The sequence below is a fragment of the Apium graveolens genome, chromosome 10, assembly GCF_009905375.1.
Source record: "Apium graveolens cultivar Ventura chromosome 10, ASM990537v1, whole genome shotgun sequence".
Classification (NCBI taxonomy): Eukaryota; Viridiplantae; Streptophyta; class Magnoliopsida; order Apiales; family Apiaceae; genus Apium; species Apium graveolens.
The window spans coordinates 229547708-229619796 of record NC_133656.1 but is presented as its reverse complement, the minus strand read 5'-3'; the positions used below and the strand labels follow the sequence as shown (position 1 = coordinate 229619796).

Here is a 72089-nt window from a genome sequence, read left to right as displayed (position 1 = left end):
CTTGTCTCCAAAGCATCCCATATCTCCTTTGCAGTCTTGCAATGAATTACCCTGTTTGACATGACATTGTCAATGGCACTATGCAGCAAATGCCTTAACTTTGCATCCTTGGCAATGGATGAGATATCTTTAGCTGTATACTCACTTTTCTCCTTTGGTATGGTCTTTGCTGGATGATCTGCAACTACAACAGAAAGCTTGGTTGGCTTATGCGGTCCTTCATTAATTATGTCAAGGTATTCTGGATCAGTAGCTTCCAGAAACATAACCATCTTCACTTTCCATATAGGATACTCAGAAGGTCTCAGTAAGAGAACCCTAATAGTCTCATATCGACTGTGGATTTGAGTGTTTTTAGTTTCTTCAGTTTTGGTGGGCTTGGTTGGATTTTCTGCTTCTTCAGACATGATTGTTTGGATCTTTACTGTATGTGTGTTAACAGATAGGCTCTGATACCAATCGGTATGTCACACAACATTGTAGAAGGGGGTTGAATACAGTGTAGAATTCAATCAAATCAATTTCGAACACAAGTAACAATAAACAAATATATTCGATATAATAAACTCTGTTACAATGGAACTGTTCTCTCTCAGTGATGAACAAATATCACGAGAGCTACTAGGTTACAATGTATGATCTTCTCGATAATGATAACACATATAGTGTAAACCTATGTCTGTGTTTATATAGTACACAGTTACAAGATAACTTCTAATTGATATGGAATATAATTTTGTCTCCTAAAATATATCAATCAGATATCTTATACAAGTCTTCTTATTTTTTAACTATTTCCATGCATATCTTCTTTTGTATTAGTCTCGATCTTCTTTACTGTAAATCAACTTCATTCCTTAACTGTTAGTCCTCTCGTACTTAAGTTATGATATCCATCTTCTGATATTTATCTTCTGATAATCTAAGTTCTGATATCCTTAAGTTCTGACTTCCAGTAAGTACTGATTCCAGTAAGTACTGATATTTCCTGTTTGTTAAGATCTGAAAACTAAACAGGAAACATATTAGACATGACATCTTAAATATATCTAACATAGTCTTCCATGTTACACACAAAGTCCTCTAACACGGGCCGACCTGGTTGCCTCGGCCCGCACCGCCTTTTCTCTAAATCAATAAATAAGATGTTTCCTTCATTTTCCATAGGATGTGAGCTCATGAGCCCATCTCACATGTGAGAGCCCTACTCGCACGTGGGAGCCCAGCTCGTGTACCAACTCATGAGCCCAACTCACATGTGAGAGCTCAGCTCGCATGTGCTGGCCCAACTCACACATGAATCCACAATCCTAGCTCGCATGTGTAAGCCCAGTTCTTCAATGCACCCATAGAGACCTGTTTAGGGCCCATGACCGAGAGCGGGCATAACAGTTAATCATACCCCCCAAATCACACACATGTACTAGATATAATCATCCTAACCCCCACTTTCTCCGATGACTTTCACTTTCTTACACATTCATTATCTATGATTCTTAATAACAATAATACTTGGCACCCGCTACAATTTTAAAGTGAAGAAATTAAAATAGAGAAAATACGGATCTGGTGTAGGAGTAGGAGATTGAGAGATTCACTTGATGATAGTGATTGTGACTGGAAGATTTGAAGTCTCGGACCAAAACATCAATGAAAATTTGATTGGGAAATATAGAAGATGATAATGGTGATTTAACTTAAGAATTAGTGATTTTCGTGGGATAAATTAGTGAATTTCGTTTCAGGATTTGTTATTTTTTAATATGGCTTGGTAATTGAACTTTAAATCTTATCGTTATGTTTGTATATCATGTTTAAGTTTCAGAATTTGTGATCTATATGGGAGGTGCTTGTTGTTTTAGGTGTTGGTTTGTGTAGATCGAATGTGTAAAATAAAAAAAATAAAGATAAATATAAAGAGATGCGGGAATCAGTCGTTATTGGAGGTGCAGACCAGATTAATGGTGGTCTGAAGATGTGATGTGGTGAACGACGATGAATGAAATGAATGATGATATATATACATATATAGAGTAAAATTCTATTAATTCCACTATTTCATTGGATTCATATACATATATAGTTAATTTTTATGGAGTCCATCATTTAATTGGAGGCTTGAAATTCATATTTTTTCTACAAATAAATTATTGCTGAACTTTTTAGTTTTTGAAGCATAGTTTCAAAAATTACTATTTTAATAGAAATTTTGCAAATCTCATACATATTTTAAGTAGAATAATGCCAAACATTTTAAGTTCTGCAACGTGAACATGAATGTTTTACAAACTAAGTACGTTATGCGGAATAATATATTTTACAGGGTTGTACTCGTAAAATATATGAGATTTGCAAGATTGTCATTAGAATATGAGAAATTCCCAAAATACTCACATTTCAGCATCAACGACCCAAAATACCTAAATCTGGATTGTATGGCCCTAAATACCGTCTGGATACGCATTTTAAAAGGAGTACCCAATTTTACAAAAGACACACATTTGTCAAATGCGCATCCAGGGATACGCATTTCAGGTATGCGTGTCTTAACTTATATTTTTAATTTTTTTTACAAAAGATACGCATTACACAAATGTGTATCTTATCTTAATTTTTTTTTACTTTTTTTTAATTTTTGTTGTCTAAAGTAAAAGGAAAGAGGCGCATGTGACATGCATGTACCACATGCGTATCAGGTCGGTATTTTGGGACATCAGTTCTAAATTTAGGCATTTTAGGCAATTTATTTTTTGTGGTGGGCATTTAGGACCATCACCCCTAACAAAAATGATATTTGCAGAGTATGGTTCGCAAAATAATAAGTTTTATAATTTTTAATGTAATATATATATATATATATATATATATTATGAACTTATAAAAATAAAATTTTAATTTATAATTTTATTAATGAGCTTATTATAATTATTCTAAATTATATTAATTATATTTAAAATTTGTATACGAACTTCCCTCGATAAGAAAATGAGTCAAATAGTAATATAAATCTTATATAGATATAAAAATGTATAAAAAACATAAAAATGGACAGTTTATCAATCAAATTTAAGTTAAACATTTTATTCGAACTACCATATCGAACCTAAAAAATAGTTATCCACTAATTTATAATTATAAATTATAATTATTTTTGTTAAGAAAGTAATTTGTAATTCAATATTCGGTTGAAAATTATGGATATTTATATATGTGACAATTAAAATATGTTCAAGATTATATTTTACAAATAATATATTTTATTAAATGAAAAATATAATTATATATGTTATACACATACTTGATAATCACACACATATATATATATTATTAAATATGTCTAAATATTTTTTTACTAATATATAATATTAATTAATTTTTTAAAAAAATATTTTCGTAAAACTTAACTTTAATTCATAACTTTATATATAAATATTATTTTCTGACTTTTAAAAAAATGAATGTCACCTGGACTTGCAACCTTTTTGACATATTGATCTAGACCCAACCTGAGATCTATCTATAGTAAGAGAAAGCACAATAAATTTTTTAGAAGGAATTAATTTGAAATTTTATTAAAAAAAACTTGCATTATGTAATAATAACTTGTTCTGACAGTTGGCCACATGTGCAAGTTCGAACCGTCCGTTCGGGACCGGCTTGTACGGAAACTCGAAAATATTCGGCCCGAACCGGCCCGGTTCAAAGCCGCACAATTCGCTGAAATACACGAAACGGTTACGAATCCTGTTTAAAAAACCCGGGACCGCACGAGCCCGCACGAGTAAGACCCGCACGAGCTGCCCGCGCCATGCAACCTGCACAGGCCCACGGGTGTGCTTCACGTGCCTTCAGTTTTTCCAACTGAAACCTGTCAACCTGCTGTTGCTCTGCCGCTTGCCTCCAACGGTAGAAAGCCTCCCTCCCCTCCAATGGTCCTTATAATTTGACCTTATAAATATATACATACAACAATTCACTAATTCACACTCTATTTCTTTATTTCTCAACCCCTCTCTATTTCTCTATTTTTCTATCCCTAACTGTCTGTCTCTCTCAATCTCAATCTCCTATTTCTGAGTTGTTTCCGAGCTTCAACAAGATTTTAATCTCCTATTTTAAATTCCTATTTTCCTTAACCCTTTTATTTTTATTTTGCTTTTAAATTCGCACTCATAAATCAATTTAACCCCAACTTCAAAGACACAGACACAAGCACAGAAGAGAACATGAGCTTTTATCACAGAAAAATGGAACATAGAAGAGGGAGTTTTTCTTCTCAAGATTCAACCCATGCGCCTTCATGCTACCGGCTCGACCTCGGATCCACTTTTAATACCGAAGAAAGTATTTTAGTAATTTTAGTAATTGTAAATATTTTAGTAATTTGTTTTGTAATTTATATTAATTTTAGAAATTTTAAATATTTTAGTAATACGTTCTGTAAATTTTAGAAATTTTAGTAATTTCGTAAATTCGAATGGTTAATTCATTTTATAAATTCATTTTATAAATTCGTTTTGTAAATTTGTTTAGTAAATTTGTTTTGTAGATTTATGTTTACTAATTTTATTCATTTTGTAAATTTGTGCAGGTGCTAGAGTTCTAGACAATCATCACACGTGTGGACATATTTTTCAAAAGAAGCCTTGCCGGATAATCCGAATAGATTTAAAGTTCATTGTTTGATTTGTGTACAAAATGGTAGACCACAACCACCATTTAATTACGCTCGAGAGACCGGAACGGGAACATTAAGGCGGCACTTGGAGAATATTCACTCTATTACGAAGGCGAGTCACGAAAGCGGAGAAGCACGAAGACGTCCACAACAAACAAAACTCGGTGATTTTATGACATCAATGGGAGGTGGAGGTATGTCTTTTTCCTATAGTAGAGATAGAATAATAGAAATTTTTGCTACTTTTGTTACACTAGACGAGTTACCATTTTCTCACGGTGAGAGTGATAATTTAGAGTACATGATAAAAAATACGATAAATCCGGCATTTAGAAAAATTCCTAGAAACACACTAAACCGACACACAATAACACAATATCATTGCGCTAGAGCACAATTAATTGATTTTTTTCGAGAATTTGATGGTATGGTTTCGTTAACTAGTGATTGTTGGAGTTCGAGTCAATGTGAGCCTTATATATGTGTTACCGTTCATTGGATTGATGTCGATTACATGTTACAAAAATGAATTATTGCATTTGATGTTATGGAAGAATCACACACCGATTATAATATTATGTCTAGAATTTTAGATACAATTAAGGAATTTAATTTGCTTAACAAGGTATTCACAATTTCCTTAAATAATGATGTTAATAATAACAAATGTATTAATTATATTATGACCGAAAGTCCTTTAGTATTAGATGAAGTATTTTTACACATTAGATGTTGTGCTCACATAATTAACTTAACGGCTCAAAAAGGAAATTCACAAATAACTAATTTATTAGTACCTATTAGGAAGGTAATTAAGTATATACGTTTAGCGGGTAAATATAGGTCTAGGTACAAGAAATTGTGTAAAGAAAATGGACTAAGGCCGAAAAAATGGGGTATCGATTGTTGAAGCAATTAAATATAAACCCATTATTACCACCTTATATAACGACGATCCAATTTACCAATACGAAGGAGGAATTATTACCGAGTATGATTGAGAATTAGCATCTACTGTACATGACATACTTTACTGTTTTGCGCATGCTACTTAAGTTTTTTCTTATGTTTATGAACCAAATATACACTATTATATCATTGAATGTGTTAGTATTGTTACTATTTTAAAGGAATACGAAGAACATGATACTTTTACTGATGTTATCAAGGATATGAAAATTAAATGGATCGAAAACTTTACCGAATTTCCTTATATTTATAGTATTGCATGTCTTCTTGATCCCGGTGAAAGGAAGGAAGGTTTAGAAAATATGTTAGAACATTAATATGTTGTGTTAGGAATTTTATATGATCATGTTTTATACGTAAATAATTTTTTAAATTTGTCGTTTCGTCTTATACATATGTATGCTCCAAAAATTCAAAGTACTGTACCACCGAAGAGTAGTGGTACTTCTAGTAGGTTTTATAGTACTATTTCATCTATACTAACTAAAAAACAAAAATATAGAATTTCCAATTCATCTCCCGTACCTGCTTCTACCACTAGTATGATTAACGATTTTTTTTCATATAGTTATGAGTTAAATGATGATTTTGATATACTAACATGGTAGAAGAATCATGAGTTACAATTTCCAGTTTTAACAAAAAAAGCAAAGGATATTTTAGTTGTTCCAGCTTCTACCATTGCGTCTGAGTCCGCTTTTAGTGCAGGTAGAAGAGTGTTAGACAAGAAGAGATCGAGTCTTGGCCAGACGTTATAAAAATTTTAGTTTAAAAAATATTGGAATCAAACCGAAAAAAGACAACAAGGAAGAAAAGAAGACTCTGACGATGAAGATGAAGCATGGATGATAATGGATACTTCATCCGAATCGGGAAACTCAACTAGCGAACAACAACTCTAGAACAAATAGTTAATGTAATTTTTATTAATATTTTTTTATTTATTTAATTTGTAATTTTTAATGTTTGATGCGATTTGTTCCATTTTTTTAGAGAGGAGTCCTCTCACATCAATTGTAATATTTTTTAATTAATAAAATTTATATGAGGTCCCTTCCTCTTTCAATCATAAAAAACAAAATAATAAATTATTATTTTAATCAAATAAGAAAATCAAATCAAAATAATTATGAAATATGAAATATATTATTTAAAAACCGAATTAAAAATAAACAAAGTAAGAAATATGTATAAATTCAATGCTAGTGTGTGCCTATGTACCAGACTACTCCTGCAAAAGTAACAATACTATTGATAATTCCAGATCACCTCGGGGCCTTCTCCTTGTTGGGCCCGGACTCAAGCTCCATTTGGACAGAAATGGCGGCGGTGTGCGGTGTAGCTGTAGGGTGAGAACCTACAAAACAGAACCGGAGGGGGGTGCCGTCCCCGCGGCACCTCCGGTGTGAGAATGAGAAAGGGTTTAAAGGAGAAAATAGGCAAAACGGGAATTATGCAAGTATTTTTATGGTGTGTACGTGTGTGTGTATGTGTGTGTATGTAAGTAGAGGTGAGAGAGATTGTAACATGTAACCTTCCTTCTGTCCTGCCTTTTATAGGCCTCCTACTAGGGTTTAGGGGTTTGTACCTTTTAATCTGGACCGTAGGTGTGCCTTTTGGACTGTAGGGCATCTGGATGCCTGGGATGCATCAGAGTACTACCGGATCCGGACCATAGGAACGTTCAGGATTTCGGGTACCTGGACGGTGGTGATGTTGCCACGTGTCCTAGGCCCTTCAAGGTTAAAGTTGAGTACTTCCTGGGCTCTTGCTATTGGGCCGTAGGCCTCTGTTATTGGGCCTGCATTATTATAGGCTATCATTTGCCCCCCACTCCCTCATGCGGGTTTACCCGGATGGGGGAGTAGAATAGTAATCATTGTGCCGCAACGCCTTAGGAATTTTTTTGAGGGTTTACTTGATTTGTTTCCCCCTAACCCCGAGGTCAAATGGGAATGAGACTCTGGGGTTGGCTTGATTAGTCACCTGATTTCAGTCCAAGGTGGGATTCCTTGAAGTACTTAGAAAAATTTTGGGGGTTTACTTGATTTGTTGCCCCCTAACCCCGGGGAGAAATGAGGAGATGGATCCGAGGGTCATGTTTCCAAGAAGGTTGCTGTTGAAATGGCACTGGATACCCCAGAAACTTTGAAGGCCTTGCTGGCTAGTTTTACCCCGGAGACTCGCCGGTGGGAGCTCTTTGAGAACTATGCTAGCACGGCCAAAAGGAAGAAGTATAGAAATGAGCCCCTCGATGACTTCCTGGTCGGGATTCAGGAGGATATTACTGCTGTGAGTTCTTTTCTTGTGCTATTTTCTTGTTCTTTTCTTTTCTTGCCTCTTTTTTATTTTCTTGTATTCGTATCATCTAAGCGTTATGTATAATGATTTCAGGCTAACTCCCGGGTTGCTGGATTGGTTTGCATAACCCGGAGCCTACAGGCGAAGGCTGATGCTGCCGAGGTCTATAAGACTGAATCTGAGAGGTTGTCCCGGGAGATACAGGACTTGAAGGAGACAAATGCAAAGGAGGTCGCTGCTCATAAGAAGCTTCTTGACGAGATCCGGGAGAGGCAGGACCGGGCCGAGGCTTCTGTCCGGGAGATGAGGGCGGAAAACAAAAAGCTGAAAGATGATCTCGCCGCCCGGCCCACTCCCGAAGAGGTTCTGGCTGGGTTCCGGGGTACTCCAGCGTACTTTGAAAAGCTGAACGACAAAGCGCTGGAGAAGATCCAGATCTGCTGGAGGGTGGCTTCCAAGTACCTTGGCGAGGAACCTTAGGGTACAATCGACGTCTTCCTGGAGAGGTACATTGAGGAGGAGACCCGGTTAGAGCAGGAGAAGGAAGCCATCCAGGCAAGGGAGTCTGGTGCCAGAACCTCTAGTAATGTCCCTCCTTCTCCCGGATCGCCACTCGCTCAGCAGCCTCCCATTCCAGAAGGTAATCCGGAGCAGCCTCCTTCTCCTCCTGCCGAGCCTGCAGCAGAAGCTTGAAGACTCTGCCATTTTTTGGCATGTAATTTCCATTTACTGTTTTTAAGTATTGTTTGAACTCAGCCTTTTGGCTAATTTAACCTGTCTGTAATTTGAATGACTTTGATTTGCCCCCCCGGGGTGTGTTTCCCCGGGGTTGTTTAATATGATTATGCTTTTCTTTCCTTTGCTAGTGCCTTGTATATGTGAATTTCTAACTTAGGAAATTAGGAAATTTTCTAAACAAATGGGTTGAGTTTTTATAGGACCCCGGGTAGGGGTAAATTATTTTTAACTTACTCATGGGTTGAGTTTTTATAGGACCCCGGGTAGGGGTAAATTTATGTTTGATAGAAATTTCCCAAGTACACATGGGCTGTGTTTTCACAGACCCCGGGTTGGGGTGAAATTTTTAACAAATAGATTTTTTCTTAGTACACATGGGATGTGTTTTTGCAGACCCCGGGTTGGGGTGAATTTTTTAACAAATAGAAATTTTTTTAGTACACATGGGCTGTGTTTTTTTATCCGATGATAAATAAATAAGCATCATAATGAAATGGATTCAAAGTATGGAACGCTTAAAGCAGAGTCTTTCATTCATATTGAAAGCAAAAAATTACATTCTGGGGTGAATGGGAATAGTGTTTACATCAAAATATTATAGTATAAATGTAGAGATGTTCCCAGAATGTATACCTTTCTTTTACTAGTAGAATTTCCTCAGCCGGGTTCCGTGCCAGGTATCGGGGACCTCGGTTCCGCTGAGATAGTTCAGCTTGTAAGTTCCTGGACAGAGCACTTCCTTGACTATGTAGGGGCCCCCCAGTTCGGCTGCAATTTCCCTTGGTTAGTTGGGTCCGAAGCTTCAGTGTCCCGGAGTACTAGACCTCCTACCACATATTCTCTTATCTTGGCCTTCTTCGCAAAGTAGAGCTTTGTTTTTTCCTTGTAGCTTTCCATTTTTCCTACAGCCCGGTCACTTACTTCATCCAAGAGTTCGAGATTGGTTTTAAGGCCTTCTATGTTGGAGACTTCGTCAAAGTTGACCACTCTATGAGAAGGGGAACCGGTTTCTATTGTTAGCCAAGCCTCGGTGCCGTAAGCAAGCTTAAATGGGGTCTCACCGGTTCCGGTCCGGGAGGTGGTTCTGTATGACCATAAAACCTTCGGGAGCTCGTCTGGCCAGCTTTTCTTACATTCTTCCAACCTTTTTTCCAAACCTTGGAGTATGGTTCTGTTAGTGACCTCTACTTGACCGTTTCCCTGGGGATGGGCTACGGATGCTTTCTTATGCTTTATCCCAATCTCTTTCAAGTATGCTTCAAAGTCTGAACCGACAAACTGAGGGCCGTTGTCCGAGATTAAAACCATCGGGATCCCGAACCTCATCACAATCGAATCCACGAATTTGATGCAGTCTTGCTGATTGATGGTTCTCATGGCCTTGGCTTCTACCCACTTAGTCATGTAATCGATCACCACCAGCACATAACGCAGATCCCCCTTCGCTCGGGGGAATGGTCCCATGATGTCGATTCCCCAGACTGCGAATGGGATCGGGGAGAGGACTGACCCAGGGAGGCTTGGGCTTTGCTGAACTTTTGGCATTTGTTGCATTTCTTCACATAGGCAACTGAATCAGCGTGGATGGTGGGCCAATAGTAGCCTTGTCTGATGACTTTGTAGGCTAGAGCTTTAGCTGCTAAGTGATCTCCGCAGATTCCCTCATCTACCTCCCGGAGATAATAATCTGCCTCATCCGGATCAACATATTTTAGAGTCGGGGCAGAGAAGGTTCGCCTGTACAGCTGATTATCTTCTAGAAAGAAATGGGCAACCTTATACTTGAGGTAGCGTGCCTTGTTCTGATCTTCTGGTAGGGTCCCATCTTTAAGATAAGCTATGTAAGGAGTCATCCAGTTGTCTGGGCTTCTGATGCATAAGACTTTGGGCCGGTCGGTGCTGGGTGCCCCGAGCTCCTCGAAGTAAACTGAACTGCTTAAATCCGAAGTATTCTGGATGAGCTTCGACAGCTCATCTGCCTTTGCGTTTTCTTCTCTATTTATCTGTAAGATGGTTGAGTCCGGGATTGTTTCCAGGATAGCCCTCACCATTTCCTGATATCGAGCCAGCTTGGGGTCCTTCGCAATATATTCGACGTTGGTCTGTCTTACCACAATTTGAGAATCACTATAGATGATTAAACGTCTTACCCCAAGGGATCTGGCTAGCCTGAGTCCGGAGAGGAGAGCTTCATATTCAGCCTGATTATTTGTTGCTTTGAAAGCGAAGGTTATGGCTTGTTGAATTGTGAATCCATTCGGGCTGGAAAGGATCAGGCCAGCCCTGGACCTCTCGGCTGTTGCCGAACCATCAACATACAGTGTCCAAGAATTTCGGTCGCTGGTCTCCATTTCTTCTTCGGACTGGATCTTAGGTGTTTCCGGGACTTCAGGAAAGGTACATTCCATGACGAATTCGACCAACGCCTGGGCTTTTATAGTTGTCCTTGGGACAAATTTGATGTTGAACTGGCTCAGTTCAATCGCCCAATTGACCAATCTTCCGGAGGCATCTGGCTTATGGATGATTTTTTGAAGTGGTTGGTTAGTGATTACCCTAATTTTCCGGCCTCGGAAATATTGCCTTAGCTTCATGTTCGAGTGTACAAGAGCCAGGACAAATTTCTCCAAGTTTGGGTACCGGGTTTCAGCGTCCTTTAGGACTTGACTTACATAATATACCGGGCTTTGTGAACCATTTTCCTCCCGAGCGAGTGCAGAGGATACCGCTTTTACTTCGGCTGCAATATAGAGATAAAAAGGCTCTCCGGGCTTTGTTTTTACAGAATATGCGGGTTCATCAGATGTCGTTTGACTTCCTCGAACGCTGTTTGGCAATCTGGGGTCCAGTCAGTCAGCTTTTTATTCCGGGCTCCTTTTAACAGCTCAAAGAATGGCAAGCACCTTTCTGCCAATTTTGGGATAAATCTTTGAAGGGCTGCTAAGCATCCTGCAAGCTTTTGAATATCCTTTTGAGTCTGGGGGACTGTCATTTCCATTATAGCTTTGATATTTTTCGGGTTGGCTTCTATTCCCCGTTCACTGACCAGAAAACCCAGAAACTTCCCAGAGGGGACCCCGAATGCGCATTTTTCTGGGTTCAGCTTCATGTTATACTTTCTCAAATTGTCGAAACATTCCCTGAGGTCCTTGATGTGGTCCGGGATTGTGACCGACTTAGAGATCATATCATCGACATAAGATTCCATGTTCCTGCCCAGCTGATTTTTGAAGATGGTATTCATCATTTTCTGGTATGTTGCCCCGTCGTTGATTAACCCGAACGTCATCATAACAAAAGCGTAGACAACCCGGTGTGTAATGAATGCCGTCTTCGCGATATCTGTCGGATTCATTTTGACTTGGTTGTATCCTGAAAAGGCATCCATGAAGCTTAGCACAACATGACCCGAAGTTGCATCTATCAGCTGGTCAATGTTGGGTAGGGGGTAGGAGTCTTTAGGACACGTCGAATTGAGACTTGTGTAATCGACGCACATTCGCCACTTTTCATTGGGTTTCTTGACTAGCACAACATTTGCTAGCCAATCCGGATACTTAATTTCACAGATGATATCTGCCTTTAATAATTTTTCAACTTCTTGATCGATTGCCTGCTGTCTTTTCGAGGCAAATTTTCTTCGTTTTTGCTTGATTGGTCTTTGTTTCGGATCTACATCCAGGCTGTGCATTGCCACGAATTCATCAATCCCCGGCATGTCTTCCGGGGACATTATCCTTTTCCTGTTCTCCGGTTCCGTTTTCGCCATGACCAAGGCTTGACCATAACATCTCCCTGCCATCTCCCTGTCTCCTTTCAATTCTCCGACTCCTCCCGGGGTGGGGAATTTGAGTTTTAAGTGAATAGTTGAGGGGATTGCCCTGAGCTTGGTGATAATGGGCCTTCCAAGGATCATATTGTATGAGGAGGTTGCGCTTATCACATAGAACTTCATCATATGAGAGATCTGCCGGGGTGCAGTTCCAATGATAATGGGGAGATAAATGACACCCCGGATTGGAATCATTGTGTTTCTGAATCCGTACAGGGGGTCTTCAAGCAGGGGTCCATTCGAAGGTGGCCGAGCTCCATCCTGTTAAGCGTGTGTTCGAATACAATATTGGCAGAGGAACCATTGTCAACTAAAATTCTTTTTACCTCGTTGTTTGCAATGTCTAGGGTTACTACCAATGCCAAGTTGTGGTCCAGATCAAGTCCCTCATAATCAGAATACGAGAAGCAGATCGGCTCATCTTCCAGGGTCTGGATCATCATCACGTCATTCTCCTGGTCCGGGCTCCGGGGCGGTGAAGCTGTGCCTCCAAAGACAACGTTCACCACATTTTTGCCGCTTCCCGGGGTCTTGTCTTTGTCATTCAACCTCCTTTAAAGGTACTGGTTCATGTTTCCCTTCTTGATCTGGTCTTTTATGAACATCTTGAGGGATAAATAGTTTTCAGTGGTATGGCCATGATCCTCGTGATAGCCACAATGCTTGTCCCGAGCCCGGTTCTAGGGAGGTGCCAACAAGGGTTTTGGCGGATAATAAAACGGCTTACCCTTAACTTCGCGCAAAATGTCGGCTCGGGGCCGATTGAGGGGTGTCCACTCCGGTTCCAGCTTGGGTTCTTTCTTGGCCCTGGGTTTTCTTTCATTCTTTCTTGATTCGTCGTACGTCTCCCGAGGTGGGGTTCCCCGAGATTGCTGAATGTAGTTGGCTTGCCTATCAAGCTTGTATCTTTTATCCCTCCGGGACGACGAGCGTCGCTCCGGAGACTCATCATCGTCATGTATCCTTCTATTCATTTTCATTGACTTGAGGAAATCATTTTCCTTTATGAATTTTGACGCCAAGGCATATGCTGATGCTAGGCTCTGGGGCTCTCTATGAATCAAATCTTTAACATAGCCTTCACAGGATATTGGGTGTAAGTTCCTTCAAAAAATGTTCACTGCCTCTTTTTCTTCCAAGTTAGAGAGTTGATTGACCGCTTCCTGGAATCTCTTGATAAATTCGGGGAGGGATTCCTTGCTTCTCTGCAGGATTGTCTCCAAATGACACATTTGTAGCTCGTTCATCCGGTTTGCTCTGAATCTTTTCAAAAATATCTCGCGGAAGTCTTTTCAAGAGTCCACACTCCGGGATGGAATGCGGCTGTGTTAGGTCACACACACTGTAGAGGGGGTGAATACAGTGTATAGTACACTCAAATCGAACTTTAAGAACTTAAGTAACAGAAAACAAACTTTATTGAAACAATAAACTCTGTTACAGTATGGAACTGTTACCTCTCAGTGATGAACAAATATCACGAGAGCTGCTAGGGTTACAATGAATAATCTTTTCTAATAATGATAACACTTATAGTGTAAACCCTATGTCTCTGTTTATATACTACACAGTTACAAGATAATCGCTAATTGATATGGAATATAATTCTGCTTCCTAAAATATATCAATCAGATATCTTTTCTTCCAAGTATTCCATTCTTCACGGAATTCCTTCTTCATGCATATCTCTTCTTATGTTTATCTCGATCTTCTTTCCTTTAATCAGCTACTGTCCTTATCTGATTGTCCTTCAGCACTTAAGTTCTGATATCTATCTTCTGATGATTATCTCCTGATAATATAAGTACTGATATCCTTAAGTCCTAACTTTCAGTATAAGTACTGATCAACAGTTAAGTACTGATTTATCCTGTTCACATAAGATCTGAAAGCTAAACATAAAACATATTAGCCATGACATTATCAAATATATCTAACAATCTCCCCCAACTTGTAAATTAACAAAATATACAAGTTTAACAGATATTTGATGATGTCAAAAACATTAAGTACAAATGCATGAGAAATAGACTAGATAACTACAACTTACAGTCCTTAAAGTTTTTACCAATTTCAACTTCTGATAACAACTTCAATCTATATAAATATCAGAATTTAAGCAGTTGTAGATCTTCGACTTGGCTTCTTCATTTTCTGATCTCTCTGATGTCAGGAGTTGTTCTGAGATAGTTCTTCAACAAACATTTCTCAGCATATCTTAGTTCATCAATCATTCTCCTTTTAACACCTTTAAGCTCTGCAGTATCTTCACCAGTTTGAAAGATTGCAGCTCTGAGATCATTAATCTTTGCTTTTCTTAACTCCTGATCTAGTCTTATGACGTAAGCTTTGTCTGACTCAAGATTGAATTCAAGTCCCTTAATACCAAGATACGTTCTGATCTGTGCAGTATTAGGCTTCATATCAACAATATCACCATTGTGATCTCTGTACTTTGGAACATATCTGCTGTCAGACTTAACAGAATAAAGCCTTTCCTGTCTCTGAATCTGTTCTTTTAAGTAGTTTGCAGCAGTCTCTGTTATTCTGTCATCCACTTGAAGTAAGAAAAGTACATGCTCCAATTCTTCAAAATACTTCAAAGGAATGGCATTTTGTCTTATATGATAAACCCTACCATCTGTCATGAAATACAACATGATGTATTCTTTCAAGTAGGTATGGTAAACCATCTGTACAGATTCCAGTTGATTCAATCTCTCAGGAGTTGCTCCAATACCTGGTTCACTCAAGGAAGTTGGATCATTGGTAGTGTTGTGTACTCTTCTTTCATCAGCACTTCCCAATCCAGTTTTATCTCTAGCTTCCTTTCCAGTAACTACTCTTGCTTCAAAACCACTTGCAGTAGTCTTCAAAGATTGAGTCTGTTTTGCTTTAGTGAATCCTGGTAGGAGTGTCTTTGATTTATTTTCTGATATCAAGTTAACTTGAGCTCTGTCAGAGGTTACTTGCTTCTTCTGAATATTAGAACTTACAATTTCTTGACTCTGAACAACTTGAGCCATGTCAGAGGTTGTTTTAAGAACTTTTCTTGTAGTCAGAGCAAGATCATCTTTTCCATCAGTAATTTCTTCTTCCTCAGGAGGTACATAAGGCTTGATAGGTTCACCAACCTTTTCTTTACCCTTGGATCTTGGATCTATCTGTGGTTGTGATCTAGCCAAAGTTGCTTCAGTATGTGTCCTTTCTTTGATCACAATGCCTTTAGGTTTTGGAAGTAACTTTTTACCAGAAGCTTTAGATTTAGATGTGACTTTCTCTGATTTAAGTCTGGCTTCTTCTTCCTTTAAACTTTCCAAGTCCATCCCTGGATTTTCTTGAAGAAATAACTGTCTTGACATTTCCTCATCAAGATCTAGAAGTTCATCAGAACTTATCCTTTTACCAGCAGCAGAACTTATTCTTTTCCCAATATCAGAACTTATCCTGTGACTAGCTTGTCTTGATGTAAACCTTCTACCTTGACTATGACCACTACCCATTCCAGAGTTTCCTTGGTCATCTTTTCCATCATCCTTTCCTTGCAGTGTCTTGTTGGTTGTGCATTTGGACTTAATTACCTTCTCCCCCTTTTTGGCATCAACAGGTAATAAAAGAGAGATAAGTAGTTCCACTGAGGTCTGGATTTCAGTAAGGTGCGATTGCTGAGAAGCTTGATTTGTCAGAATTTGATCAATCTGAGCTTGTTGTTTCTCTTGAGTTTTCTCAATATAAGCAACCCTGTCAATGGTAGGTTGGAAGAACTTTTTCTTATCAATTTTCCAAACTTGTTCCTGTTTGATAAAGTTCTCCTGAATCTTGTGTAGCTCTGCATGAGTATTGGAATGAAGACCTTGTAGATGTTTAGTACTCAATGCAGTGACTCTAAGCTGGGTTTTAAAATCATCAGAATTTAACATTTCATCAGCTTTAGTCAAGTGCTCAGCAAGATGTAAAGCATTTGGAACACATGAAACTGAGTTTCATTCCTTAGTCCACTCCTGACCTGCAGGAGTTTCACTCCAAGGCACTGGTGCATCCCTGATAACAAACTCCTTTACCAGTTCAGACTTAGGAAGAGTCGGTGGAGGAGTATGTCCTGAAGGACCTGCTTCATCAGCATCTACAGTTGTAGCAGCTTCACCAGTATCTCCAACATTTGCAGCATCAGAACTTAAAGAATCAGTATCTTCTGATAAGACAACAGTGTGAGTAGCAATGGAGGCTTCAGCATCCTCTAATTGCTGATCTGATACTAAGTTCTGATCAACAGCCATATCCTGATGCTCACCTAAAATCTGATCATCAGCATCTTGATGCAGAGAAGGTGTTGTTGATAACTCTGGAGTTTGAACAGCATCAGTAACAGGTGTTGTGGAAGGATTATTTGTTGTTGGAGCTTCTAAGAAAAGAATTGCAGGCACAACCAAGTTCTGAATATCAATTTCAGCACTTGTGCCTGGATCAACAAGAGACACAGATGGTGAGTTAGCCTTGGCAGATACAGCTTCCTGAGATGGAGTTGATGGAGAAGAAGTGACTGGAGCAAATTCCTTGTCTTGTGAGATCAGAGATTCCTGATCCCCTTCCTTAGCTGCTTCCCCCTCATCATCTGAAACTGGCCTTTGTGCCCTCTGTTTCTTGTACTTCCTTGTTGATTTGGATTCCTTGGGAGTTTCAGGAACTATCATACGTCTAAGCCTCTTGAAAAGCCTAGAACCCCCAATTTCAGAATCCTTCTAAGAAGTTGCTTTCTCAGCTTCAACCACCACAGGTTCTGAAGAAGGAATCTGTTCCTCAGAATCTGATTCATCTCTCAAAGTAAATCTCCTCCTCTTTTGAGGTGTTTGAGGACAGTCTTTGTTCTCTTTGGCTTAGAGGATGTAGGCTTCACAGTAGGTGCTGAAGAAGAAGGTTGAGCAGTCTGTGAAGTGGAGAGATAGGATTGGAGATAAGTTCTGAGGGTAGGTTGAGTAGAATGAGAGGTAGGTACTGAGGTTGATGGATTTTGGGTGGTGGGAGGTGGTTGGACATCAGAGTAAACAGATCTATAAGTATCAGGATCAGCATTTACCAGGATCTGTTTTACAGACTTAGGAATCTGTAATGGTCTAACCACTTTCTTCTTAGTATCAGCATTTACCAGATCATTAAAGTACCTTTTTGCAACCTTAAAAGGTGGGGTTTGAGTGCTGACTAAATGAGGTTCATCAGTACAGTAAGTGTAAATAAGTTGACAGAATCTAGCAAAATAAACAACATCTCGATCCTCTGTCATCCTATCCCCAATAAAACCAATTATTCCAGTTACAAAATCAAAATGAGTTTGATGGATAATAGCATACACTATGTGCTGACTCAGAATTGGGATAGCATCAAAATTTGAACATTTGTTCCCAAAAGCTTTGGTGATGCAATCAAAGAAGAAACTCCATTCTCTTCTGATATTAGCCCGTTTCAACTGTCCAAGTTTCGTCAGACTCTTTTCATATCCCAATTCAGCCATTAACTCCCGAAGGGCTGAGTCCTCTGGAACTGAGAAAGTACAATCCTCTGGAAGATGTAAAGCCCTGCGTACTGTACCAGGAGTGACTACAAAAGATGAATCACCCACTTGGAAGATAATACTGGGAGTTCCACGGTTACCACCATCATCAAAAATGCCAGTCCTCCAGAACCTCAGAACTTGTTGACTTGAAAATAATTCAGGCTGAGTTAAGGCGTACCCAACCTCACTATGTGCAAGAAGATCTTGCACAAAGTGCAATTCAGATGGAGCTTCAGCATGATCAAGAATTGCAGCATAGTTGTTTGGAACAAACTTTGCTCCATCAATGATTAAATCCTTTGGTGCCATGTGAAAAAATTGAGAATTAAGTATGCCTGATAGGTGTTTGATATAATGTCTGTATGAAAACAACGGAAAAAGTAAAGTGAAGGAGAGTAAAAGTAAGAAGAGAGATAAAAGATGAAGAAATTAAAAAGATTACAGAAATCTTCTCTCTGCTGTACTTATACAAAAAAAATATTACCGTTGGACACTTGTCAGACATGCAGTAATAACGGATAGTTACTGGGCTCGAGAAAACAGGAATGATTACTTACCCAGTTGCCTTGTTTCAAGGAAAAACCGTTCCATTAATCAAGAGAAACAGTTTTAATTCAAAATTTAAACCGTTAGCACTGATTGAATTATTTTTCACTGCAACATTAATATTCTGAAAATAAATCATGTTAAAAATGATCGAGATAATTTCGATGAATAAGTGCTGACAGAGAATCAGAACTTAAATAAAAACAAAATTTAAATGGTCATCAGAATATCAATCAGGATTTATCAACACAAGATAAAATAACTCAGAGACAAAATCTTGAAGTAAAAACAATTTTCATTAATATATCAAGTCAATACATTTATGAAATGGAAATTACATCAATACTTATACAAGATTTTCCCTAAGCTTCTAATCCTAACATCAACAGTTTTAGTCCTAGCTAAGAAGCCTGACAAAGCTGAGGATGAAGAAGAACAGGAAGAAGACAAGATTAAGTCATCTTCCTCTTCCTATCTTCGACGAACAAGATGGCGAGTTGTATGATTCGCTCTTGCTGACAGATACGACGAAGGTGAAGGTCTCTTCGAACGGCCACCAGATCACGTTTGATAACCTCTGGAAATTGAATCCAGAGATTGTGAGGGATGTTGGTGATAGGGTAGGGAGTTGGAATTCCATTCAAAAAGACATGCACGGTCTCATCACCGTAATTGTAGAACCAGCCAAATTCAGCCATTTGTGATAGAAAAAGAAAAACAAGACTGAATTTGTGATAAAAGTGTGATGAGAAGACTAATGTGAAATGGCTGCTTATATAGGCAAGAGAATACCAAGAGACGCAAAGATATTTAATGCTGACAGGTAGAATTAATTCTACCTCGTCTCCCTAGACTTTGAAAAAGAATAACAGTCATTGGAAAGAGGAATCATGGTCTAGACCGCACAAGACACAAGAAACAGTGGACTGTTCAAGGACAAATACCATTAATCCTAATCATAGTGACTATTACTCTTCCACTTCAACATATTCTAGCTCGAACTGAGACTGTTATCAAATTTTATTCACGCCAAGTAAAGGATTAGACTGAGAAATCAGAACTTAGACCTATACCAGAACTTAACAGTCATCAGAACATAATTTCTTAACTCGAAAAAGGAATGCCTATCTTAGTAAATACTCATACAAGTTCTGAGTTATGGACGTCAGAACTTAATCATCAGAACGTGTAACTTAGAACTTGTCCTCAGAATTTGTGCAATAATGACACAATGATTGTTTATCTAAAATAACATAGACCACCACAGAAATTTTCATCATTCAGATGGAGTGATTAGTGTGTGCATTAAGCTAAAAAACAGACAAAGAGTAAAGTCTGATTCACTTCAGTATATCTTAGAAATAAGGCATAACTAAAATTTTGCTAAAGATCTGTCATTGTCCTGAAACCTACTGAAGAATGAGTTTATGCTTGAGTCCACCTCAACTATTTTGTGCTAATTTTATGCATCTTTTGAAATTCTATTTTACAGTGGCTTCTCAGTGTAAGTGAGTCACGACTGTTTATCAGAATTTATGCTATTTTCAGAGTATTTCTCCAGTAATCATAGAGTGTGAAAAGTCACCAAGAAAATATTTTGCTTTCCTGATGCATATTTACTTAATACCAGCAATGCACTTGGGTCGTCCCTTCCATATTTTTACTCTAGATCTCAAAGGAGTACCTGATTTTAATCTTTGATCTTTTTGCTTTTTCTTTTGATAAGAGAGGTCTATCAGCACTTAGTACATTCAGCAGTTTTACTAGTATCAGAACTTAACAGATGAGTAGCATTATTCTAATTTGTGACTTAGTAATAAGATATACAAAGTGAACTTAACTAAGCTCAGTTATCAGAATTTGCTAGTGTCATAAGATTTCCACTGAAATAATTACTTCTTCCATGTAATCATTTGTTTATTGAAGACTACTAGGTCAGTATCTAGCACAGTTATCCTCATAGGATTGAATAGGTACTAGAACAGACATATCACTTATCAGAGTTTAGAAACATATATCAGACAACAGTCAGTACTTAAAGACATTTATCAATTAAGCACAGAATACACAATGAGATTAATTCTGTAAATACTGAGCATAACGTCTGATAACACAGAACAAGTCTAAGCAGATTTAGAGAAAGAACCTGAAACCATTCCAAGTTCATTTACCAATCTTGTAAAAGTAGCTTCACATAATGGTTTTGTGAAGATATCTGCCAACTGTTGATCTGTGGGAACAAAATGCAATTCCACTGTACCTTCATCCACATGTTCCCTGATGAAGTGGTACCTGATGCTGATGTGCTTTGTCATTGAGTGTTGAACTGGATTACCTGTCATAGCAATAGCACTTTGATTATCACAGTAAATAGGGATTTTAAAATATGTTAACCCATAATCCAGTAACTGATTCTTCATCCAAAGAATCTGTGCACAACAGCTTCCTGCAGCAATATACTCTGCTTCTGCAGTTGATGTGGAAATTGACTTTTGTTTCTTGCTGTACCAAGAAACCAATCTGCCTCCAAGAAATTGGCAGCTTCCACTTGTGCTTTTCCTGTCAATTTTGCAACCTGCAAAATCTGCATCTGAGTAACCTATTAGTTTAAAATCTGATTCTCTAGGATACCATAATCCCAGAGCAGCTGTCCCTTTAAGATACTTAAAGATTCTTTTTACAGCTGTTAAGTGAGGTTCTCTTGGATCTGCTTGAAATCTTGCACAAAGACAGGTAGCATACATGATATCAGGTCTACTAGCAGTTAGATAGAGTAGAGAGCCAATCATACCTCTGTAGTCAGTAATATCTACTGATTTACCGGTATCCTTATCCAGTTTTGTTGCAGTGGCCATTGGAGTGGATGCACTTGAACAATCTTGCATTCCAAATTTCTTTAGCAAGTTTCTGGTGTACTTGGTTTGACAAATAAAAGTGCCTTCCTCATTATGCTTGACTTGAAGGCCCAGAAAATAGCTAAGTTCCCCCATCATACTCATCTGATATCTTGACTGCATTAGTTTGGCAAACTTCTTGCAAAGTTTGTCATTTGTAGATCCAAAAATGATATCATCAACATAAATCTGGACCAGAAGTAAGTCCTTTCCATGGTTGAGGTAGAATAGTGTTTTGTCTATTGTCCCTCTGTTGAATCCACTTTCCAGAAGAAACTGAGCTAAAGTCTCATACCATGCTCTAGGAGCTTACTTAAGTCCATAAAGTGTTTTGTCAAGTCTGTAGACATAGTCTGGATGTTTGGTATCTACAAAACCTGGAGGTTGTTCAACATATACCTCTTCCTCCAATTCTCCATTGAGAAAAGCACTTTTCACATCCATTTGAAAGACAGTAAACTTTTTGTGAGCAACATAAGCCAAAAATATCCTTATGGCTTCTAACCTAGCAACTGGTGCAAATGTTTCATCATAATCAATTCCCTCCTGTTGAGAATATCCTTTTGCAACCAGCCTTGCCTTATTCCTTGTAATTATGCCATCACTGTCAGTTTTGTTTCTGAATACCCACTTTGTACCAACAACAGATCTATTCTTTAGTCTTGGTACTAGGGTCCAGACTTTGTTTCTTTCAAATTCATTCAACTCTTCCTGCATTGCTTGCACCCAATCAGCATCTTGAAGAGCTTCTTCCACTTTCTTTGGCTCAGTCTGAGAGAGAAAAGAATTGTAAAGACACTCATTTGAAGTACTTGTTCTAGTTCTGACACCTGCATCAGGATTTCCAATTATCAAATCAGGTGTATGTGATTTTATCCACTTCCTTGCAGATGGAAGGTTTTCTCTAGAACTGGATGCTCCCCCATGATCCATGCTATCTTCATTTTCATTTTCTGATGCTCCCCCTGAAACTATGCTCTTTGAGTTGGATTCTTCAGTATTTAGATTTTCAGCACTGTCAGAACTTGGCTTATCAGAACTTGACGAATCAGAACTTGAAGAGCCGGATGCATGTTCGGATGTTTCTTGAGATGTGGTAGGATCTTGAGTATGCTCCCCCTGCATAGGGGCATCTTCCTTTAACGTAGTCACCACAGTTTCAATAACATCAGAGTTTAATCCATCAGAGTTTGCAGTATCAGGACTTAGACTGTCAGGATTTTCAGTATCAGAATATGAGTCTTCATTTTCAAATCTCAGCTGATCATGGTCAACGAAATCTTTAAGACCAGTGATCTTCTTGTCATCAAAAGAGACATTGATAGATTCCATGACCACTTTTGTTCACAAATTATAGACTCTGAAGGCTTTGTGGAAAGTGGATATCCAACAAAGATTCCTTCATCAGCTTTTAGATCAAACTTTGATAGCTGTTCAGGATGAGTCTTGAGAACAAAACACTTGCATCCAAATACATGAAAATATTTCAGATTTGGCTTCTTTTTCTTCACCATCTCATATGGTGTTTTTCCATGCTTGTTAATGAGTGTTGCATTTTGAGTAAAACAAGCAGTCTACACAGCTTCAGCCCAGAAATAGGTTGGAAGCTTTGCTTCTTCAAGCATTGTACGTGCAGCTTCAATGAGAGTTCTATTCTTCCTTTCAATAACTCCATTTTGCTGTGGAGTTCCAGGAGCAGAAAATTCCTGCTTTATTCCATGGCTTTTGCAGAACTCTTCCATTATCAAATTCTTGAACTCAGTGCCATTATCACTCCTTAAAATTTTCACAGAATCTTTGACCATTTTATCCAGCTGTTTGACATGATCAATCAAGATAGATGCAGTTTCACTTTTTGTGTGCAAGAAATACACCCATGTGTATCTGGTGAACTCATCCACTATGACCAACGCATACTTCTTCTTTGCAATAGACATGACATTTACTTGACCAAATAGATCAACATGTATAAGATGATAAGGCTCAAGAATTGATGAATCAGTCTTGCTCTTGAATGAAGATTTTCTTTGTTTGGCTTTCTGACATGAATTACAAAGACCATCAGGAGCAAATACTGTGTTTGGCAATCCTCTCACAAGATCTTTCTTGACCAGTTCATTTATATTGTTGAAATTTAAATGAGAGATTTTCTTATGTCAATTCCAGCTTTCTTCAATTGATGCTCTACTTAACAGACAGATTGCAGAGCCATCAGTACTTGTTGAAAGCTTAGCTTCATAAATGTTACCATGTCTGTATCCTTTCAGAACAACTTTGCCTTTAGATTTACTCACAACTTCACAGTGTTCTTCAAAGAAATCAACATGATAACCTCTGGCACAGATTTGACTTATACTCAGTAGGTTGTGTTTAAGTCCTGAGACCAGAGCTACTTGTTTAATTATGACATTTCCAAGATTGATATTTCCATATCCCAATATTTTTCCAATGTTGCCATCTCCATAAGAAACACTTGGGTCAGCTTTCTCCACAAAGTCTGATAGCATGGCCTTATTTCCAGTCATATGTCCTGAACATCCACTGTCCAGAACTAGAATATTTTTCCTGTTGCCCTGCAATCACAAAGACCACTAATTATTAGTTTTAAGGACCCAGACTTGCTTGGATCCTTTGGCCTTATTAAGTTTGTTAACATTTGCAGCGGATTTAGCATCAGAGTTTATGTTAACATTTTTCTTAACAGAATTTACACTATCAGACTTTGAATCAGAATTTATACTAGAAGGAACAATGGAAACTTTCTTCAAAGAAGGTTTTATTTGATAATAATCATAGTACAAACTATGGTATTCCTTACAAGTATAAATGGAATGCCATAAACTACCACAATGAAAATAAGGATTTTGTGGTTTGTATCTAACAGACTGACTCTTAACTCCTGATTTTGAAGGTAAGGAGTTAATATTCTTATTTTTCCTGCAAAAAGAAGCCAGATGGTTAGAACTTCCACAGTTATGACATGTTTTCCTAGGAACATCAGGAACAGGTTTATAATCATTGCTTTTATTCACACCTTCCTTTCCATTCCTATTTTTCCTAGGTGATTTTACCCTGTTTGCATTCTTGACATCTTTCAGCTTATGCTTAAGCTGCTTCTTTGTCATTAAGCCTATGTTTACTTCAGCTGTCTTTTCCTGTTTTAGTTTGTCAGAAGTTAATTCCTCTTTAACTTCTGATTTCTCATTATCAGACTTTACAGTTACAAACTTAACAGGTTTTAACTTTGGCTTTTGCTTAACAACGGGCTTAATTTCTTCAGTTCCTTTATCATTCTTATTCTCTCCATAACCTAAGCCCTCTTTCCAATTTTCACTACTTAGCAAATTTTGAGTTGTTCTGCCAGAGTTAGTCCAAGTCCTGATTATCTCTCTTTCCTTTTCTAACTCAGTTTTTAGAGATTCATTCATTTTTAGCACTTCATCCCTAACATAAAAAGCATCATCTCTATCATTCTGAGTTTGATGGAATATAACTAACTCTTTTTCTAAGAAATCATTTCTTTTCTTAAAAGCAAGATTTTCAGAAGTTAATCTTTCACATGTTAAGGTTTGATCTCTATAACTAACAAACATGGTTTTAAGATATCTTCTCAACTCATTAATATCATCAGTATGAAAAGCATAAGTAGTCTGAGGTACCTTTGTTTCAGCAGCTTCAGAACTGCTCTCAGCACTTTCTTTATCAGCATTTGCCATCAATGCATAGTTCTCCTCACTTTCAGAGTCTGAAGTGTCTGTCCAGTTTTTCTGCTTTGTGACAAGAGCCTTGCCTCTGTCACCCTTTACCTTCTTGCAGTCAGGAGATATGTGGCATTTTCTCACCACAGTTATAGCATTTAACATTGGTGTAATCTCCTCTGTCAGACTTTCCTCCTCTGCCTTCAGATCTTCTGAAATTCTTCTTATCAGAACTTATGCTTTTTTCTGGAAAACTTCTTTCCCTTCCTGAACTTCCTGTATGCAATCTTGGTGATTCCTTTCACCATAAGAGCACACAGCTTCATCATCTCCTCATCAGCATCAGTCTCAGGCAAGCTTTCAGAATCTGAGTCATCATCACTCTCAGAACTTGATGACTCAGTATCAGACTTTATGAAAAGAGCTTTACCCTTATCTTTCTTTGAGGAAGCTGCTTTGGGGAATTCTTCTTCGGCCTTAAGAGCAACTGTCCTTGACTTTCCTCCTTTCCTCTTGCTTCTTTGTTCCATCTCCAGCTCATGAGTCTTGAGCATTCCATAGATTTCGTCAAGAGTTGTTTCATCAAGATTGTAGTTGTCTCTTATTGTCGTTGCCTTCAAATCCCAGCATTCAGGAAGAGCTAACAGGAACTTAAGGTTTGAATCTTCATACTCTTTATCAACCAATGACAAATCATTCAAAAGTTTGACAAATCTATCATATAAATCATTCAATGACTCATTAGTCTTTGAGTTAAAGTGTTCATACTCTTGAGTGAGTATTGTCTTCCTGTTCTTCTTAATTGTATCAGTTTCCTGACACCTTGTTTCCAGAGCATCCCATATCTCCTTAGCAGTCTTGCAGTTGATTACCCTGTTTGACATTACATTATCAATGGCACTATGCAGTAAGTGTCGTACCTTAGCATCCTTAGCAATTGATGATATGTCCTCAGCAGTATAATCACTCTTCTCCTTTGGTACGGTCATTGCTGCTTCACCTGTAACTGCAACAGCGAGTTTGGTTGGTTTGTGAGGACCTTCCTTGATTCTATCCAGGTATTCTGGATCTGTTGCTTCCAGGAACATGGTCATCCTTACCTTCCATATGGGATATTCTGATGGTCTCAGTATGGGGACTCTGATGGTCTCATACCGACTCTGAATTTGTGTCTTTGGTGGTTCCTCAGTTGTGGTAGGCTTAGTTGGAGTTTCTGTGTCCGACATGATTGTGTTTGGATCTTTAACTGTATGTGAGTTAACAGATAGGTTCTGATACCAATTGTTAGGTCACACACACTGTAGAGGGGGTGAATACAGTGTATAGTACACTCAAATCGAACTTTAAGAACTTAAGTAACAGAAAACAAACTTTATTGAAACAATAAACTCTGTTACAGTATAGAACTGTTACCTCTCAGTGATGAACAAATATCACGAGAGCTGCTAGGGTTACAATGAATAATCTTTTCTAATAATGATAACACTTATAGTGTAAACCCTATGTCTCTGTTTATATACTACACAGTTACAAGATAATCGCTAATTGATATGGAATATAATTCTGCTTCCTAAAATATATCAATCAGATATCTTTTCTTCCAAGTATTCCATTCTTCACGAAATTCCTTCTTCATGCATATCTCTTCTTATGTTTATCTCGATCTTCTTTCCTTTAATCAGCTACTGTCCTTATCTGATTGTCCTTCAGCACTTAAGTTCTGATATCTATCTTCTGAAGATTATCTCCTGATAATATAAGTACTGATATCCTTAAGTCCTGACTTCCAGTATAAGTACTGATCAACAGTTAAATACTGATTTATCCTGTTCACGTAAGATCTGAAAGCTAAACATAAAACATATTAGCCATGACATTATCAAATATATCTAACAGGCTGAACCATTTCTGAGCTCCCCCCTTTAATGTTGATGCGAAGAATCGGCATCTGGTTAGGTCACTATAATCATAAATATTAGAGATTTGCTCGAAATAGTTCAGATGCTCCTCGGGGTCGGCCAGCCCATCGAAAGAGTCAAAATTGAAGTGCTTCAGGCCCGATTCTCTAGGGGTAGATTCCAATTTCTTGGTAAACGGGGTGGCTACCACATCCACTTCCATATCGCCTTCTACTTTTCTCTTAAGATCCCGAAGGGCCCGGGCCATTTGTTCTTGCTTAGATTCCTTTTCCGGCTCCGGATCGGAAGAAACATGAATCTGGTGTGCCTTTCTTTTTAGCTTTTCTTCTTCCTCCCGGATTCGCTTTTCAATAGCTTCTTGAGCTTTGGCTTCTTCTTCCTTCCGGATTCTCTCTCGGAGGGCAGCTCTCTTTATCTCATCCCTGGCATCCTCTGGTGGTTTCTTTAAATTTTTTGTAATCCGATCAAATACGGATCCTCGGGATTCTCCGGACCGTTCTCGCTGATCTCCTGGGCGGGTCTCAGGTTCGGCATCATGTTTTTCCTTCCACAGGTCCATCGCAACCTGTATTTGATCTGGGGTCATGTTTCCCCAGGGGTTGGCGGAATGCTTATGTGCAGCTTTCTCGATGACTATTCTCTGGTCTCCTGGATGGAGATTTTGAGATGGAGTATGGGTTATGGGGGGGCCTTCATCCAGATCTTCCATATCTACGTCCCTGGGTTGGGGTGGAGGTGGGAGGAAAGAAGTAGAAACGACCGCTTTGCTCTTTCTTGTAGTCATGGTTATTTAACAGTACCACAAACTCAAAGTAATATAATTCGTAAAAAACAGATCTAAGAGATTGGGAGTGGCGTTCTTACTGAGGGATGGTATTCTGAGTTGCTGGGTAGGGTAGAAGTTGCGGATATGAACACCACTGGACGGAGGTTCGACCCCTCCTTCTAGCGCCAATGATAATTCCAGATCACCTCAGGGCCTTCTCCTTGTTGGGCCCGAACTCAAGCTCCGTTTGGACAGAAATGGCGGCAGCGTGCGGTGTAGCTGTAGGGTGGGAACCTACAAAATAGAATCGGAGGGGGTGGCGTCCCCGCGTCACCTCCGGTGTGAGAATGAGAAAGGGTTTAAAGGAGAAAAGGGGCAAAACGGGAATTATGCAAGTATTTTAATGGTGTGTACATGTGTGTGTGTGTATGTAAGTAGAGGTGAGAGAGATTGTAACCTGTAACCTTCCTTCTGTCCTGCCTTTTATAGGCCTCCTACTAGGGTTTAGGGGTTTGTACCTTTTAATCTGGACCGTAGGTGTGCCTTTTGGACTGTCGGGCATCTGGACGCCCGGGATGCATCAGAGTACTACCGGATCCGGACCGTAGGAACGTTCTGGATCCCGGGTACCTGGACGGTGGTGATGTTGTCACGTGTCATGGGCCCTTCAAGGTTAAAGCTGAGTACTTCCTGGGCTCTTGCTATTGGGCCCTGGGCCTAGAGATGCACAAAAGGCCCGTCGGGCCGGGCCTCGAAAAGCCCGGGCTTTTTGGTCAAAGCCCGGCCCGGGCTTTGACTTTGACCGGGTTGGGCTTGTGAAAAATATTAGGGCCTTTTAAGGACCGGATGCGGGCCGCGCCGGGCCAAACCGGGTCGCGCCGGGCTTTCACGGTATCATTGAAAATATTAAAATGCAATTCATAAATTATATAATTAAATTGATTACTTCATCAAAATAAAGAATAAAAAAACTGTAAAAGGAAATTGCAACTGGCATATAATTATAATTGTTGTCTGTTACATTACATAGAGTCAATCATACAATACATACATGCTAACTGCTAACAGCTAACATAATGCAACTATTACATAGAATTTAGCACAGTGTGAAGGAAGGCCTGTATAATTATAAATCATTATTAGGCTCAAAACACCTCCAGCTACTTGGCCATACTGAGAAAATGCCTCTGATAATCCATTATCTGTGGTGTAGAAATCTGCAGAGATTGATCAACCTGTTTCTCCGTAACTTTCAATATCTTCCTCACTTTCTTCTTCTGAAGTCTCTTCAATATCCCTTTTATCTTGTATTCTTCTTGACGCATCCAAATGATCTTTGTAGCAAATACACACTTCCATCGATTGTGGACTTAAACGGCTCCGCTTTTCAATTAATATTCTGCCACTAAAAGAAAAGGCAGATTCTGAAGCTACGGTGCTAGCTTGGACAGTTAGTATATCACGGGCCATGGCAGCCATAATAGGATAATGGCCTGCTCGACTCTTCCAAAACTCTAATATATCAGTTTGTTCCCCAATAAAATCAGTCATTTTATATTTAGCTAATTCACTACTTGAATTTTTAGTTTTTGACTTCTTACGAGAAATAGCAAGTTGCACAACAATATCCCTACTACTGCCACTTTCAACAGGAATGTCGTGTGGTTTAGCACCATATAACATATCATAATGATCATAGAATGCATGTAGTGAGGTATTAAATTTTTCGATAGCAATTTTTGTATCATCAGCACCTATTTCTAAGTTCTGATGAATGCATTCTACCAAACCTTCCACACCTTCCACACCTATTTTAGGATTTAAAGTAGCAGCACAAGAAAACAGAACATGAATATCTGTATAATATTTTAAAAATTTTGATCGCATTTTTAAAATAGTTTCGTTCCAGAAAATGTTACCAATATTATTTGCAAATGTCAAAGAAACCAAGTAAAGTTCTTCCAATGCTATAGGGCACGTAAGATAATAAACACCAACCTACATGTAGACTTATAAAAATATTCAAGAATACCCATTAATTGCTGAATTGTAATCCAATCAGAGTCATCAATGTTAATAGGATTTTCAGATCCACACACAGTATTATAGAACTCCATTAAAATATCCTTTTGTCTAACAGCACGACGTAACATTTTATAAGTCGAATTCCACCTAATAGGCATGTCAAACTCTGGTTTTAAAATTTTTTTACCTTGAGAAGTTACAAATTTCTTAAAGTCCTGCCTTCTTTTATTTGAGTGATAAATAAATGTAAGTAAAGCTTTTATTTTATCAACTATAGGCCTTACATTTGCTAGTCCTTTTTTAACAACCAAATTTAAAACGTGACATACACTTCTGTTGTGGAAAAAAACACCACCCAAAAAAGGATTTAAATCTCTTTGTAACATGCTAACAGCAGAATTATTATTACTAGCATTATCAAAAGAAATACTAAAAAATTTATCTTTTATTTTATATTCTCTAAGACAAGTCATAATTGTTTGATAAATAGCATTTCCGGTATGAGGATGCTCAAAAATAGTGAAACAGATAATACGTTTAGACAATTCCCATGTAACATTATCGATCCAATGACAAGTTATGCATAGATAAGACAAATTCAGATTATGTTCAGTAGACCAAACATTACTAGTTAAACTAATTTTACCCTCAAAATGTTTAAAAAACCTGATTAACTCTTTCTTTTCTTTATAGTAACCTTTAAGTGCATCACGTCGGAGTGTAGTTCTACTGACCTTTTTATATTTTGGCTGCAAACCTTGATGTATATAGCTAGTCATGACATCGTTGTCGAAGTGATTGAACGGCATCTCGCTGGATATTACACACTTCATTTGCAAATCTCTTTGTAAATCTTGATTATACGTCCAAGTGTGACCCGTCTCATCGATTTGTGCTTGAGTAAATTCTGGATTAATTTTTGCTTCGCACAAATCATGATGTCTGCTCAAAGTCGATTTTCCTTGAGTTCCAAAAAAACTCCCACAAGTTTTGTGCCTTGCCCTTTCCTTTCCATCCGGTAGCTACACCAATTCATAATAATCCCAACATTTAGTTTTGTGTTTGTGTGGGATCACTGTATACCCCGGAGTCGATGAAGCTCCACCTGTAACCGTAAGAGGCTGGCTGGAAGAAGCCATTTATATTACTAAAGATAGCTTGTAAATCAAAAGATAACAGAGAGCTTGTAAATTAAAAGATATGTGTGATGTGTGAATTGTAAATCTAAATAGGTAATTGTATATGGTTATATATATACGAATATATATATGACCGTTGAATGTTGATGAATAGAATATACGTTGTAGTCGTTTACTCCGTTCCTCGTCAGCACAGCAGACAGCAGCAGCCCAGGAGCTGAATTGTTTGTACTTTATGTTGAGTAATTTAGGGTTAGGGATTGAATTGTTGAAAAGGGGGTTGAGTTTGACTAATTGACTTGTTTTGTTTCCTCTCCTCTCCGGTCTCCAGTGTCAAACAAAACAAGTTTATAAATTAAAGTATCAAACACAACAACATTTTATAAATCAATATTTCACTATAAATTATTAATAATTTAGTACTAAACTAAGCAAACTTTCATAAAATTATATTAATTATTATTTTAAAATAATTAAATTAGAAAAGTGAAGTTTAACATAATTAAAATCAACATAACAATAATATTTAAAGTTGAATATATAAATAATAAAATTAATTATTCGAATAAAAATCGAGTTTAAATCTGGCCTTAACCGGGCTTTTATTCGGGCCGGGCTTTTCAAAAGACCGGGCTTAACCTGGGCTTTTAACCGGGCCGGGCCGGGCTTTGTCTAAAAATATAGGGTCCGTCGAGGCCCTAAGCCCGGGCCGGGATCGGGCCGGGCTTGACCGGGTTTTGACCGAATCGGGCCGGGCCAGAAAATCGGGCCCGGGCTTTTTGTGCATCTCTACCTGGGCCTCTGTTATTGGGTCTGCATTATTATAAGCTATCAACTATAATAATACTTATAAATTATAATAATACTAGTTTTGTATTTCATTTGTTTTGCTGGCTGCAACTTGAATCAATAAACTGCAAAGGCCCGCACACACAGCCAGCATTCGGCTCGCACAACTCGTAACTCGCGGTTAATTGTGTATCGATTATGAGTCTAATTTTGACGGTTCAAATTTGGTCCGAGCCTCGCACGGAATGCGCAATTGGCCAAGTATCCGCGTACAAACACAGAGAGAAAATGCCATGTTTTGTTGTGACTGGGTCATGGGAATCGGCATTATTTAATCAGTTTAACTCATGAATTTTCTCTTCTTTTTTAACACCATTTACATTAGTACAAATCTGTTTGCAGTCTTAAAATGTCAACCCCGATAACTTTTTAACAGCTTCAAAATGTAATTGACATTTCCTAATAATTTACTCCAAACCCTCGATTTAACCAGAAAACGACCTCGAATTATAATACAGAAACAGGGACAAGGCTAAATAATTAATTGTATTTGAGGAGTAAAACTAAAAAGAAACAATACAAGAAATACAATTGCCGGCTATATTGAGTTGTAAATTTCACCGGATTAAGGAAGATAGAATTTTGACAAAAGCCGTCCACATAGTTCCCTTCTAAACACTTTGGTTAAACCTACTTGTAAGTTGTAAACATAGTCACCCTGTACTAACATGCATCAAGATTCTATAAATGTATCGTCCTTGTCATTTACGTGTGTGTACCGTTACACAAGTCTCTATCATTTACCAATTCAAAGGACAATTTCGTCATTTCACCGTTAGAAATACGTTATGGTAGTAAAATTCCATGTTTAATCATCCATTTGTTTTCTCGTGAAGAAGAAGCGCCTCTTGTTTTTGCTTTTTGGACTTCTCTATTTATACTTGATTTAGATGCTCTAACCACACACGCTATATAAACATCTACTCATCTACATGTAAGTTACATGAAAGTAGAGAATAATAAAACAAAGAGAAGAAAAAATGGGGTTGAAGTTTGACAAGGAAGAGCACAAAAATGATAAGAAAGACATTAGTTCCACACCGAAGCTAAGTTTGTACAATTTTCCGAGCAAGAAAAAGGAGCCACTGGGAATGCTAACGCCACCGATGCCGAGCTTCGCGTCGATACCGTTCAAGTGGGAGGAGGCACCGGGCAAGCCAAGAACCATTGATGCTGTTGCTACCAACGGAAGAAGTAGTGCAGTGCCTAAGTCCAAGGCTGTAAGGTGTTTAGTCCCACCTCCAAGGTTAATGAATATTGGTACTAGTAAAGTTACCAATATGCCCTCTCCAACGACGGTGCTCGATGAACCTTTTAGCATAGGGCGATCGTTTTCATCAAGTGGTGCAAGATCATTTTGGAGCCCTGAAGTGCAGGGAGGAGATAGCAACGGAAGGTTTAGCATTAGCTTAAGCTCATCATGCAGGCGAGGGCGTTGCAACAAGGATAGTAGAGTTAGCGGTGTTGAGGGTAGTATGGACTTTTCATCTATTGTCGATAATTCTGAAGATAAAGTCAGGGGTACTACAAGGAGGATGATGAAAAGAAGATCAAACAGCTTCTTGATCGTGTCCTCTACAAGTTCTAAAGTGTTGGTAAGTCTCGTTTAAGTACTATATGTGATTGTTACGGAAGTTGTGAGTTGTGATCTAATTACTTCTATACTTTTTTTTTTGCAGTCGAGCCTATATGAAAGCTTTAAGCAAGCAGTGCCATGGAAACGCATTCCAGAAAAGATAAGAAAGATGAGTTCTTGAAGGCTTCATTAAGTACTTACCACGCGTGGGGCGCCTCTAATATACTAATTTCAATTCTTGTACCATATAAAGAAAGTGAAAGTCGCCATCTTTCACTAGTTATTCAGTTTGAAATTTCAACTTAGGAGTAGATCTTATAATTTATATATACCACTGTTATTTTGTAGAAATTTGAACTCTAAACTTTTTTCTGATCAAAACAACTTGGACTTGCTGTCATTTAACTGATTCATATACCGAAAGTTGGATGTGGAATGGACTGGTAGGCAAGATTTATATACGTTCTAGATGAGATTACAGATAAAGTAGAACATGTATACTAGTTCACTAGAAGAAATTATGTGTTACTAATATTCAACTTCTGTGAGCTCTTAAAGATGTATGCGAAAGCAGTTAAGCTGTCATTCTCTTGACTTCAATACATAAGCCATTACAAACAATAGAAAGGTCAATTATGATCCTAATAGAAACTTGATTGTTCACCATTTGCCACTAAAACGTGAATTGCATAAATAGTCCAAATAGAACATCTGAGATTTGCTGTCTTTACATGCTCCACATAGCTAGCTAAAACAATAACCAACTACTAATTACCATTAACATATTAACCAACTACGCCACTATAATTAGAGCCTGCAGCCAGCCAACTAGAAGGGCTAGGAGCTTCTTGTCAGTCAATGATGTGCAGCAGCAGCAGCAGCAACGGATGAGAGCAACAATCTTCTCTTCTTGTAGTTAGCCTTGAAGCAAGATTGCCTTAGCCGCTTTGTACTCTCGCTCAACTCGAGTTCCGGGACTCTTTCCAGCATCCTCTTGTGTTCCTCCAGCATTTCTATCTCTTTCTTACTGCTCATTCCCATCTCCTAATACACGTATATAAAAAACACACTCAAAGTTACAAACTCCAGATGATTACTAAATGCACATTAAAATTTCATCATTATTACCAACTCTTCCGCTATAACGTGAAATACCTATCATTTATATATATACAACTCTATTAATGCAAAAATACAACTATGAACTTAATTACTAGTCAATTTTCATTAATTAGCTATTTTGTCTATAATAATTTTATATATTTTTAATATTTTCAACAACTCAACTTTTTCACCATATGCATATATTGTGCAGATTTTGCACGCACATTGTACAAACTTCGTGCACAAATATTATTTGATAGAGTTTATGAAAAACATATTCTAATATAAGTACCTTCACATTATCAATGAGACACTGGAGGCTCTTAATTTTCCGGTGTGGCCACCTCATAATGCGAAGCTCTCTACATCTTTTCTTTAACACCGTAAGACCAACCTTAAGTTCCCTGGCTGCCTTGGTGATTGGAAGATCAAAATACTGTCTAATTTCATCGAGTTCCAGGGCCGATGTTTTAGGCCTCACTTGTTGCCGTAACACAACTTCATCATCATATTTGACGATTGCATTAATATTGCTACTTTGCTCACTCTTCAAATTCATTGTATTTTTTACATCTCCTAGATCATTAGTAGCAGAAACATTAAGACACAGCTGTACATGATTTGTACCGGGTATCATCATCGAAATTGGCTCTGCAACATCCAAAACATTTTCCATATGCAAGGAAAAATCAGAATAATCATCCTTAATATTCATTGAATTTAGGACCATATTCTCATGATCCGCAGACCCACCAATGCACTGATCAAAAATACACTGAGACTGATCAGTGCTCATATCGTAAACAGATCTACCATAATGAGTTTGGAAATGCTGACGTTCGTGATGAGTTATTGTTGCATAAACAGGCATTGCATCAGTAACCGTATTCTGTTCACGGTACCAAGACTGATCATGAGTTGTCTTCATTGTTGCATCAACAAAAGTATTCTGTTGTTCATATGAAACCTGATGATCAGGTTGAGTTGCCACTACCGTTGGTATTGCACCAGTCAAGGTATTTTTGCCTTGATAAAAAGAAGATAAATCGACGTCCTCGTCGAGGCTACGAGTGATTTCTTCAATATCTGCCAAGCTTAGTTCTGGAATGTTGTCATATTGCATCGGGGGGAGCCAAGGTTCGAAAACAGGATCAGATAAAGGATCAAATTCACCAATGCGTGAGTAACTATCAAAAGATCTGCATGTACAAGATAAAAAATGAACATGGTCATCAAAATAGCTTAGATAAAAATAACATTACTTGAATAAGCAACACTACAAGCTAAAACGCACAAGCAATGCATGTAGTGTATGTATTAGTACCTACCCTGTGGTTTCTTGATCGTTCAAGTAATTGAACTCTGGCAAGTTAACTTCATTATTCAAAATAGAATTCATTTTTCCTGACTGGAGAAATGTACGTGGAATTTTTTTTATGATGATGGTGATGAAAAAATGAGTAGTAGAAGGAGATGTATATATACTATGAAGAGGGGATGGATTCATTCATAATTGGGAGGGGGTGTGTATATATGATTGTGGGAGTTACAATGAAACTGTGAAATGAATACTGATTTAATTATCGTAATTAATGATTAATAGCAATTACCAATACTTAACAAACGAGGGGGTTTATTCATGTATCTTTGGGTTTAATGCCTGCTTTGTTACTTGACGCGTATATTTACACGCACTGATCACCATGCACCTACGTATTTCTCTCACACGCCCGGGTGCTTACATTTGATTTCTCAAAATTTAAAAGAATTATTGTACCGTAGAAAATCTTTTTGAAAATAGGGGTGTATTGAGCAAAATCGAATACTTTCAAACTTGATTAGAACTCGATTGAAAATTTTGTGTTTGATCTTGAAGTCGATAAATTCTTTAATTTCAAGTTTGAAACTTGACTTGTAAAAAGTTCATTACAAGAAAAAAGGATTAATTATAACTGATGTAATATGATTGTGTCTAAATTCAACTGCAGACGGTCGAAAAATTTTGGAACGGCTAAATTCGACTGGCCCCGATCGAAAATTAATGTTCAAAGTTAATCGGTTGAATTTACAAATAAATTCAACTTGAACCGGTTGAAGTAAAAACTGTCGAATTTAAATCGGTCGTATTTATAGTAAAATTCGACTAAAAAAATCGGTCGAATTTATAACTGGAGGGAAAAAAGCGGGAAGTTTCCCACCAATTTTTTTTCATTTACTAAATTCGACCGCAGACAATTGAAATTTCTTTTTGAATTTTGGCGGAAAATTTCCCTCCGAATTCAGCAAAAGAATAATCTGATTGTGCTAGCTGGAGCGAGACCCCCAACTAAGGGGAAGATTAACCCGTTTCCCAAAATACCTTGGCGGAGTTGATGGGAGCACAAGACGCAATGAAGCTATTGAAGAAAAGAAAAATGAAAGATTTTGACTAATAATTTGATGTCGTTCCTGAAGAAATATATTCTATAATGCCAACGATATTAGAATAAGTGAAGCAAATGGTTTGTTCCTTACCCATGAAGGTGATGCAATCTGTTCTAGACGAGAAAGTGAGTAACCTGATCACTGATGTTTTTCGAGACCCGAGTCAGCGATCAAAGCACAAAAATTATATTCGGACAACAAGGGTTGCACTAAAAGGGATCTTGTAGGACAATGATAAGATCATTGTATAGGTAACATCTTTCGTTTATTTAAATTAGTTGATCACGATAGCTAATTTTCTAAAAATGTGATTAATACAATGTTTAAAAATCCTTATGTAGTGTCAAACTTCTGTGCAAAACTACAAGTGACAGAAAAGTGTTGCCAAGAGATAAGTATAGGTAATACGACTATCTATTGAATCATTTGATCGGTGTTGAAAGTAAATGTCTCATGTTAATAATATGTAGTGCTTTAGTTACAGGCGTATAGTGTATTCAAGTCATTTTTTTGATTTTATTATCTTAACAAAATATTGTTATACTTGTTTATGTACCGATGCAGGAGACCCTGTCAGGGAAGCAGTGGTGGTGCACAACACTTCCAACAACAGAGATAAATATGCAGTTGGAGGCGACAATGAAGACGAAATTGGAGGCGACAATGAAGATGAAGATCTTGACGCACACAACTATCCGTTACTCAATGTCTTTTTATTTAGTCGGGTGAACACTGTGCTTAGCTTTTTATAAATTGATGGGTTTTAAAACCTTCCGTTTCTCTTTTGTGAAGTTAACTCTTTTGTTAAACTTCCCAGTATGTAACTTATGGTTTATTTGAACTTGCTAGTATTATCATCTTATCATCGGTGTTGGATATAACTAGATATAAGTGTTAGCATTGATTTTAGCTCCTTTGTAAAGTTAAGCTAACTAGCTATTTTGTTAAGCATTTAAGAAATGTAACTTTTGTTAAGCTAACTAGATTTGTTAGCACATATCTTTGTTATAATGTGAATGAATGTTTGCGTATACAAGTGTATAAATATGGGCTTTTATTAGTGTTGGTCATAAGCACTATTATATTTTTTTGGTGTTGTTTATTTGACTAACTTTGGTTGAATTTAAATGACATTTGTTAAATATGTACATTCAAATTTATAAACATTGGTCGGGTTTAATATTCGACCAAAAATAGTCAAAGTTACTGTTTGATTAAAAATAGTTGAATTTATTTTTTCACTAAAAGCAGTTGAATTTTAAAAGTGACCAGTTACGGTGTAATTTAGTATTTTAGGGGGGGATTTCAAATTATACCAAAAATTTGGCGACATTTTCAAATTTCAAGCGAATATTTGAAAATTTAAGGCAAAATTCCGGTGGAATAAATTTTGACTGCCTTTCATCGAATTTGTACAGTCAAAACTCAAACGGTTATAATTTTCCGGTCGTAAATCGACGGTCGAATTTAATTAAATACGACCAAATTTCTAAATTCGACTCCATTTATTACAACCAATTCAAAATCGGTCGAAATTAGGTAAATTCGATCGCGGGCGGTCCAATTAAGCTAAATTCGACCGCTTTTTTGGTCTAATTTAGTTTTTTTTTCTTGTAGTGGTTAGACAACCTCAAATTCTGCTCGGAAACTGAAATAAATTTAATTTTATCCAATATTGACAAAAAATTAAAATATGATCGGTTTTGATTTGATTAAATATATAAAAAACTAAATAAAATGTGAAATATTCATATACAAATATTTTTATAATAAAAAATAATAGAAATTCAATAAAACTTGCGAACTTACAAAAGCCAAATTATAACTTTTAACTTATTTTGGATGATGTAGTTCATAATTTAAATGAATAGTGTTTGCAATTTAAGTACGCTATTTATATAAAAAAAATAATCTCATAATATAATATTAGAAAATAATGCGTAAAAAGTTTATCATCATCTGATTAAAACGCACGTTGTTTCTGGTAGATACTAAAAATCTTAACATCTGAAACACATATACGAATGTTAAGAACAAATTTGAAAACAAGATATGTCATCTTCCAATTTAAAAAATATGCTTAATTAACATTTTTTTAATGAAGGAGGAGTACAAGTGTATAATTAATAACTGTACAAGGCGTGATACTATAATTTGCGCCAAACAAAGTACTAGCAATTCAAGAATATTGTCGTGCGAAGGTCATTAATATTCAATTTTGTAGATACATGCATCCCAATAAGGACATTTAATTGTGTTTAAGAAAATGATGACGTTACAAACGTGAGGATAATTATGTTATAGATGAATGCATTTATCTATGTTGGATTCAATTATGATTGCAGGATAAATATAACAGCTACTCCAAGGTTCAGGGTTTATCGAGATCTCCCAAAAAATTATTACTAGTAGCTGCGTGAGCCGCTTTTTGTGTTTGCAGTCATCCAATCTGACGATCTCATGCATAATTCCATATGCAACCTTTTACAGTAAAACTTGGTTTTTCTAAAATAAAATAGTTTATCTGGTTTCAATTTACCTAGTAATATTTTTAAAAACTTTTTTAAAATTTAAAATTTAATTTATTCTTTTGTATTTTATCAAAGCTAAAGAGAATAATTATGAATTGTTACAAATATTCAATCGGGGAAGGATAAGAAAAAAGGAAAAATAATTGATCCAACAAAAATCACTACAAGAAAACAAGGCTAACTACAACCGTACAAATACAATCGGGGTCAAATTCAACCACTTTCGGTTGAATTTAAGGGGCGCGGCTAAATTAAACCGCATGCGGTCGTATTTATTTACGGTCGTATTTACGCGATCGAATTTAGCAACAAATGTGACCGTATGCGGTTGAATTTAGCAGTACTCCTAAATTCAACCACATTCGGTCGAATTTACCCTTACCAAAAAATGGGGGAAATATTATATTCGGCCGTGTACGGTTGAATTTAGCGGTTCTCCTAAATTCAACCGCATCCAGTAGAATTTAGCCTTTCCAAAAAAATGAGGAAAATTTTTCCACAAACCAATTTTTTTGACACTCCTAAATTCAATCGTTTTCGGTCGAATTTGATATTTTGAAATGGCGGGAAATTTCCTGTACTTTTAAAACATTGGTTGCAAAAGTGGGGGAAATTTTCCGTTTTTTAAAAAATTGTAATTTTAGTAGAAATCAATTGTATTTATCTATTATGAATGCATTCGGTAATATTAATTATTTTCATAATTTTACTTTTTTAAAATAAATTAATTAAGTAACTTATTAACTTTGTACAAGTTATTTGCGAACCGAGCTGTTCATGAAACAAATATTAAAATTTATATATATTTTAGTGATATGATATTTGTTATTTTAACAGTCAATCAGTATTTTGACCGCTACTTCCTGTTAGTGTTTAGTCCTAAACTAATTTTTTGATTTTTCTAAAAACATATTTATAAATGGTCCAACCGTAAGGATATCAAGATCTATATATTTTAGTGATATGATAAAAAAAATAGAAAAAAAATAAATGTATTTGGTTTGTTATTTTAACAGTCAACTAATAGTTTGACCAGTTATTCTTACTAGTGTTTAGTCCCGTACCGATGTTTCGACTTTTTAAAAAATATTTACGAATGATCCAACCGTAAGAATGTCAATATCTATATATTTTAATAATATGATAAAATTTTCAGAAAAAAATTGTATTTGATTTGTTATTTTAACAGTCAACTATTAGTTTGACCAGTACTTCTTACTAGTGTTTAGTCTCACCGATGTTTCGATTTTTTACAAAATGTTTATGAATGATTTAACCGTAAGGATGTCAAGATCTATATATTTTAGTGATATGATAAAAAATTTAGAAAAAAAAAATGTTTTGGTTTGCTATTTTAACAGTCAACTAGTAGTTTGAGCAGTTATTCTTACTAGTGTTTAGTCCTGTACCGATGTTTCGATTTTTTGAAAAAATGTTTATGAATGATCCAACCGTAAGGATGTCAATATCTATATGTTTTAATAATATGATAAAAAATTTAGAAAATAATAATTGTATTTGGTTTGATATTTTAAGAGTCAACTAGTAGTTTGACTAGTACTTCTTACTAGTGTTAGTCCAATATCGATGTTTCGTTTTTATAAAAAATGTTTATGAATTATCCAACCTTATAGATGATAATATCTATATATTTTACTGATATGATAAAAAATTTAGAAAAAAATAAATGTATTTATTTTACTACTTTAACGGTCAAATGGTACTTTGACTAGTACTTCTTATTAATGTCAGTCTAATATCGATATTTCGATTTTTTAAAAAATGTTTATGAATGATTCAAGCTTATAGATGTCAATATTTATATATTTTAGTGATATTATAAAAAATTTTAAAATAAATAAATGTATTTGGTTTGATATTTTAACAATCAACTAGTAGTTTTACTTCTTATTGTGTTTAGTCCCATACCGATGTTTAGATTATTTAAAAAATGTTTATGAATGATCCAACCTTACAAATGTTAATATTTATATATTTTAGTGATAAAATAAAAAATTTATAAAAAAATTAATGCATTGGGTTTGATATTTTAAACAGTCAAATAGTACTTTGATCAGTACTTCTTACTAGTGTTAGTTCAATATCGTTGTTTCGATTTTTTAAAAAATGTTTATGAATGATCCAACCTTACATATATCAAGACCTAAATATTTTAGTGATGTGATAAAAAATTTAGAAAAAAAATAAATATATTTGGTTTGATATTTTAACAGTCAACTAGTAGTTTGACGAGTATTTCTTATTAGTGTTAGTTCAATATCCATGTTTCAATTTTTTTAAAAAATGTTTATAAATGATCCAACCTTACAGATATGAAGATCTAAATATTTTAATGATATGATAAAAAATTTAGAAAAAAATAAATATATTTGGTTTGATATTTTAACAGTCAACTAGTAGTTTGACCCGTACTTCTTGTTAGTATTAGCCCAATATCGATGTTTCAATTTTTTATTAAAATAAAAGTTGTTAAAATAAATTATAAAATTATATTATTTAAAGAAAAAGTTCAACAAATAAAAATTTCTTTTTTATAGAAACTATCCGGATTTTAATTTTCATAACAAAAAATACGTAATATACGAACTGAACTTATAAAATTGACACTCCTAAATTCAACTGATTGCGGTCGTATTTAGCCTGGCCACGTCAGCAATCCGCGTGATTTAGATTCAATGTGCCAAATTTAAGCACTAAAAGATAATCCAACCGTTAATATTATATTTTATAAAGAAACAATAAAATAATTTTTTTTTAACTTTAAACCCCCCTAAAGAAGAAATACAACATTTACATAATGTAGTACTCAACGACATCTGCTCCAACACTCATCAAATCATCAGTTTCTTTACTAATTTTTGTTCAAGTTAACATATTTTCTTCTTCTGCACCCAAATTTACAATACCCATCAACCCATTTTTATCAATTTATTCTCTTTCTCCTTGCTCAGCACTTGTCAACCTTATCACGCTCCACGCGCCGCCGTGTCAGGGCTTTCTCAACCACCGCCGAAGACAACACTTTTTTTGCTGAAGAAAACGTGTCATGGGTTGTCTCAAGCTTTGTCTAATATTGGCCTTGATAGACCCTCCCTTGTTCAGCTCTCTCTCTCTCTCTCCACGCCATGGTGGCTTCATCAGTTCTCCAATTCATACAACACACACGCACTCGAACCAACCTGAACACACACACGGACTTACACACCCGAAACACACACACACACAATTCGCACACCACATACACGATCATTGTTAATGTTAGTTTTAGGTTTTGAAAACGGTTTAGACTGATTTATTGTGTGAAATGAACCGAAAAACTCCATTTTTGGCAACATCGGATTTATCGGAATGGTTGCCGGATTTTTTGAAGCTCACCGGAATTTGGGAATTTTCCGGCGAGTTTTTTTTTAAAAAAAACTGGTGCTCGTTAATTCGAAAAAAAACTGATGCTCGTTAATTCGACCGCATTTTGTCGAATTTAAAATAATATTTTTAACCATATACGGTCGAATTTAGAGTTTAGGCGAACTTTTTAAATATTTTAAAAAATTCGAAATTTTAGGCGGAATTTTCAAATTTTAAGTGAAAAATAAGCGGTGGAATTTAACCGCTCATACACTAAATACAACTGATTTACTAAATATGACTCGAGCGAATGCGACCGGTCCAAAAACCGGTCGTATTTAGTTAAATTCGACCACCGGTCGTATTTAGTTAAATACGACCGAAAACGGTCGAATTTAACTAAATAGAACCGATTTTCAACCGGTCATATTTACCCGTTTTTCTTGTAGTGAATGATGGATTATTTGGGAAATGAAAGTAAGAATAGGAAGATTTTTATTAAAAAAAAGTATAGGAAGATTTGAACCCGGTTCGAACATCGAACCTATTAATGTGAACGAGTCGAGAAAATTGAAATTTTGTCCTTAACAAGTTGAATTCTATCCATAATACCCAAGCTTAATTTTTACTTGAGTTTGTGCTTTAGTTTGTTGATGAATCAAGCTGTACATGAACTTTTTCGATAAAAAATGAGTTGGATTGAAATTAAACTATTAACGAATAACTCGGGGAGCGATAACATTTAACATATAAAAAAGATTAAAACCGATTTTGACCAATTTATTATCAGTTTTGATATACTAAAATCCAGAATTTAATTTATTATCATAAAGAATTCAAAGGATTTACATATTAAATATCTGGGTTGTTAAATGTTTAGAATATTGTGAAAAATCATGATCAATTTACATTTCTTTTTAAGTTTTAAAAAGTCGAGTACGAGTCAAATAATTTTAAATCGAGCTCGTGCCATACATGCCAAATTTCGGCTTGACCTCTTTAATTTGACGCACACATTTTTGAGTTTGTGCCGCACATGCTAAAATACGGCTCGAGTTCTTTAATTTGACGCACACATTTTCGAGTTCGGGCTAATTTTTAATAAATAGAGTCGAACCGAACTTTTATAAGGGCAAACTTAAATTTGTTCACAAACAATTTGATTTATTCACAACTTAATTGAACCCATTTTGATATATTACTTGTCAATGAAGTTTTTTTATGGTTTATATAAAAAATACATATCTCTTATCAACGTCGCTAGAAAATTGCGGGATAAACGGTCTCTTAAAAATATAAAATTTTTGAAAATGCCTCTTTGTATATAAATATATTTCAATTCAATAAAAAGAATTGTTATCCCGTGAAAAAATGTCAAATTTTACGAACAATTTTATCGGAGTAAAAGTTAAATGGATTTGTTTGTAAAAGAAATTTAAAGATTTTTTTTGGATAAAGTTGACCTCCAAAGTTTTATTGATGATTTTGTTAGAAAACATACGAATAAAGTCATTCTTCTGAGCTGGATTTATTTATTTATAATATTTTTCAATTGTTCATCTTATTTAAAAAATAATATTAAATATAAATTAAGGATTTAATTTTTTATATTTGACACATGCCTCTTAAATTGTTTCTATCGCCCACGTTGAACACCGTATTAGACCTATTAGAATCGAGCGATATTCTTATATTTTAAGGGATCATTTGATAATAAGTGAACGGGACTATGCTGAACTGAATGACATGAAATGAGTCCTACAGGGCGTTTGTTTCATACTTGGATATCTGGACGCTTCCAAAAAACTTCTGAACGAGGCGAGTAAAAAAATACCCTGGGTTGGTAACTATGATCATAACCCAACTCCAACTAATTTTATTTGTATATCAGTATATTTAAAGTTAGTTCATCATAACTTCAATAATTAAAAAATATTGTTGTTATTTAGTTTATATTCTTTAATTTATACAAAAATAATTATGGTCATGGGTTTATTACGCGGCTAATTAATTTTACTAATATTAATTAAACAATATTTCTTTTAATAACATGTTATTTTAAATTTATACGACAATAAAATCTCCAAATTATTACTGCAATTATTACTGAAATTTAAAACTGTTAACGTCTAACAATTCAAAAATGATAATGTAATAATAATTTTAGAAACCATTGTAACAAGTATTAGCTCTTTAATATTTTATTTATTCAAAATATATGATTTACATTTAATAAATGATATTTTTTCAAAAATTCTTAATAGTTCAGAAATCATATCATCCAAAAATTTTAACCATCCAGAAATTATGGTTCAGATTTATCAAATAACGATTAAGTTTCTCATGTATCATATTGCGCGTATAAATAAAAAGGCAAGGGTACTTGATGAAAAAGTCAAATGAGCAATGCTAAAATTTATTTATATGAATTTGTTTTGAAATTTTAAACTTCGTATGTCTTGTTCAAATACGCTGCTGATGTTTTTAATTTAATAAATTATGAGTTGAAAATATGAAAAAATCATAATGTATATGGTTAGCAAAATATCATATATATATATAGGGTTGAGTTCTATGGAGTCCACCTTTTTATCGGAGTCCTCGGAGTCCATCTACGTTCTGCAAATTAAATATATTGTAAAACGTGTTATTTTGCAAAACATGTTACACAAATAGCATAACTTCAACAATATCATGCAAATCTCATATATTTACGGTACAATATGTATGTTCTGCAATATGTTCTGCAACATGAACATTTATGTTCTGCAAACTAAACATGTTTTGTAGAATATATATTTTTGCAATGTTCTGCTTGTAAAATGTATGCAATCTACAAGATTTTTGATAGAATAGTGATGTTTGTCGAAAAATAATATGTTTTGCAATATTTTAAGCTATATTTTACTTGCAGAACATATATGGACTCCGAGGACTCCAATTAAAGGTGGACTCCATAGAACTTTACTCTATATATATACACACACTATATTTAGAATATATTGGTATTACATTTTATATACCACAAATTTGACGAAAAAACACTCCAGATATTCATATTTATGTTGGTGGCAGTTCGCCCCTCATACATTTAAATTACCTTTACCTTGCGATCCTTCTATTAATTTTATTCCATTAATGTTTAATATGATCTTTTTAAGTATAGGGATAATTTCGTAATTATATAATATATATTTGATTTTTATCTAAAAATATATAACAATTTATTTACATTGCAAATATTAATACTCTTATCCATGTCTCCTTAAAAAAATTAACATAATAATTTTAATCTTATAAAACATTACCGAACAAAAACTAACGGAGAGTTGCAAACTGAAATTAATTTTGATATTTGGAGACCGAACTGTCACCAAATTAAAAATGAGGACTTAAGTGTTTATTAGCCAAATTTATGAATTACAAAGTGTAATATAATTTTATATCCAAAGTTGAAAGATAAAATTTATAGGTTAGAAACAAAATAAAACACGTAAACTAAAAATTTTAAAAAAAATATTTTAGAAAGAACAAAGCTAAGTTTTTCAATTTTTTTTTAAATTTTTCCCCATATTATATGGCATGACGCATATTAAATTTTGATTTTGGAACGTATATCTTGATTAGGGGTGTACACGGATCGGGTTGGGCGGGTTGGGTGAATTTAGCAACCCAACCCAATTAATTCGGGTTTTTAAAATTTCAACCCAACCCAAACCGTTTAAATTTGTAACCCAAACCAATTTGTATACTTCGGTTTGGTTCGGTTTGGATCGGTTTGATCGGTTTATTAAATATACAAAATTAATATAAAAAATTATAATAAAACATAAGGTTTTAAAGTTTAAAACACTTGAAAATAGTTGAAAACAATATTACAATCCTCCATATTGAATAGTCTTAAACATCTAATTTTCGACATCAAAAGTACTAATAATATTGCTTATGCTTTATATATTGGAATGAATCATAAATGCAAAAAATATAACACTAATCAAACATCTATTATTGTTACGAAATAAACTATGAACACGGAGGTTATAAGTTACATTTAGAGTTAGAGATATATGGATCTATGTAAATGGCCTAAACATAATTCTGGATTAACTTATTAGCATGTACATATAAATTTTAATCGGGTTGGGTTGGATTGGTTTAAAATTATCGAAAACCATATCCAACCCAATTAAATCGGGTTGACATTTTTTCAACCCAACTATATATCGGGTTGAAAAAAATCGGTTTGGTTCGGCCAAAATAGGGTCGGTTCGGTTTGGATTGGTCGGGTTGGCCAAACCGTGTACACCCCTAATCTTGATTCTTGGGATCTCTGATATTTGTCTTTCAAAATTGAAAGCAGAAGGGCACATTAAGAATATCCTTGTAGTAATTAGCTTTTGGTTTTGCATGATAAAAAAATGTTGTTTATTTTCTTTGTATACTCGCTCGTGTAGTTTACGATATCACACGAATAAAAGAAGAATGTTCTGTTTGGTCCACTTGTCCAGTCCTTCACAAACAGAACAGGACACTTCACCACCAAGAAAATTTTGCAGGAAGTAAACTGAAAGGACCCCACCTTCCGGCAAAGTAACGTTGATAAGAAAGTGACAGTCACGAGTGAGCATTTTGGATACTAGTACTACTATCCCTTTTCGCGTCCAATAAAATTAGAGTTAATTGCACTTTACATCGTATTACTATATTTTAAAAATAAATTTATTTTAGAAATTTGGGAAATTCAGTTTGCACTCATACTTATTAATTTTGGGATTCATTATACACCTCTTCCAGAATTTTGTTGAATTAGGTCAGCAAAAATATTAAGTAAATTAATTTCATATCTTTTAAAATAATGTTAAAAATTGAAGTTTGATACAAAATTGTAAGTTTTTAATTTTTTAAATGATAATAGTAATTTTAGTTTTGATTTCATTTTATATTATTAATGCTAGTATTTTGTAATTCTACAAAAAAAATATTTTAACAATTAATTTTGATTATATAATTAAATTTAATTAAGTATAGTAATAAAATTTTGAAATTGATATTAAAAAAAATAAAAATCGAATGTAAAATTAATAGTGCTATCTGAAAATTACAAATTAATTATTTTATAGTTGATATAAAATAATATACAATTTTTAATAATATTTGAACAAACTAATTTTTGTTTGGATTAAGTATACTGTTGAATTTCCGGTTTTACCCCTACACAATTCAACAAAATTCTAGAAAGGGTGCATAATGTATCCCAAAGTTGAAATATAGTGGTGCAAACTGAATTTCCCAAAATTCTGGTACAAATTTGTTTTTGAAATATAGTAGTAGGGTGTAAAGTGCAATTAACCCATAAAATTACATGATTGCTAAATGCAGTAAATTTTTATTCCGTGCAGTAACCTGAAATTACAATATCAGCCCTGACTCTTTTTCTGTGCATCATAGAAAGTCTCACGATATTATTGCATTATGCTAACCACGACACACTGTTGAACAAATCAATATCACAACCCCTTTTAAGCTTTTTAATTTTTACTGGCTCCTTTTAAATTTTTTAGCATTTTTATAGAATATTTTAAAAAATATGTGTAACATACATAAAAAAATACATAATAATATTTAAATTTTAAGAGAAATTTTTATTGGTACCCTTCTGTAATTGGCTTTTTCAAATAATATCATTTTATGTTTTGGACTTACGTGTGACACCATTAAACTAAGTAATTATGCTACAGATGCCCTTCCGTTAGTAGAAACGTTATGAAACATTAAAAAACAAAGATATAAGGCTTGATCACACATTTTGACGAAAATTGAACAAATAAAAACACTATTACGTACAACCTAACACAAAACTTCACAATTACGTTGGTAATTGAAATTTGGGGGTGATGATGGAGGCTACCACCAGCTATGGTTGTTGCGGCGTTGGTGGCAGATTGTTTATGAGGAAGTACATGGAGGATGAGGGAGATTGAGATGTTGATTATGGGTGTGTGCGAGTGTTGATTGTGGGTGTGGTGTATGTGTTGCGTGGCATGTAAGTGTGTGTGATTGTGTGCGTTTTCTTGATGAAAGAAAAGAGAAAAGAGGAGAAAAATAAAGGGGGGATCGAGGAGGAACAGAGAAGGCCAGGAGAGTGAAAACAAGGGAGAGGTGGTAGTGAGACTCGCGGTGCAGAAAGAAATGAAAAAGTGAGAGAGGTGATGAGAAGAGATGAAGGGTAGGAAGAGAGAGCTAGGATTGAGAGAGATACTGCTGGGAGAGATTTTAATATAAATATGGTTTTAAAATAAAAAAAAATATTAAAGAAAATAAACTAATTTAACGTTTGAGTAACGTTTTTACTAACAGAAGGGTATTGATAGTGATAGTGTAATCACTTAGGGTGCCAGTCGTAAGTCCAAAATATAAAATGACACCATTTGAAAAAGCCAATTACATAAGGGTACCAATGAGAATTTCCCAAACTTTAATAAAATTTATGCTTATATAAAATTCAAAATATATGCTTGAAGTAAGTCTTTTTCACACTAATTATTATAATATAGACATAAATATTTTATAATTATATTCTTTAACTCTGAAGCACAAAAAAACATGAATACTAAATTTTTATTAAATGTATGCTAATATTTTTATAATATACTTAGCAAATTTGGCTACGTTTTATTAAATTTTTTAATTTTCAAGTATTCATATATTTATTTTATACACAAGTATATTTGGGATACAAGCGAGCCAAATTGTTTGTGAACTATTTGAGCTCGGTTAGTAAAAAATTCGAATTCGTTTTGACAATAATTGAACCGAGATCGAGTTTGAATTTTTCGAATTTTTAACCGAGCAGAACTCGATCTTCAAATTACTCGGCTCACAGTTCGCGAGTCTTATCAAACACATATTATTTTTAACTTTTCTATTATAAATATACTTTACATAAATATTAATATTGTAGTAGATCACAGTGAGTTCACATGCGATTGTCGAGTATAGTATTAAGTTTATCGTTTTCTAGAACTTTTATTGCAGCAATGTACTCTTTTACTCAGTTAAAATCTATTATTACTTATTTAATATTATTTAAAAACATTATGGCTTAAAATCATAATATACTGAAGTTCTTTTTAAAATAATTTTTTTTACATATCTAATTTTAAAATCAAGTTATTAGAGTATTAATTTTTTTATGTGTACTTCATTTTTGGGGTCAATATTTTAAAAGTAAATTTGGAATAATATTAAAATTGAAACTAACAAGGAGATAAAATTGGGCAAGCATGCAACATGTCACTCGTATATATTTACATTAATACTAGGAGATATCTTCTAGTCAAAATACATTTAATTAATAAACTAAGACATTTAATTGATACAAGAATGTTATGATAATTTCTCATTACTGCACATAGCAAAATTTTAATGCAATTAGCCCTCCCAACGGTTTTAGCTTCCTAAAGTTGCAAACTTTATTTTGTTTCTGATCCTGATTCACTCTAAAATCATCATCTACTACTACTACTATACAAACCCCCCCCCCCCTCTCTCTCTCTCTCTCTCTCTCTCTCTCTCTCCCCGTCTCCCCCCCTCCCCCCTCCCCCCTCTCTCTCTCCGTGATGCTGTCCCCTCTTTCTTTATTCTCACTTCCTCTCTCTTGACTTTACATTTTTGGGTTTCAATTCTTGTTTATATGTAAGTTTTCTCATTTTGTCAAGTCAGAATCTTTATTATTAACCAATTTAATTTCACAAATTTGGTGTTTGTCCCTTTATTTAAGTCCCATTCTCAATTCAAGATGAAGGGCTAGTTGTGGTTTTGTCATTTCTAAGCTTCTCAGGTCAGTTCAAATCTCTTTGTTCTTGCATCTTTTTTCTGGGTTAATTTAGTTTTAATTTAAAGATTTTTTTTTTAATTTGTAGCTAATGCTGTAAGTTTTGAATCATGACTGAAGTTTTGTTAATTTACTGCAAAGTTTGAATTTTTATTAATATTGCTTACCCATATACTGAATGTAGTTACCTTATTAGTATAATATACCCAAATTGTAACGTTTTCAAAGAATTACAGTTTGGGTCAATTATGCTCCATTTGGTTTAAAAGTATGAAGTATAAATTGATGTGGAAGAGGTAGTTTTTTCTATATTGATGATTGTGATAGACATGAGTGTATAGGAATGGCCGTTTAACCTAGATTGGTGGGATTGAGCTTTAGATTAAATTTGAAGGAATGAATTGTGTAAATTTATCCCAAAATAGTACAAATTACATTCCATTCTCGCATAATTTCATTTATTTCAACCAAGCAGAGGATAAGGGTATTAGTTAAGGTTCGGAACATTAAATCAATGATATTATGATGTTAGTGGATTATTGAAGTTTCTGATCTGATTTTATTAGTAAAATAAATTTGTTCAATATCAAAGCATTCTTCTGGTTTAATCTTTTGCCTTTTTGTATTTTTTATGTTCTGGAGGACAAATAGAATTGTACTTTCTGTTGTATTAATTTCATTTAGTATCTGCTTTACAACAAGAAATGAGATTCCTTGTTAATTCTATCTTGTACCAGAAGAGTTTCTAGTATCTTTGTTATAATACTGATTGTTTCCTGTGTGTTTGAAATTGTAATTCTGAGTGCCAGATAGGATTTCTGAAATCAGGATCAAGAATAGGTCAAGGTGCATAGTATTGCATAAAATCAGAACCAAAGTAAAAGATCCTCATTTTTTCTATATTTATTTAGTGTTTTTTTGTTCGTATTTGATTTGTTCAGAATGGTGGCTTCAGGACAAGGGATATCGAAGTCAAGTGTATCGATAATGGGAACAATGACTTCATCTACTACGCTCCCCCACTTCCAGGAACTGGATAATTACGATGAGTTTTCCATGCACCAGGACTTGCTTTTTTCAGATAGTCTCAAGGTAAGGCTTTTCCACGCTTTTTTTTACATCAAAGTTAACTATATGCGAATATATCAAGGCCAAATACTTTACCATTATGTAAAGAAGTGTCTAAACCAAATCTGACTGATAATGCTAGGGAAAATACCATTCTGCAATTGGCAGGTTTAGTCCACACGACCACACATTTATGTATAATGGCTTATAATTAGCTGCACTTTTTTTATAACCTACCTTCAGTGTACTTAATACTAACCAATACTATACATTGTTACATTCTCTTATCTTCAGGATTTGAAAAATCTGAGAAAACAGTTGTACTCAGCTGCTGAATATTTTGAATTATCTTACACCAAAGATGACTCAAAACAGATGTGAGTAATTAATTAGCAGAATTGGTCTTTTCAGATTTAAGCATGGGATTCTTGATCAGCATCTTTTTCTTTTGCACGCAGGGTGGTTAGTACATTAAAAGATTATGCTATTAAGGCCCTTGTCAATACTGTGGACCACCTTGGATCGGCGACGTACAAAGTTAATGATCTTTTGGATGAGAAAGTTGACGAAGTTTCTGAAACAGAGACATGTGTATCTTCCATTGAACAGGTCAGGTACACTATTGCTCCCTTGGCAATTAGAGGGATTTTCCGTGGTAGATGGTATTGTATGTATTTATTATTTAAGTTGGGATCTAGAATGAAGTTAGTATGGTCACCTATAATTCGTATTAGTTACAGTTCTTGAGGTATAAGTTTAAGGCATAAATTTGATGCAAGCCTGATTGATTTTGATATTATGTATTATTTGGAATTTCGTCACTCTTCAAACACACAATTTTCATGGGTTCTCTGTGAAGTATGGTTCCCCTTCTTTCCATGAGAACTTATTATAGCAAGTGTTGTTTAAAAAATTTTATACTGGAAATTCAAGTTTAACAGGTGTTAAATTAAGGTTATGAGGTATCCTACATATGTGACTATGTTAGGCATACTACTATATAGTGAATTTGGATCACCAGTACATGCTATGCTACATGGTTTAAAAAGTAATTATCAAATGGTTGCTAAGGTGGTCACATATTAGAGATCATTCATGTTTTTAATAAATATAAAGATGTGGTTGAGTACTATTTCAGCAGTTGAAATGTATTTTTTTTTTGAAATAGAAATATTATTAACCAAAAACTCTAAAAACAAACTCTTCAGAAGCTCCATACAAACATGGAATTTCATGGAAACGCTGTAAGTCCCAAACTACATCTATATCTTTCCTACAAGAGCAGCCAATTTTCTCACTTTAAGACATCTACTGTAAACAATGGTTAGAATATTTCTAATAAGCATATCAGAGTGCTGCACCTTTTGCTTAAATCTTCTGCTATTTCTTTCTTTCCACAAGTTGTAGATAGTCACTGAAATTGCCATTCTGTAAATGTGATGCCAACCATTCTTCATGTTATATTGAAGCAGACTTGTCATCTCATTTTCCCATTTATCTGCATATCTTCAAACTCCCATCCATCTTAAAATCTTATTCCAGACTTCAGAAGAAACAGTACACTCAAAAAACAGATGATTTATGCCTTCCTCCACACAAACCACAATTGTCACCCCCGTGAATTCCTATTCTCTTAAGGTTATCACTGGTAGATAATCTACCAAGAATAGTCAACCAAGTAATAAAAATACACTTGGGAGGTGCATTATTATTACACAAAATCCTCTTCCAGCTCACACTCTCTATTGTACCTCGAATCTCTTTGTATGTTTCACTAATAGAGTAATAAATGTACTTTAAAATATTACTGAATGTGAAATACGAAATACAATGCAGAACTCTTTAGAGTTTCATAAACTAGCAGTCTGAAGAAAGCTAGGAGAACTGATTCCATCATAATCATTCTCAAAGGATTGTTCTTGTTAGTTCACTACAAAAGTTTGGTAGCATGAGCCTAAAGTGATAAATTATTCTACAACTATGAATCGTTTGTTTCGGAATGTATCATCCTATTTGCGTACACAGCTCGTGCCTATAGTTCTTTCTTTATTTTTTGAAGTCTAATTATAAGAGAATTATATTGATGCTTTGAGGCTGAGGAATATTGATAGAGACCAGTTGTAATTAAGCATGGAGGGCTTGTTGCTTGGAGAAAATTCTAATTTCACTGTATTACTATGACATATTCATGTTGTCGAGACATATAGCCGATAATCGTGCTCTTAAATTAAAAATCAAAATATTTGACTGTATAGCTGACCCTGTATATCTTATTGATGTGTATCATACAGAGAATAAGGACATGCCAGACACATCTTGATCGCGAGGGGATCTCCGAGCAGTCATTGATGATAAATACCCCGAAATACCACAAGCACTATATTTTATCAGGCAATTCTTTCTTCTCCATTTTACTTTATATGTTCTTTCCTGTCCTGTACATGTTTGTTTCTCTGAAAGTGGTCACGAGTTCATTCCCTATCTCGTGTTACCAAAAGATTTTAGCCTTTTGGGGTTCTTTGTTACATAGTTTATGTCAATTCCCAATATGTTACCTGGAGAGATTTTAATATTTTTGGTTACATGTTCGTCCAGCTGGAGAGACCACAAATGGTCCGAACCAAACAAAAGCCAAGTATAAAGAGTGTATTCCGGAAAATCAAGATCACTGGCATGAAATTAAGAATGGTAGAGCATCTAATTGAATCACATTTCCTTATTGTTCTTCTTCTATTATTATTTCTTTAGGATGTCTTATAGATATACTCTAAGGCGATCAATTTGTACTTGCTGCCAACTGATTTTGCTATTTTGTGAAGCTGTTCGAACAACAATAGTCGAAAATCAATTATCTTCAATCAGGTGACTAACAAGTGAAACCATTTGAATTCCATAATTCAGTTTGTAAGAAGAACAAGTCATGGATACTGAGTTGTTTGGGTTTTCACCATGTTTGTGAAACAGAAAAGGGCGATCTCAGTCGCCTTCTCCAAGACCTCAGCAACCTGGGAAGGTTTTATCCACTGGAAACATGGCCAGAACGGATTTAGGTTTGTGTGCTTTAACTTAAGTGTCTTATCAACTCTTTTATCTCTCCTAATTCTTTTCTTTCATACCAATGTCATTAATGGTGCAGAGAAGCAAACAGTTTCACCCCATCGATTTCCACTTTTACGTGCTGGATCTCTCTCTAGCAGGCCAACTACTCCGAATTCAAGAGCCACTACTCCAACTTCAAGATCAACCACACCAAATCTGAGTAGAACTGCCACGCTAAACTCTATAAAAGGGGTACGCGTCAGGCTTCTATCTATTTACGCACTTAATTTCCAATGCGTATGAGTAGGCAATATGATTAATCAGCATGGAGCCTCATGCCCTTATTTTTTTCCCTGTACAATTTTTCTTGTTGATTGATATATGGACTTCATTTCATCTTGCACCAGTATCCTTCTGATCCTAGGAAATCAACCTCAATGCGCCACCATGCTGATAGGGGAAGCCCAATAGAGAGTTATCAAATCCCCACCAAAGGTAGACGTCTTCTCAAGGCATTGCTTAGTAGACGCAAGTCGAAGAAAGATGACACATTATACACTTACTTAGATGAATACTAGTGATAGTATCATAAGAAAAGGAAGATGATTAAAATGTGAATACACAAGTCATGACAAATGCTAGTTTTTACAAATTTCCCCTGCAAACATTTGTTTTTTAATCATTTAAATGAACAAGAAGGCATGAAATTTAACAGTTATTCCATTGAGTATCTGTATTATTCAGTATATTTTTTGTAAGAAGCCTAAAGTTTTCCTTCGGCTACAAGAAGCAACATGTATGTAAGAATTTGACCATCTATATATATAACCCAGAGGTTATGAAAATATAAATACCTTAAAAGTGTGCATGTTCACTTGATGTGTTTTCCAGAATTTTTTTCTAAAAAAACTGAAAAGATTAAAAACATGGTCAAATTAATTGTTTTCTGAAAAGAAAAGAAGAAAAATGAAAAACCAGGTTTTCTATTTTATAACCGTGGTTCAGAAAATTTTAGAAAAGAGCTTTATAGTTTTCTTGGTATTCCCTTCAAAATGAATGGTAGTTTTCAAAATTAAGAAAACTTGAAAACAAGGCACTTTTTTAGGGAGATCAGTTAAATTAAATAAGTTATGATTTTTTGATAAATAACTGCGCTTAATTAAATATCAAATATAATTTGAATGATTTGACTACTAATATATATAAAAAGGAATTGTTGTGCAGGATGACATGAGGGGACTTTCCTGAAGTTAAAAAATACAAGTGTAGTATATGGTTATTTTTGTGAATGCAGAGGATTTTGTTTATATTTATGAAATTGCCATTAAAATTTTATATGAGAAAATGTCTTAATCTCCAGGTAAGTTACGAGAGAACAGTCTCACACTCAGTTTTTTGATATACAAATACAGTTAAGTTCTATGGAGTAGTTATTGGAGTTTATAGGTAAAATATTGCAAAACATATAATGATAAACATCACTATTTTATTACAAATTTTACATATTGTATACATTTGCAGAACATACATATTGTAATTTTATTTGCATAATTTTATTAAAATAATAATATTTGTTAAACATATTTTTCAAGATAACACATTTTAAAAGATAATTTATTTGTAAAATATAGATGATTCGAGGATTCAATAAACTGGACTAGGTAAAATTTTACTCTATATAAATAACTTACAAGTTTTTCCAAGTATTATTATTTCTCAACAGTTTATAAAATATTTAAGTACACCTTATATTTTACTATCATAATTTTTTCTACATATATTAATAACGGTTAGATATATTACTGAATAAACTCTAGTTGTTTTAATTGTGTCAACTAATAAATCTAAAATTACTAGTGAAGAGAACTTATTTGGAACGTTTTTTATTATTATTTTATACAAGTTTTAGAACATTTTTCTTAGTTTTCACTAATCATCAATATCTATATATAAAGGAGGATAAGCACAGGTAGGTGGGCTCTATTTTTCTATTTTTTTCAAGAATTTTGGAATCTAAAATACTAAAAAATAATATTTAACATATTTAAAGTAGACTAGGTGTTCGAATTTATAGTGGAGAAGAGTTTGAATTTATATAAAAGATATATACTTAAAAACTGTGCTAGAAGTTGTATTAAAAATAATTGAATTTATATACAAGTAGAATTTGAAATTTTAGCCTATATAAAGACCTGAATCTTGAAATCAAACCAATTATTGGTGAAATCTTATATTTAGGTTAGTCATTATATTCATTTTTATATTTATGTATACCTTATTTTGATTTTTTCGATTATGATTATTTATTATCTTATTTTGTGCATATTTTGATAATAACGAGTAGAATTTTAATTATATGTGCAGTTTTTTAAGGAAATCTTATAATTAGGTTAGTCATTATATTCATTTTTATATTTACGTATACCTTATTTTGATTAGTAGAATTTTAATTATATGTGCAGTTTTTTAAGTTTCGAGTTTGATATTCTTAAGTTTTACTACTATCATTAATTTATTTTAATTTATTTTTATTCAGGTTCAATGATTATGAGGCGATAGGATTGTTTAAATGGATACGCATAACCAAACTTAGATTCGTCCAGGAATCATATCACTCAACGATGGATGAAAATAATAATGAATAGACCTTTCAGGGAAAATTGATTTGTTTCCCAAAGTTCAATAAAGAGGTTGAAATTGAGGTTGAGTATTTTTACTGATAAACTTATAATTTTTTTTAGACGATCTCTTATTCTATTTTTTTTATTATAATTTTAAAATTTAAATATTGATATTGATAATTACAATATCTTTCGACATATTGAACTTAAATCTATTACTATTATATAAAAGACGAAATATTAATTTTTTTGATATGATACCTATTTTTTATACACACTAATTTTCCCTTATAAATTTATATATTATTACTATTAATTTTTTAAGCGAATTATAATTGAAAAAGGATTGTACTTTGCAAAAACTTTATATCAACATATCATAATTACGTCTCTATTTCGTATTATACGAGCCCCATATAAAAAATAATGTTAGATTGGGATATAATCCATTTTCTCTCTCATACAAACTCAGTATAAACCAATATCTAAATATATTAATTTATATACGAAATATGTTATTCTTTTTGTTTTCATCAATTAAAACACTGTTTTACCAAGTATTATGAATAATTTTACTAAACAAAATATTATAATTACAAATCACTAACACTTTTTCTCCTAAAAGACGTTATTTTTTTATTTTAAAAAACAAAAGTTGCCCTTTTCCCAAAAATAACACGGACAAATTTATTTAATAAAATGATATAATAATAATAATAATAACTTTTATATTATATTATAATAGATCAAATAATAAAAAATTAGTAGTCGGTATATGATAAAATTACATAATTACCGTTATTTAATTATTTATATTATTTTTACTTAATTACGTTTATTTAAATATTTTAAAAACTCATTATAATCTTAACTATGAAAGGCAAATTGCATATAAATAATAGTCGTACAGTACAATTTAATCAATTTACAAATTATGATTCAACCCTATACCTATTTATTGATATCGGTCAAATTTGAAGAACAAGAAAATGTTTTATTCCTAAACATTCTTGGCTCAAAAAAGGAGCATCAGGGTGTGGTGCTCATTTGCATCATAAACTCAATAAATCTCATTATATTTCATATTTGTGATATGTTTTACTGCATATATTATAAGTTATATATTTATACTATTATTTAGTATACAACATTATAAATTTTGTTGTTAATCACATATATTATTGATTATAATCTAATTTTAAAATCATATTTAACATCAAAAACTCTCATTAATATATTTAGATTCACCATATAATCATGTATACTAATAAAATTATAATCTATACACATTATTCATTCGGACTTGAACAAAATTATCCTAATTATTTGGACTAAAATACAAAATTGAAAAACTAAATATGATTGGTTATATTTAAGACTCAATAATAGATTAGTATTTACAAAATAATTAAATAAGTACACATAAAATTAAATATGTATAATAGCCTCAGGTCAAAATAATATAAATAAATAATATCCCATGGGTCAAAAAAATATATACTGAACAGTCTAAAACAAAATTCAAATTAAAAGATAATTTTTAAGTATATATAAAGGCCCAGGATAAAAGAAAATAGTATATGGATTTGTTGCATCTGGCTAAAAGAAAATAAAAAGAGACTACTTACGCGGTTGAAAAAAATATATTATTGAACTTGATGTAACAAAATTAAAATTAAAAGATAATTCATCGGTCAATACAAATGACATCGGGTTAAAAAAATAATGTATTACTTTAAAACAAAATAATATTCCACGAGGGCTAAAATAAAATTCAAAATAAACTAACAACAATTATTTGGATTTGGTTGATATAAGGAGCCTATATAATTCAAGATTTTTTTTCTATATCTATTAGAGAAAACTGGGCTTTAGGGTGTACTCAAGAAAATTACTTGAGGTTAAGACATTTTACAATGTAAAATGTTAAGGGCACAAACACAATTCCCTGTATTTAAAAAAAATACCCTTATACTACAATTGTTTTCTTTTAATCTCAGACATGTCTCCTGAGGTATAATATTTATACAATTTTATTAAAACGAAACTAGAGATAGTTCTGTCACTTTATATATTTGTGTCAGAATAAAACAAAACAATGTTTATGATTCATCAAAGCTGAAAAAATATTTTTACAATTAATTCAAGATGAAAATATTTAGATGAACTAAAAAAAAGTAATATATATTTTATCTGTGCAAAAACAATAGTATATCATAAGTTAGAGGTTAAACAAATTATATTAAAACCGAATATAATTAGTTGAATTTAGTAGGTATAATGGGTCTTCGACTAAAATAAAATAATGTGTACAAATGTTCCGTGCTAAAAAAAGACTAAAATCAAACTAAGAATAATTCATATTATTTATCTAGGCGAAAATTCATATTTTAATTAAAATATTATTTTTTTTAAAAACATTTGTAAATATTGATAAAACTATATATTTTAGTCAATAATATATTTTTTCATAATAAAATCTTATAATTAATTTATGATTACATATAGTATTAATATGTATACATTTTTATAATTAATTTAAAATAAAAGATATTTAGATCAATTAAAACAAAATAATGTATACTTTTATCTATACCAAAACAAAATAATATCATATATCAGGGGTTAAACAAATTATATTAATATTTAAAATAATTAGTTGGATTTAGTATGTATAATGGGTCTTCAAAATAAAATAACGTGTACAATTGTTCCGTTCTAAAAAGAGACTAAAATCAAACTAAAGTTAATTCACATTATTTATCTCGGCTAAAATTATATTTAAATTAAAACATAATTATTATTTGTATAAACATCTACAAATATCGATAAAACTATATATTTCATTCAATAATATATTCTTTTGAAAAAAAATCTTATTTCAAAATATATATATATATATATATATATATTGTATATTCCTATTTGAAACACACGATCTATTTAATTGGTCATGGTATATATTTTTCAGAACCTTTTTAATTGGTTAGTTTCTGTAATTATTTATTTTAAACTTAATTAATATGAAAATCTCTTATAATATAACGAAAGATTTATTCAGATATATTTATTCAAACATATTAACTCTTTTAAAAGATATATTTAGTAAAATATTAAAATAACAGTAATAATTAATTTTTATTTAAGATAATCGTGCATCGTACATGTTTTAAACTAGTATGTATTCTAATTTATAAAAGATTGTGATTTTAATTGTATATTAAATTATTGTTTTCGTAACTAGAAAAAGTATCTTAATCAATAAAAGACGAGGGATTGGATATATATATATTGATTAAGCTTTTGATAACCTTCTTAGATTTTACGTTTTTACAACTTAGATCAACTTTTCTTTTTCTTTTTCTTCCAATGCTGGAAGTATACCAATAAAAATAATATTTTGTCACAAAGAAGACAAATATATACTATACTATTATAAGTATAACACCCTCTATTTAGTTTGGTACGGTTGATAACAACCATTAAATTATAAGATAAATGAGAACCGTTAGATGTAATAATAAATTATTATTTATCATATTAATATCTAAATTTCTATCGATTCAAATCCCCTCCAATAACATATTATATTTAGCAGATTATATTTAAACTTTAATATTCTTCATTTGTATATTCCTTATTTTCTAAACAATTTTGTATAGAGTTCGAGTCGGTCAATAGTATCTTATAATATATTATTTATTTTCAATCACGACATATTATATTATATTATATTTAGGCATATATTATTATAAATAATTGTATTCTTCAATTTTTTTCAACTATTAAAAAAATGTTACAATATAAATAATTTTAAAATAAAATATATTATTGAAAATCATGAGTGTGAGAAATAATTCATGTATCTCACGAGTTATGGGATATTTATTTTAATAGTGGGAAGTTATTTTTGTACCGGACAAGTTAGATGTATTTTGATGGGTAGTGTTGCGTTTAATAGATTTTTTGGATGATAAGCATTCAATCGATTACATATTATTTAATATCGATTCAACATATTTTAATTTTTGTTTTTTATGAGTATACATGAATTTTTTGTGTAAAGATTTTTTTTGTCAGAGATGTGTAACTAACGAATTCTAAATTCTTTTCTTTTTGCCTAATCTTACAGAGATTACAAACTCTTTCTGCAAGCATATTATACAGTAAATATACTTTTTATACACTTTCTCATTCGTCATGCGTGCATTCTTTAGACTTTATCTCTTTACATTGATTTATTTTATATACTTTTTCGTTTTGTATTTGTTTCACATAATGGTGTGTTTTAAAATAAGTTTTATGTTTAATGGGATTTGATATGTTATGTTTTAAAACTTTAAGTAAAACAATTTTGTAATAAAATGGAGACATTTTGAGTTGTAATTCGAAGGCATGCAAGATAAAAAGATGCAAGAGAGGATTTAAGGAATTCCTAACCATGAATTTTCATGTCTAAAGTTTTTTATGGTTTCCTTTATAAAGGAAAATACTATATATATATAAATTTATAAATAAAAATGTCTTTCCTAATTATAAAGACGAGGAGTTTGAATTTATAAAAAAGGAAAAAGCTTGAGGGATTTAATTCCTTTTATAATTTTAAATTTATGCTTTTTTTAATTTGGTTGTGATGTTTGTTGTTACCGCGTAGAAAATGGTATGCGTTGAGTCAGTATGAATAATTACAAAATGGTATGCTTTTTGTAGGCTTGTCAATCCAGCTGGTTGGATTGATTGTTGATTGTTTATCTTGAATATTGAACTGGTCTGTGATTTTGTACTTTGAGAATTTCACCCGAGATCTCCAATTAGGCATATAGAGATCTTGACATCTCGATAAGTATAATGACTTATCGAGATCTCTAATGCTCTAGTGAATTTGACTTATAGAGGTCTCTGAGTTCTCGAATGAAACTTTGGCTTGTCGAGATCTCTCAACATCATATCTTCACTTTAACTTGTCGACAATTTAGAGTTCTCTAGTGAATTTTGACTTATCGATATCTCCGAGTTCTCTAGTGAACTTTGACTTATCGATAACTCAGAGTTCTCTAATGAATGTAAACTTGTCGATAACTCTGAGTTCTCTAGTGAAAAAATGACTTGTCGATATCTCCGACCTTCCTGTCTTCTTGACTTGTCGATATCTCTCTGAGTTCTTTAGTAGCTTTCCCGACTTCTCGATAAGTCATTTGGAGTTCTCGAATGACTTCTCTACAACACTAAATTTGTGACTTGTAGATATCTTGACTTAGAGTATTTTTAACCAAACATATTTATTCAACTTTAAACTTCTTCAAAATTCTTCTGAGGCATGATCACCTTGATCTTCTTCCAGATAAAATCCTTAGGCTTGATACTGTTTTAGAAAAAAGACTCCAGTATGCTCCTTTGCATTTTTACAGACTTTAAGTGTTACAAGTACAAAATATAAATTTAGATAACAATACAACTTACTTAGGGTTGATAAATTATCTTAGTCTTGTTAAGGTACATGCATGTTTTATACAACAATCTCCCCCAATTTGTGAGAAAATTGCTTAATACAAATTCATACCTGTTAACAAGACTAACCCAAGTTTAACATGATGGAAAATAAAATTAATACACAAAGCTTGATAGAATTACAATTTTTGTACAACATAAGATTTACAAGGTTCAATGGTTACAAGTATCAGGTAAAGACAGTTTTTGTGTCTACTTCTTCTCTAAGTTGATCCTTTAAGTGGTCAAGAAGTTCAAGTTCTTCTATAATAGGTGTTCCACTTAGAGCTTCTACAAGTTTTTGTTTTGCTACCTTAGGATAACCACTGTTTAGAAATTCTATGCAGAATCTTGAGAATCCACCAGTTTTGATGTTTAGAAATCTTCCATCTTTGGATATTCTGCTCATTCATTTTGCTTTCAACTCTTCAGATCTTTTTATGTACATCTCAATATCTTCATCATGCCTCCTTCTTCTTTCTCCAGCTTCAGCCTCATTTCTTTTCTTTGTTTCCTCCCTTTCAATCAACCATTCAGCTAGAACTGATCTCCATGCCCTTGTAGCAGTATCCTTGTCCTTTAACAAGCTTATCACCCTCTTAATTTTTGTTGGAGACAAGAAATCCATTAAGTTATTGCCAAGAAAAGTGAATGTCCCATCTTCAAAATAAATTCTAACTTCTCTCAGGGATACAACCTAGACTCTAAAAATTTCCTCAGCTAGATGTTGGAAATGATCTTCATCTGTGGTGCACCAATTTGGAGGTAGGAAGTCAGACTATTTAAAGCAATTCCAGATGGCCCTTTCAGTGACTTCTTCTTTCTTTTTAGACTTGACTTTCTTAGGTTTTCTCCCAACAGATTGATGCTTGAATTTTAGTGAAGGTTTGGCTAAAGGTAGGGTTGTCATTTTCCTGAGATTAGTTTGGGTTGAGGTGATTGAAATTTTAGGAAAGAGTTGGTTGTTTGTACAAAAACTTTGGCTTTGAGGTTTGAGGTGGTTTGATGTTTGAGATAGTTGATGTTTTAGGTTGAGCTGAGGTTTGAGCCAGTTGTGTTTGAATTTTTAGGGTTTGATGTGGTTCTGAGCCATCATGAAGCTTTTTGCTTCTCCTCTCACTTCTTCTCTTCTTTTCTTCATCTTTCTTGTCATCCTCCTTCTTCTTCTCTCCACTCTTGCTGCCAGATGGCTTACTAGATTGACTTGGATTTGAGCCATAAGTATTTTGATCATCTTTCTTCTGCTCATCATCATCCAAATCATCCTTGTTGATCTGTGTTTTGGGCAAGTTGGCTTCTGCATTATCCAGATATCTCCTCAATAGCTTTATCATTTCCATATCATCATTGTTCTTATTCTTCTTGATTTTTAAACCAGTTCCAAGGATCATGATAAGCTTCTTGTTACTCATGATACACTGTTTGAGGATATGAAAATGTTTGAATTGTTTGGTGTTTGGACAGATGTATGCTATACCTTTGTTTGGCTGTAGATATAATTCAGGAAAGGCAGCCACTTGAGCATCTCTCAATTCAGTTAATAGCATGGTATCTTCGTGAGTTATAACTTTAACTTTGTTGATGAAGATATCTAACTCAGATGCCCTCCTTTAGACAAGGTAATTGAGGGACGCCTGCATACATCTGTCTGTCCCTGAGTCAGTTGCATTGATCACTATTCTCTTGTGCAAAAAGTTATCCTGATTGACCATGATCACTCTTATGAAATTAATTTTCTTGTCCAGGGCCTTTTTGTATGTGAAGTGATTGTTGTTGAGAGAAGCTTTTAAGGCTTTGAGTAGTTCATCAAACTCTCTGCTAAGACTGGGTCCTTCAGCAGCCCTAATAAGTCTCTCCATGTCAAGATCAACTTATTTAGATAAATTTTTTTCAGCACCCTGGACTTGTTGATGAGATGACCTTGATTGTGCCATTCTAGCCTCTATCTCCCACTTAGTTTTGTTGACAGGCATGAGGAGGGGAGTAGGGATTTCAGGCCTTACCTGTTCAGGTAGAGAAGGTAGTGGTATGTTGAGTTTGCCCATGATGGCTCCCAAAGCTATAGAATTCTGTATTTGAAGAGGCTTATGGGAGTTCGCCAGGGTTTGGATATCTGTTTGTTGGCTCTTAACAAGATATGTCAAGGCCTGAACTTGTGCAGTGAGAGAAAAGTTGGAGTCTTGCAATGCTGTGACTTGACCTTATAGAGATTGAATCTGAAGATTTGTTGAAGTAGATGCAGGTTGATGGGAGCTTGATGTAGAGACAACAGTAGATGACCCCAATGTAGCTTGCACAAATTTCTAAATCTCATCCATGACAAAGGGAGAAGGAGTGTATCTTGCAGTGTGCATCTGATCTAGCTTCAACCTTGTGTCATTAGAGTTAATGATATGATTTTGAACTTGCTTGTACAAGGCAACAAATGAGTCCTTGAGTTGTGTCATGCCTTTATCTACCCCACTGAGATCATATCTGGACATTTGGTCTGATAAGTGTTTGAATTGATTTTTGATCTCAATTTGAGAGGGAATGATTTCATCAAGCTTTTCCCTTACCATCTTCCTGATCCTGTCTTCATGACCAGTCAATTTGACTGCAAGAGCTTTACCAAAGAGGTGAAAGCCTTGGGTTGAGCTTTGTGCACTTCTGTGACTGCATCATACACTTCTTGTGGAGTCAAGGCCTTTGCATTGCTTCCAAGGATAGTAACATACTCTTCCCTGAATCTGGCCAAGACTTGATCCATCTCCAACACAAAGTCTTGAGATAGCCATGCATCCACATTGCCATCTTGTTCTTCATCATTGACAACCTTCTCAATCTGTTTCTCCACATCTTCATTGTAGTTGAGCATGATGGCCTGATAGTCCTGATTGCTCATATCAGAAGTGAGTAGATGTTGAGAGATGTTGACCTGTCCAGAAATCTGCTCCACTAGTAGATCATCTACAGAAGTTGGTTGAGAGTCATATTCTTTCAGCCACTGAGAGAGAATGTGAGGTTGTGAGGAGGATGGTTCAGAAACACCTGTGACTGAAGTCACAGTTTGACTCACAGATTGCTCTGTAGTTTTGACAGTGTATTGTCCTCCACTTGTAGTGGGAACCTCCAATTGACTTGGAGGGGATTTGACTGGGTTACTGTCATGTACACCAACCTCAAACCCTTGTGTGTCTTGCAACACACTGGCACTTAAATGTGCTATACTTGCCTCCCCTATGACAGGATCATGGGCAATTGTACTCCTAGCATCAACTGCCAAGGTAATTTCTGCTAGAGTTGTGAGGGGAGTTGTCCCTTCATGAGGAACCTCCAATTGAATTGGAGAGAATTTAGATAGCTCCCCCTCAGGAGTACTACCCTCAAACCTTTCAGTCTCTGAGGACTGTTTTGCACATGAAGGTGCATTAGAGATATCTATGAGGTCTTCAGTAAAAACTGATGAAACCCCCATGGTTTTGATGGTGTCATCAAGGTCTACCCTAACATGTATCCTCTCACCATCTAAATGGAGTGTCTGGGTGGTTAGCAAAGCTTCTTGAGCTAAGTCACTTAATTTTTGTTGCATTTGAGAAGTGGATTCAAGTGGAATTGAAATAGAAGAAATTTGAGTCATAAGAATTTGGTGCTCAGTTGTGAGTGTTGGCAGCTCCCCTTGAATGAATGAGCGAGCTTCAAGAGATGTGTCCTCACAGTGTGTGCTTTTCTTGTTTCTCCTACCATACACTTGAATTGCTTCTTGTGCAGGCTGTGCAAACTCACTACTGGTTGTTTTTACAACTGCATCTTGTTGGGAGGATGCAGAGGTGGCTAGAGTGGTCAGCTCAGCTATGTCCTCACAACTCTCAGTTATGACAGTCAAGGTTGTCCCCTTTCTCTTCTTTTTAATCACCTTATCCTTTTGAGAAGATGAGGTGGTTGGTTTCCTAGCTTCCAAAGGTTTTGAAGGAATGATTGCAGCTTGGAAAGATCCATGTGGGTGTTCCTGTGTTTGTACTTCCACAGGTTCAGGGATCATGGCTGTGCTAGATTGACTACCAATACTTCTCATGTCTGGCATAAAATAAGGGTAAATATTAAATCTTTCAATCATGAAAGGTGTTAACTTAAGACTTACCGGAACCTTATTCTTAGTAGGAAGTGATCCAAATAGAATTTTGGATACTTGCTTACAATTGCCAATTAGTGTCCTGTTTAAACCTTCTAGCATATGTATGTCATTTACTTTGTAATTTAAAGCAGACAAAATAAATCTAGGCAGAAAGATCTCTTTACCTTTTGATTCCAATGGCATAGTCAACCTGGTGCTCAGCTCCTCCAATATATAGTGTCCTACATTTATCTGTTTGTTGTGAGCCATGGAGTAGACCTGCTTCTGGACAACACTGGATATGTTGTCAAATCCTGACTTTCTGCAAGTAAATGCCCTTATCACAGAGTCAAATAGGAATGATCATTCCCTCCTCAGATATTTCTTGTTCATGCTGACCAGATTAATCCTCTCAGAATAATTTATGAAGTCCATGAACTCATAAATCTCATCCTGAGTTGAAGCCTCCACCAGATTGTCAGTACGAATGCCCAAAGCCTTGTTGACATCATCCTCAAGAATCTCCACTTGCTGTCCCTTAATTATGCAGTTTATCACTATAGTTGCAGCTTGATTCTCATGCACACATGTCCTGGTTGTTGTTGTGTTCCGAAAATCACCTAACAAATCTATATACAACACATGATTAGCAGTTAGAGCACCTACAAAGTAGGTCTCAGAAAGAAACTTAACAAAGCACTAAAAAACTTCAGGTGCTTGATTTGCATCCAGAAATGCAAGAAAATTGGTTTTCTTGGGAAGAAAGGGTACAAGATTGTTGGCTGCCATTGATATGAGTATGAAGTTTAGTGGGTAAAAGAGATTTGTGAGAAAGAAGGAAAAACTAGAGAGAAATCGGTTTTGGATTGAAAGCTAGGTCACTAAAGATCTCGAAAGTTGTAAGTAAGTGTATGTATCGAAAAGTCTGGGTATTTATAGTAAAAGCAAATGACTTGTCGAGAACTCAAAAAATAGACGTTTGGAATTTGTCTATCGAGAAGTCATTTTTAAGAATTGGAATACATATTGATAAGTCACTTTAAGTTACCCTTATAGAGAACTAAACATTAACTTATCGAGATGTCAAATAAATACCCAGTTCGTCCCAAAAGTGGACTGAATTAATTCCAACTTTTATTTGAATAAATTCAAAATAAAAGTAGAATAAATTTTCCAAAAGTATTTTACCAAAATAATTATTATTAAATTATTTCAGTTCTGAGTTATTGATAAGTCAAAAATTGTACTTGTAGAGAACTCTGTAAATTAACACTACTAGAGAACTCTACAAGGACTTATCGACAAGTCATTTTTAAGCCTATCGAGAAGTCACTCGAGAAGTCAGTAACTTGACTTGTCGAGAACTCACTCGAAATGTCCTAAAATTACTTGTCGAGAAGTCAATTAGACTTATCGAGAACTCAGTTCTCTATATACTTTTGATTTCTGTAATTCTGCCTTGTGTTAATTTTACATATTAAGAATGCAATTTAGCAGTTTACTTAGAATTTGAAAATTTTCAAGTTAATTTTTATTTTGAAGAATAAATATGCAGAAATTTCTGAAATATTTATACTTCATATTTCAGTTAATTTCCAATAAAATCAAATTAATTTGATTTACTGGAAATTAATCTGCTGCAACACATTAGCTGAGTTCTTGGCTTAGGATGAAAAATTAAGCATTCCAATTTCACCTACAAGTCTAGTGAAAGTTGCTTCATCCAAAGATTTAATAAAAATGTCAGCTAATTGTTTTTTTGTTGGAACAAAAATGAGTTCAATGGTACCATTTGTAGCATGTTCTCTAATAAAATGGTACCTAATATCAATGTACTTTGTTCTAGAATGGTTAACTGGATTAGCTACTATAGATATAACACTAGTGTTGTCACACATAATAGGAATTTTGTGTAACACTAGGTCATAATCCATTAGCTGATTTCTAATCCAAAGCACTTGAGCACAACAACTTCCTGCAGCTATGTATTCAGCCTTAGCTGTAGAAATTGATACAGATTGTTGTTTCTTGCTATACCAGGATACAAGTCTTTGTCCAATAAATTGACAGCTTATACCAGTGCTCTTCCTGTCAACCCTGCATCCAGCAAAATCTGCATCTGTATAACCAATAGCTTCAAAATCAGTTCTCTTAGGATACCATAATCCCAAGTTGGGAGTTCCCTTCAAGTATCTAAAAATCCTTTTAACAGCCATCAAATGTGATTCTTTTGGATTGGCTTGAAATCTAGCACATAGACATGTTACAAATATGATGTCTGGTCTACTTGCTGTTAAATAAAGCAATAATCCAATCATCCCTCTATAGCTTGAGATATCTACGCTCTTGCCCTTTTTGTCTTCATCCAACTTTGTTACAGTAGACATAGGTGTAGATGCAGGTGAATAATCAACCATACCAAACTTCTTCAATAGATCCTTGACATACTTATTTTGGATGATAAAGATACCATTACTTCTTTGACTGACTTGAAGTCCAAGGAAGTAACTTAGTTCCCCCATCATACTCATTTCATATTTATTTTGCATAAGCTTGGAGAATCTTTGGCAAAGCTTCTCATTAGTAGAACCAAAGATGATATGTTTCTTGTAGAAGAGAGTCTTGTCTATGGTACCTCTAGTAAAACCATGATTCAGTAGGAATTCTGACAGTGTGTCATACCAGGCTCTAGGTGCCTATTTTAGTCCATATAGAGCTTTGAGTAACTTGTACACAAAATTTGGAAATTCTGGATCTTCAAAGCCATGTGGCTATTGCACATTAACTTCTTCTTCTAGCTCACCATTCAGGAAGGCACTCTTGACATCCATTTGATACACTTTAAAATTTGAATGTGCAGCAAATGCTAAAAAAATTCTTATTGCTTCAAGTCTTGCGACTGGAGCAAAAGTTTCATCATAATCAATTCCTTCTTCTTGTGAGTAGCCTTTTGCAACCAACCTTGCTTTGTTTCTGGTAACTATACCATTTTCATCCATTTTATTCCTGAACACCCATTTTGTTCCAATAATGCTTCTATTCTTTGGTGCAGGAACTAACTACCAAACTTTGCTTCTTTCAAACTGATTCAACTCTTCCTGCATGGAAGATATCCAATCAGGATCCATTAAAGCTTCATCAATTTTTTTTGGCTCAGTTTGAGACAGAAAACATGCATGTAGGCACTCATTAGCAGTTGCAATTCTAGTCCTCACACCAGCAGTAGTATCACCAATAATTACTTCTCTAGTGTGACTTCTATCCCACTTCCTTGTATGAGTTTGTTGACTCGTGCCTCCATCATTTTTTTCATTGTTGGTATGACTGCCAGATCATTCTTCTCTTTCTCCCCCTGAGTTTGTGATATCAAATTCAGGTGTTTGAGATGAGCTTCCACTTTCATGATTTTTCTGTTGAGTAGTCTCTTCATTTAATATCTGTTGTGCATCAACTTCATCTTTCCCATCAGAATCACTATCAATGTTGAGGTTTTTAAATGCAAGGGCTTCAGCTTCATTATCATCAAGGCATTCCAAGCCTGGACACTTGTCATCATCAAAAGTCACATATGTGCTCTCCATAATCTTCTTTTGATCAATCACATAAACTTTGAGGCTGTTCTTTCCAGTGAATATCCCAGAAAAATTGCTTCAAAAACCTTTGAGTCAAATTTTCCCACACATATTCAGAGTTTCTTTCAAAATGTAATACTTGCTTTCAAACACATGAAGATGCTTTACAGTAGGCTTTCTTTTAGACATTATTGAGTAAGGTGACTTGCCATGTGCCTTGTTAATGAGATATCTATTCTGAGTGTAACATGCAGTGTTAACAGCTTCTTCCCAGAAACTTGTTGGCAACTTGTGAAAGAGATATGTCCTAAGTCCAATCATGTATGAGGATTTAGGAATAACTTTTATGTAATCTGTTTTGATTTCATTGATATTAATAAAAGACTTGTTTTGTTTTTATTGCGGGTTCTATCTATTTAAATGTTTAAATAAGATATACCACAGTTTAGAGTAAAGCTTTCTATGGATTGTGATGAGATCATAATAATGAGACCTAAAAGATGATAACTCTAAACTTAAATAGTTCCTGGTCGTAGGATTACTAATTGGTAATTAATAATCCGCAAAGATCGGTACATATTATGCTTGCTTCATTATGAAAGATGTCTGTTCTCACAGACATTTGTGTGATGACACTATAGCTAGTATGTAGGTGCTTATTATAGAATAAGTTCACTAAACATGACTCACACAGCTGAACAACTGATGAAGTTCACTCACGTGTCAGCAGTTGTTCACATAGTGATAGTTGTACAAGTATCCTTAGTCTTGAGGTCATCATAGTCATCTTGTGTACACTGAACTATGTTTTGGTTTAGTTCTTAGTCTCAAAGGACAATTATAAGGGCTCTACTGGGTATAGGAATTTGTACACGAAGATAGTGCATGATCAATAAAGGATCTACCCCTTCCAGTGAAGGAAGAGAATGTTCAATGCTGATCCACTTATGTTAGTTCAGGAATCTCTGGCCAGAGTGAATGAAATTAGAAAGGAGTTTCTAATTTACATTAAATAGAACTAAGCATCGTGAATGGGAAAGCAAGTGATTAAATAAGATAGGTTTGACACAAGTTCCATGTCTTGTATTTAATCGTGACATTGCAAGGTAGAAGGAATTGATTGTACGGTAACTACTCACTGAATAGGTTCTTGGTATTCTAAGCAGTGAATTCGTATTATCCGGATAGTCGCGATATGCTGAGAAGTATCCCTCACAATGTAGAATAAATATGATTAATTAATTAATCATATTTAATGAATTAGAGAATTTATATAAATAATGATAAAATAGTTTTATTATTATTTATTTCTACTACCGGCTTAATATTGAACCTACAAGGTCACACCATAAAAGAGAATGATTTAATGGTGGAGAAATTAATTAATAATGGCTGATAATTATTTATTTATGAAATAAATAATTAATTGGAAAATTTAATAATTGATTAAATGAGATTTAATTGATTATAAA

The 72089-nt window shown here is 34.3% G+C and overlaps 4 protein-coding genes and 1 long non-coding RNA gene across 9 annotated transcripts; 2 read left to right on the top strand and 3 right to left on the bottom strand.

The window, feature by feature from the left end:
• Positions 1–9430: 9430 nt before the first annotated feature.
• LOC141691944 (uncharacterized) lies at positions 9431–10090 on the bottom strand. Its single transcript, XM_074496691.1, has one exon. It carries the CDS (start codon positions 10088–10090, stop codon positions 9431–9433), a length of 660 nt encoding a protein of 219 aa, XP_074352792.1.
• Positions 10091–10098: 8 nt separating this feature from the next.
• Positions 10099–11280, bottom strand: LOC141691943 (uncharacterized). The gene has a single exon (XM_074496690.1). It carries the CDS (start codon positions 11278–11280, stop codon positions 10099–10101), a length of 1182 nt encoding a protein of 393 aa, XP_074352791.1.
• Positions 11281–28861: 17581 nt separating this feature from the next.
• Positions 28862–31383, bottom strand: LOC141693407 (uncharacterized). The gene is made up of 2 exons (XR_012563118.1): positions 31215–31383; positions 28862–31039 (listed from the first exon to the last, which is right to left on the bottom strand). It is a non-coding gene; the product is annotated as an uncharacterized LOC141693407 (long non-coding RNA).
• Positions 31384–32747: 1364 nt separating this feature from the next.
• LOC141689075 (uncharacterized) lies at positions 32748–33878 on the top strand. Its single transcript, XM_074493249.1, has 2 exons — positions 32748–33497; positions 33582–33878. The coding sequence occupies exons 1-2, from the start codon at positions 32883–32885 to the stop codon at positions 33657–33659; spliced, it is 693 nt and encodes a 230-aa protein (XP_074349350.1). The 5' UTR covers positions 32748–32882; the 3' UTR covers positions 33660–33878.
• A 16615-nt stretch (positions 33879–50493) lies between these two features.
• On the top strand, positions 50494–55569 carry LOC141693279 (protein ABIL2-like). Of its 5 annotated transcripts, none has more exons than XM_074498316.1 (11): positions 50494–50743; positions 51547–51583; positions 51679–51829; positions 52100–52182; positions 52264–52414; positions 54097–54196; positions 54401–54493; positions 54625–54667; positions 54770–54855; positions 54942–55096; positions 55252–55569. In XM_074498316.1, exons 3-11 carry the CDS (start codon positions 51680–51682, stop codon positions 55420–55422), a joined length of 1032 nt encoding a protein of 343 aa, XP_074354417.1. In that variant the 5' UTR covers positions 50494–50743; positions 51547–51583; position 51679; the 3' UTR covers positions 55423–55569. The 5 variants fall into 5 exon arrangements, with proteins under 5 accessions (XP_074354417.1, XP_074354419.1, XP_074354420.1 ...); XM_074498318.1 differs by having other exon boundaries at positions 51547–51614; positions 51693–51829; XM_074498317.1 differs by lacking the exon at positions 51547–51583 and having other exon boundaries at positions 50581–50598; positions 50684–50743.
• The last annotated feature ends 16520 nt before the right edge of the window (positions 55570–72089 follow it).

Bases quoted from the DNA above. Each gene is read 5' to 3' on its own strand.
- LOC141693279 (XM_074498316.1), top strand. From the start codon at position 51,680: ATGGTGGCTTCAGGACAAGGGATATCGAAGTCAAGTGTATCGATAATG. The intron at 51,830-52,099 runs GTAAGGCTTTTC...TCTTATCTTCAG, and splicing joins TTTTTTCAGATAGTCTCAAG to GATTTGAAAAATCTGAGAAA. The intron at 54,856-54,941 runs GTTTGTGTGCTT...TTAATGGTGCAG, and splicing joins CATGGCCAGAACGGATTTAG to AGAAGCAAACAGTTTCACCC.
- LOC141689075 (XM_074493249.1), top strand. From the start codon at position 32,883: ATGGGGTTGAAGTTTGACAAGGAAGAGCACAAAAATGATAAGAAAGAC. The intron at 33,498-33,581 runs GTAAGTCTCGTT...TTTTTTTTGCAG, and splicing joins CTACAAGTTCTAAAGTGTTG to TCGAGCCTATATGAAAGCTT.
- LOC141691943 (XM_074496690.1), bottom strand. From the start codon at position 11,280: ATGAAGCTAAGGCAATATTTCCGAGGCCGGAAAATTAGGGTAATCACT.
- LOC141691944 (XM_074496691.1), bottom strand. From the start codon at position 10,090: ATGACTAAGTGGGTAGAAGCCAAGGCCATGAGAACCATCAATCAGCAA.